Source organism: Ranitomeya imitator, chromosome 2 (assembly GCF_032444005.1).
Source record: "Ranitomeya imitator isolate aRanImi1 chromosome 2, aRanImi1.pri, whole genome shotgun sequence".
Taxonomy (NCBI): domain Eukaryota; kingdom Metazoa; phylum Chordata; class Amphibia; order Anura; family Dendrobatidae; genus Ranitomeya; species Ranitomeya imitator.
Genome location: NC_091283.1, coordinates 816,760,615 through 816,832,703, shown reverse-complemented (window position 1 = coordinate 816,832,703; position 72,089 = coordinate 816,760,615). Strand labels below are relative to the sequence as shown.

The 72,089-nt window shown below is 45.4% G+C and overlaps 1 protein-coding gene across 2 annotated transcripts; it reads left to right on the top strand.

Moving 5' to 3' along the window:
* The first annotated feature begins 22,176 nt into the window (after positions 1-22,176).
* On the top strand, positions 22,177-63,895 carry GLRX3 (glutaredoxin 3). 2 transcript variants are annotated; one of them, XM_069753903.1, is made up of 11 exons: positions 22,177-22,347; positions 26,043-26,151; positions 36,935-37,009; positions 39,933-40,134; positions 50,583-50,755; positions 50,855-50,916; positions 53,703-53,760; positions 53,849-53,901; positions 55,766-55,805; positions 61,298-61,390; positions 62,668-63,895. In XM_069753903.1, exons 1-11 carry the CDS (start codon positions 22,283-22,285, stop codon positions 62,716-62,718), a joined length of 981 nt encoding a protein of 326 aa, XP_069610004.1. In that variant the 5' UTR covers positions 22,177-22,282; the 3' UTR covers positions 62,719-63,895. The 2 variants fall into 2 exon arrangements, with proteins under 2 accessions (XP_069610004.1, XP_069610005.1); XM_069753904.1 differs by lacking the exon at positions 36,935-37,009 and having other exon boundaries at positions 22,193-22,347.
* The last annotated feature ends 8,194 nt before the right edge of the window (positions 63,896-72,089 follow it).

Below are 72,089 nucleotides of genomic sequence, written 5' to 3'. Positions count from 1 at the left end.
AGGCGGAACTAATGTGAAACATATGAATAATACTTGATGCATTCAGAGGATTATTCGGAGAAGCCCTTTTCTTTTTGGACAGGTGACCCCTTCTGCTTTGGATTAGACGTGAATCATTTAATCCACTGGTGGCTTTAAGCTCCGACAGCAAGCACTAATGGACTTTACATTTGCACTTAGCAATGGAAAATGTTTTGAGATACCACCGACATTAATTCTGGTCTACTAAACTGCTGTGACCATACGAGTAACATATCCTGGCTTCCAAGACGGGCAAAACATCATCTTATTAAAGTCGAGAGATACTCTGTCCTCTAGTACGAGGACTTATAAAAATGGGATTACGAGACACAGCAAGTGCGATTTAATGGCCGGTTCTGTATCTGGTACAGAAGGAGAATTTAGCGGATTAAAAAGGACGCTGTACACGGTATACAAACAAAGCAAAACGGCCAATAACATTATCTGCACTAATAACCTAGTGTTACTTATAACACGGTCACTATAAACCTGTCCATCAACAGCTGTTCCTCTGGATTCCGCCATTAATTTCAATAGGTAGAGAGTGATGTTATTTCTAGACACCGCCGTTAGCCACTTTTGTCCAGCAACAACAAAGGATTAGGCATGTTAAAATCCAACATGCCCAATCTTTCTTCCACCTCCAAGCATAAGGTAGTCATCTATCCCTGACAAAATTGTCTAACAGTAATGAGTGAATGTGTTGGGATAAGGTGTTATCTGAGCATGCTCGGGTACTAAGCAAGTGTCTTCGGCGTGCTCAAAAACAAGTTCCCGCGGCTGCAGGTCTTGTGCCTGTTAGACAACTTTCACTACAGGGATTGTTTGTTTGTTGGCTCCCATAAACACTAGAATATATCACTGGAATGGGAACGCTTTCAAGTTGATTGGGGCAAGTCAGAGGCAAGGCATCCTCTTCATACAGATAGACAGAACGTGTCAATGGCGGGCACCACCTGACAGTCCAATATAAGAGCTCATGCACATGACCGTATTTTCTGCCCCAGTGAGAGAAAATAAAAACGTCAGATCACACTCGGACCAATGTTATCCTATGGCGCCGTGCACGTGAGATTTTTTTTCCTTGTCCAAGCCAGTCTGAGGCAAAAAAAAAACAAACCAGTGGATCCCCAAGTTTGAAAAGATATTTGGTTCGCACTCGGCCATGCAAGTCAATGAGTCCGTGGGGGAAAAAAAAAAAAAAAAAAAATCAGACTGCACTCAGGTGGCAGCTGAGTGCAGTCTGATTTCCAAACACTGACAATGGAGAAGGAGAAATTTTGTTCTCCATCTTCTCCTCATCTGAGAGAATCGGATCAGTCTGATCAAAGTGTGATTTGCATAATCGACCCGATTCTCTTGGAGAGGAGAACACACGGTCGTTTGCACCTAAGCCTGAGAGTAATGAATCAACGGCATCAAGATGAAATTATTAGATTTTATGCAACTTATAGTTTTTTTGCCCATTGAAAGCAGGAGGACGTCAAACTAGAATTTTGTCACTTCGGCCGCGCAGGCACCAACCTTCCTTTCTTGAAATAGTTTGCAAAAGTACAGAATGGAATAGATGGGTTTCATCTCGCTAATATTTTCATAGCAGAAATCCCGGGTTTACACCACACTGAGTTATTACAGCTCATCTAAGAGCCACTTTTAACAATCGACTGGAATTTCAGCTCTTTGATTTGTTCTTGTAAAGAGAAGGAAACGCATATTGTTATGCAGATCAGTTCTGCATCCAAAGAAAGCGGTCAGGTAAACAGCGCTGGGTTTTATTCATTTACAAAGATTTAATCTGAATATCTACTTTACATGCATTGCGGCCTTTTCCTATATCCTTTTCGGCTGGAGAAAAGAGGAAGACAGGCACAACTTTTGGGCTTTAAAAAGAGCAAGAGATGCAAAATTTAAGAGTAAACTTAGCAAAGTTTCCTTAGCCCTGTGTTCCCCACCACCAGTCCATAAGGTAAGTTGCAACTGCCTGCCTGTTAGTGCTTAGGGCAGTTAAACACGTCCAGATAATTCGGGTACCGGAAAAATCGGTACCGGAATTATCCGTGTCCATGTGCCCGTGCGTTTCTGTGGCACATCAGTGTGGCGCCCGTGTACCCACTGGGTACCACACGCACCGTGCAGGAGACAGCGCTAAAGTTTAGCGCTGTCCCCTGCATCTGGTGCTGAAGCCGCCATTCATATCTTCCCTGCAGCAGCGTTTGCTGTAGAGAAGATATGAATATTCCTTTTTTTTTTTGTTTCTCGTGTTTAAAATAAATATCCATGTCCCCACCCCCTCCCAACCCCTGTGCGCCCGCCCGCTGTTCTTAAAATACTCACCCGGCTCCCTCGCTGGCGCTGCTTCCTGTCCGGGCCGCACCTTCTACTGTATGAGCGGTCACGTGGTGCTGCTCATTTACAGTAATGAATATGCGGCTCCACCCCTATGGCAGCCGACAGGTCCAGGAGGAGGAGGACAGAGTAGTGTCGCTTGCTCTTGGCGGTTAAGAGGTCATTGGTGACCTTAGTAAGGGCAGTTTCGGTGGAATGGTGTGACCGGAAGCCAGATTGTAAGCGGTCAAAGAGGGAGCAAGAAGAGAGATGGGAGGACAGTTCAAGGTAGACGTGTTGTTCCAGTAGCTTGGAGGCATAGGGGAGAAGTGATATAGGGCGATAGCTAGATACAGAGTTGTATGTGTTGGTTGGTTGTATGTGTGTGTCAGCATGCGGAGAAGTAAGCGCTGGTTGTGTGTGTGTGGGAAATGTTTGGGTTGGTGGTGGAGAAGGCAATGATGGAGGTGGTGAGGGGAAAACAATAATTGGGGTGGTGGAGAGGGCAATGATGGAGGTGGTGGAGGACAATGAGGGATGTGGGGGATTGGGATGAGAGGAAGGGAGACTTATAATGGACTCGCAAACAGGGGGAGGAGGATGATAGATATTGATAAAAAATGAATTTGGTGGTGGAGGAGGGTGCTAAGCCCCTGATCGCATCATAATGAATTGTGAGATGGGAGAGTATGCTATCGGGACTTAATATTTATTGGGGAATGGGAGAGGAGGCGATAACGTGCATACAACACTTTATAATGAACTGAAAGGTGGGAGAAGACGCTGTCAGGGACTTATAATGAATTGGGAGATGGCGGAGGAAGCTCAGTACCTGATGGCGTCTTCTCCCACCCTCAAATTCATTATGATGCTATCAAGGACTTATAATGAATGTAGGGGAGACACAGGACAGGGACTAAGGCTATGTGCACAAGTTCAGGATTTGCAGGAGAATTCTGCTGCATATCTTATTTTTTTTTTCCCCCACATTTTTCCCATGCTTTACGTATTTTTCCCCATTAGTACGGGATAAATATGCTGCAAGAATTGAGATTATGCAGATTTTAATCTGTTGCAAACCTGCAAGGAAAATATAAGCAGCATGTCCATGAGACTTCAGGGATCTTATTCACTTTCCTGTACTGTAAAATCTAGCATACTTTCCGTGTGCACATAGCTTGACAGCTAATTGGGGAGAGTCACAGACTGAATAATTTATATTATTGGGAGTCAGCGATTATAGGTAATGGGGGGCACAGTGCTGCTTATCACTTTATATGTATAAATGTGTGCGGCTAATAGTATATTAATGGTGGGGTACATATCTGCATTCGGGGGAGACATGTCTGTATACAATGTATGTGACCTTGTTATTTTCAGTGCTGCGATGATCATCATGACAAGACAAGTCGTGGCTGGGAGATGTCGACATGAAGGTCTGACCAGATGGAGAACAAAGAGGAGAAAGCGGTTATAATCAGACGAGACGTCAGCGGTAAGTGCCTGGATGTAGATATTATTCTGCATCTGCGCTGTGACATGGAGTGATAATCTGTTATCCGTAAAATCCCTTATTCTACATTCTCACATTTGTGTGAAATGTTTGTGTCCTTCCAGGGTTTTTATTTTTTTCCTCAATCGGATGGCACATGGGATTGTAGAGTTTAATAGGTCCCATTTACACATCTGTGAAAATCACGGATCTGAGAATGAGATCCGTGAGGGGCAGAGAATGTTCTGATCTGATTTTGAGGATCAGAATAGGACATGCTCAATGCGTCGGTAAAAGCTCGCAGCATAGCAACACTGCACACGGATACAGGAATGTAGCCTTATTATGTGTAGCACAGTCCCTCAGTATATAGTGTACTCACTTATTATGTATAACACCGTCCCTTATTACGTACCCCCCTCTCTAGTTATATATGGTGCCGTCCCTTATTATATAGCTTCATCTGCTGTTATGTACAGTGCTGTCTCTTACATAGTGCATACTTGTTATTTCTGTTATTCACAGCGCCCTCCTTTATTACATAGTCACTTCTCCTGTTGGATATAAAACGACTGCTGATGGAGGAGCCGGTGACCAGATGACCAGTCCATCAGCTCCTCCATAAAAAAAAAAAGATTTCCCATGCTCCACTGGCCATCATTGCATTATACAGCTAACAAGACAGGGTGGTATGTAATAAAACAGGGCTCTATATAATCTGATATGTAAGGGACGGTGCTGTACATAACAAGAGAGGGCACTGTATAATAAGGAACAGCAATATACATAATAAAGGAGACTGTATGATATATATATATATATATATATATATATATATATATATATCTGCAGCTTTGTCGCCATAAAAGGAGGGGGGCCGAGACACATTTCTTGCACAGGGGCCCCAAGTTGTCAGCGCCTACCCCTGGATGTCATGGCGTACCATTCAGCAGATTTACAAAAAAAAAAAAAAAAAGGTTATTTCAATTCACAAATGAAAATCTCCTTTAGCAATGCATCAAAAAATGAAAAATATTATTTTGCAGAATATTGCCTCCAGTGTGTAGTCTGGTCCATACTTATCTCCATGTCAGCAAGAAGTAGGAGACAGATGGGATAGAAATGCTGGACAAACATTGTTTCCAGGAAAAAAAACCTAATATTAACCCTACACAGATCAAATTCCATGTGGAGCCATGTATCTAGCACAGGCAATGTGTACAGGTAATTTACAATGGAGGGGCGGCTCAGGAGCAAGGACATGCTTGGGCCATCCTACCAGCAATCCTTAGTGACCAAGGTGAGATTTGTCTAGTCCTGACCCCCTCCTCACTAAAAAAATGACAAAACTTGCGCTCTCTTCCATCTCACACCTTAGCGGTCGTTGTTACTTTACATTTTTCACGCCAAGAGCAGCAGCGTGTGTGAATGATGTGCTAAGGCTTCTCGCATGATATGAACTCTGAGCCCGACAACCAAGCAAAAGGAACGTCTTATCGGAGATTATAAAGTGAAAAGAAAATCTCCAGAGTTTTGAGAAGAAACACTTAACAGCTTGTTGTTAAGAAGTAAAAAACATATCGACAGTTCGCTGGGAACGTGGAAAATATTAACGGCAGATAAAAGACAGGACGAAAATGTTCAGAAATAAACACATGTACGGAGGCAGAGTCCACTGTGATCAAGCTGAAATTTTTAGATCACGGAACTAAATACATCTTTTCTTGGTGGAATCTGACTTTTTTTTTATTATTCCCAGAAACACAGGATTAATTTTCAAATTCTGGAGAAATGCTTTAGATGGAAGATTTACCTCCATAACAGACGTTGCTTTATTGTTGCGATGTATTCAAAAGTGAAAACTAAGCAACTTTGTATTCAGTCTATGATGGGGGGGGGGGGGGGAAAAGTCTGTTTTGTGTCTACAGCTACTTTGCAGAATTGTGTCTCCATGGTAACAGACTACAAACAGTGTAGTCAGAGTCTGGAGCTCCATTTCTTCTGTCTGTAAGAAACATTCATTCAGTTGACGGCTCTCTCCACCAGCCAGTACCAGATACCTCGTGTGGCAGCTTACCTCCTACAGAAACAAAATGATCAGGTAGTTGAAATTTACCTGTCATGGTTAGGACATGGTTAATATCCTGTTCTCTCAGGGTTAATTTGGCTGGCCTCTGTTTTGATCTGGGAGGGTAATTATACTCCTTCCAGACTAGGATTCGCTGTCAGCTATACTTTCTGTTCTAGTCTGTGTGCCTGACTCCCGGAGTGTGTGCCTGGTTTGCAATTGCTGTGCTTGCTCTCCGTGCTGTACTCTGTTTGCTCGTTCTTCTGGATTTCTGACCTCTGGCTTCACTTCTGACAATCCCCTGTCTCACCCCTTTGGTACTTCGTGATCTCCTGGCTCCGATCTTAGCTTGTTCGACTACTCTCTTGTGTTTATCCTCTGTTCCCCGGCGTCTGGCTCTGCCCCTGATCACCTCCCACTCTGTCACATGGTTCAGGTCCTGGTTGTACCTGGTTAGTAACCCGGCGCTTTTGCTCAGCTTCCTTGCTGCTGTGTGCAGCGTTTCCCACAGCAGTAATACCCGGGAGCAGTGACATTACCATCCGGTCCTTCTTACCTCCCACCATTATCTGTCAGAGTAGAGCCGGAGGCCCCCTCCCTTATACAAAATTAATGTTTGGCAGGCTTGGCCGATATTATAGGGGATATCCAGGACTTAGATACTGAAGATCTATTATTAGGATATGTCATCAATATGAGATCAGTAGGGATGCAACAGGCGGCACCTGATAACAATTGGCTGTTTGTAGCTCCTGCAGTGGTTGAATGCACAGAGCGTATAAAGCCGAACATCACAGCTCGGAGCACTGTATAGTGGTCATTCTTCAGGACAGCAGCTCAGATCCTAGTGAAGAGAATGGGAACTAACTGCAGTCATCATAGAGGCCACTATATATTGTACGAAGCTGGACTGTACGGGCGTCAAACCCTGTGTACATCTGCCAGTGAAAGCTGTAAGCAAAAGTGATGAGCGAACGTGTTCGGATAAGGTGTTATCTGAGCATGCTCGGGAACTAACCGAGTGTCTTCGGTGTGCTCAAATAATATGTTTGAATCCCCGCAGCTGCATGTCTCACGGCTGTTTGACAGCTACAACACAGGCATGGATTTCCTGTTTGATAGGCAATCCCTGCATGTGTTGCTGCTGTCGAACAGCCGTGAGACATGCAGCCGCGGGGATTCAAACATATTATTCGAGCACGCCGAAGACACTTGGTTAGCTCCCGAGCATGCTCAGATAACACCTTATCCGAGTACGTTCACTCATTACTAGTAAGCAACTGAATGGTGGTGGTGACATGTGTCTGATCTGATATTGATGGCCTAACCTGACAATAGCACATCAACGTCTATGTCCCAAAGAACTCTTTTAATCTAATGTATAAGTGGAACAGGCTGCCATGAGAGGTGGTGAGTTCTCCTTCAACGGAAGTCTTCAAATAGAGGCTGGACAGACATCTGTCCAAGATGGTTTAGTGAATCCTCCATTGAGCAGGAGGTTGGACACGATGACCCTGGAGGTCACTTCCAATTCTAACATTCTAGGATTCTATGAAATGGAAGCACCATCAATCAATTAATTCTATTAAATAATTGAAACTATAATCACTAATAAAAGATGCACAGATAACGTCCTGTTCAAGGCACCTGACCGCTATAGTTCATCACCGAAGGACAATCATTTTCCGCCATGACTGATCGCACCGGAGCTTCAGCCAAGTGCTCAGTACCATGCAGTGCGAGCGCTTGGTGCACCTGCGACTAAGTGATTCAGTGCACCCTCCTCACCTACATGTCGCACATTTATCTGCCCCAAAACGTGACGATTTGAAAAGAATCATTGGACAGTCAAAACATATCTTTTGTAAAAGCATCTATTCTCTTTGAAAGAAAATGCTCATAGCTAGGACCTGCCCCGTGAGCAATTCAGGCACACAACAGCCTTCAAAGTGTTTTGTAGGAACAAGTAAAGAAAACTTGAGAGGGGCTGTCCACTACTCGGGCAACCCCTCCTAAATCCCTGTTTCCCGCTTGTAAAATAATAACACCTATACTCACCTCCAGCGCCATTCCAGCAGTGTCGGTGCAGGCTCACCAGGGCATTGTGTGACATTATGTCATGCAATCCCTGCGGCCATTCAGCACTTGCTTCATTCTCCTTTATTTGGACGAATAACATACATGAGAGCAGGAACAGTAAGCGATTAATCTGAAGGTGGCCAGAGTGAAGTCAGCGGTGAGTGGCAGCGGGGACTGCATGACATAATGCTACACAATGCCCTGGTGAGCCTGCACCGACACTGCTGGAAGAACGCCGGCCCCGGAGGCGAGTGAAGGTGTTAGTATTTTACAAGCAGGACTCAGGGACCAAGAAGGGGTTGTCAGGGTTGTGGACAAACCCTTTAAAAACACAAAGGGGTTGTCCATTCAATGTTATTGTTGACCAATGAGATCAGTGGGTTTCTGGGTGTCGAACCCACTCTTATCAGATGCCACCCTGAAAAACAAAGCACAAATATATACAGCGCTGTCCGGTAACCTACATTGAGTGGATGGTCTATAGCAGCGTCTATACATTGTCGCTTCCTCAAGTTCGCCACGTTCAAATCCACAACCATGTCTTCACACATCTCCATTTTCTTTATTTACTTCACCGGGACCCTAAGAAGAACAGAATCACAGTAAAGACATCACGTAATACAACTGTGGTGCCAATGAATAAATAACATGGCTCCGTTATAACAGAGAAAGGCCCCTTATAATCACAGGTCAGCGTTGGCGAGTGTCGAAACAGCTGCGAAAAGCGTTTATGGGAAGAGAACCCTTTCACTTGTCCACAGATGTCACATTATCCGGGTGTTTGTGCACCGGAACGCGTCAGGCGAAGATGAGTTATACGGGGTCCCAAAATGGAACTTTCCCTGGAACTCGTGTGTAAGAGTCAGGCACGTTGCCAATAAAGCCCTGGATCAAGTCAGCTCTTACAAAACATTATTATTATTTATTTATAAATAATCTAATTATTATTTAAATTTATTTATTATTATTAAATAATCATTATCTAAGCCTCGCCATTAAGATAAGTCAGGGTGGACTTTGTATTACTCGGCTGAACCTGACCTTTCACTCCTTTTATTGATAAACTTTACATTTAGTTCCAAAGTTTCACAACTTTAGCATTTTCCTTGAAAAAGGGAAACATTTATTGCTTCTTTAGTTAATGAAACGTCATAAAAGCTCATCCAAGAACGTTGTTACTGTGTTACAGTGGATTTTGCCAGCTGCATGAAAGTGCCACATTCCGTCCCAGAACTTGGCGCCTCTGCGCAGCATTGTGTGATGGAGCTATTCTCCCCGGAATCAATACTTCTAGACTGGAATATTTCCGTGATACATTATCCAATGGAACAAGGCACGATCTTCTCCTGTCTATTGCATATGTGATAATGTGCGCAAACTGGAAAGCGCTGCAGAATATGTTAGCGCTATATAAAAATAATGATTATTGTTATTATTATTATTATAACTAGAGAAAAAAAAAATCCCTTTATATGAAATAATAGGCATACGGCAGAAAAGAACAACCCCTATGGGTGCGGTATTACAGCTTCAACTATTTAAAAAAAAAAAAGAAAATTCACTTCTCACGATACAATAAAATAAAAGAATATGAACAAAACAGAAACGCAACGCACTTCAGATCACTTAAGATCCTTCTTGATAGCACGTGGAACACCTAATTAAGCCAGATGGCACTTTATTGGATAGTGGGAGTTATATTTTTCATCGATTTCTTCTCATTTCACACAGCCCATGTGATCTGATGACACAGGTCCAGCAGGGTGTTAGCTGGACTTTTCATTATTATACGGTTCCTGATACAAATCCTATTGACTTCCACAGGGTTTAAGAAAATTAATCGAAAGATACATAGACCCCAAGACATCAGCATTCTTCAAGATTTTAGCAAGCCGCCATTTATGAATTTAAGCTACAACTTTCTAACCACAAGGAGTTTATCTGCACGCTCAGCCTAGAACATATTGCGGTAGGACAAGTTTGTTTAGCGAAGGGGATGTATCGGTACAAATGGCTGGTTCAGTTAGTTGTTCAATTTACTGGAGGATTTAGGTAAAAGGTAGAACCTATTCTAAAACATTGTTCTTAAAATTCCAGAAGCCATGCCTGTCCCATAGGGTAATTACAGGACTAGCCGGAACAAATTGCTGAGCGGACAACTTTCCACGACTGGTCAACAATGGGAAACAATGTGCAAAAGGGCTGTGATCACATCTGGGTCGGAAGCTTCAGAAGCAACATGCGCAAAAAGTGAGACAAAATATCGCAACAAGCATCAGAAATCAGACGGACCTCATTACAGTGAACAGTGTCCGTCCGGTGCCCAGCACTTCTGTCCTTTAAGGGACCAGTAATATGGAAATAACACAGATGTGAAGAGACCTTATTATAGGAGTATCTGATATAATGACAACTCTTGGCTAAACAGCTATATTATAGGGACAGATGGAACACTGCAGTCTGCAATAGTCTGCTAGCCAACTTCAGCACCAAGGCAGACATCTAGTGGCCCAAACAGTAAGACATGCCACAGTCACTCTGTTATATGCTGGGAGAAACTTTGGATGCAGGTTGGCACCTGTTCACAGGAGTTGGACACTTCTTGTATCTTGCACCCCAACGTATGGGTGTTCCCTGGAATAAGCCGCAGTGATGAAATAAGAACTAGACTGAAAAACTTCAGGAGCTGCAACCTGCTACAAGGTACTGGATAGCGGGATCTCGTGCTAGTATTGGGGCACTGCGATAACGGGATCTCATTCTAGTTTTGGGGCAATGGACAGCGGGATCTCGTGCTAGTATTGGGGCACTGCAATAACGGGATCTCATTCTAGTTTTGGGGCAATGGATAGCGGGATCTCGTGCTAGTATTGGGGCACTGCAATAACGGGATCTCATTCTAGTTTTGGGGCAATGGATAGCGGGATCTCGTGCTAGTATTGGGGCACTGCAATAACGGGATCTCATTCTAGTTTTGGGGCACTGGATAGCAGGATCTCGTGCTAGTATTGGGGCACTGCAATAACGGGATCCCATTCTAGTTTTGGGGCACTGGATAGTGGGATCTCGATCTAGTATTGGGGCACTGCGATAACGGTATCTCATTCTAGTTTTGGGGCAATGGATAGCGGGATCTCGTGCTAGTATTGGGGCACTGCGATAACGGGATCTCATTCTAGTTTTGGGGCAATGGATAGCGGGATCTCGTGCTAGTATTGGGGCACTGCAATAACGGGATCTCATTCTAGTTTTGGGGCAATGGATAGCAGGATCTCGTGCTAGTATTGGGGCACTGCAATAACGGGATCTCATTCTAGTTTTGGGGCACTGGATAGCAGGATCTTGTGCTAGTATTGGGGCACTGCAATAACGGGATCTCATTCTAGTTTTGGGGCACTGGATAGTGGGATCTCGATCTAGTATTGGGGCACTGCGATAACGGGATCTCATTCTAGTTTTGGGGCAATGGATAGCGGGATCTCGTGCTAGTATTGGGGCACTGCGATAACGGGATCTCATTCTAGTTTTGGGGCAATGGATAGCGGGATCTCGTGCTAGTATTGGGGCACTGCAATAACGGGATCTCATTCTAGTTTTGGGGCAATGGATAGCAGGATCTCGTGCTAGTATTGGGGCACTGCAATAACGGGATCTCATTCTAGTTTTGGGGCACTGGATAGCAGGATCTTGTGCTAGTATTGGGGCACTGCAATAACGGGATCTCATTCTAGTTTTGGGGCACTGGATAGTGGGATCTCGATCTAGTATTGGGGCACTGCGATAACGGGATCTCATTCTAGTTTTGGGGCACTGGATAGTGGGATCTCGATCTAGTATTGGGGCACTGCGATAACGGGATCTCATTCTAGTTTTGGGGCACTGCGATAACGGGATCTCATTCTAGTTTGGGGCACTGGATAGTGGGATCTCGTTCTAGTATTGGGGCACTGCGATAACGGGATCTCGTTCTAGTATTGGGGCACTGCGATAACAGGATCTCGTTCTAGTATTGGGGCACTGCGATAACGGGATCTCATTCTAGTTTTGGGGCACTGCGATAACGAGATCTCATTCTAGTTTTGGGGCACTGCGATAACGGGATCTCGTCCTAGTATTGGGGCACTGTGATAACGGGATCTCGTTCTAGTATTGGGGCACTGCAATATCGGGATCTCGTTCTAGTATTGGGGCACTGCAATAATGGGATCTCGTTCTAGCATTGGGGCACTGCGATAACGGGATCTCATTCTAGTTTTGGGGCACTGGATAGTGGGATCTCGTTCTAGTATTGGGGCACTGCAATAATGGGATCTCGTTCTAGTATTGGGGCACTGCAATAATGGGATCTCGTTCTAGTATTGGGGCACTGCAATAATGGGATCTCGTTCTAGCATTGGGGCACTGCGATGATGAAAATAATAATCTTTATTTTTATATAGCGCTAACATATTCCGCAGTGTTTACAGTTTGCACACATTATCGATAACAGGATCTCTTTCTAGATCTCGTTCATTATTTTGGGGCAGTGTGCTCACACACAGTAACATATTTAGGGAGGTCGTAAATTGTATATTGTGCCAAAACTCATGCTAAGTTCTGGAATGTTCTTTAGATGTGGAACTACAAGTGCTGTCATAACCTTTACGTCTACAGGTATTTACAATGTAGAGTAGCCTGCCCAAGACTGATTTAACCCCTTCTTATGCGGCAGAGCGGAGATCACTTACCCACCGCACCCTATATTGTACTAGGACATGGTTCGGCTCCTTGGGATAAAACTTACCGTCCACACGGCCTGGTACAAGTGCGGAGACACCAGGGAGCAGCTCCGCTCTCCGCCCGCCCGGTGTGCAGCCGCCGCCCGCCCATTCCCCGGCACACACAGCACAGAACGTGTATAGTGTTACAATGTATCATCCGGCCCTCCGTCCGGCCAATCAGCGAGCGGCATTCGAATGCGGTGACGTCATTCACCAATGTCTAAAGGAAGCAGGGAAAGCGGATAATCCCTTAACCCCTCGTGTCCCGTCTCTGATCTTTCAGCACAGAGATGGAGATCTATAGCGCAGTTAATGTACTTTATGGATATTTTGTAAGCATTTACAAGCTTATGGTAGAACTTTGTTTTTGCTACATTGCATCTAATTTAAAAAGTGAAGCAAATGTGCCAATAGTTTTAATTAAAAGTTGTATGTGTACAGCTTTAGTACAGGGCTATGTGTCTCCATGGACGCAGACTACAAATAAATCTTGTAGTCTGTTCCTCACTAGTCCTCTACAAAATGTACCTTGTAATAGCTCCGAAAGGTCACATTACAGGAGATCTGGTGGAGTGTACTGGAATGAGACTCCAGGACCAGAGGCGTAACTAGGACCTGGGCCCTCACCTGAAGGTTGGTCAGATGTATGGCCTCTTGTAGCGGTCCACATCCTACATCTGGCCCCTTCCTGGTATAATGTACCCCATCCTGGCCCCTTCTTGTCATAATATCCCCTATCTTGGCCCCTTCATGTGATACTATCCCTCATCTTGTCACCCTTCCTTGTATAATGTACCCCATCCTGACCCCTTCCTGTGATAATATCCCCTACCCTGTGCCCCATCCTGGTATAATGACCCCCATCTTGGGCCACATCGTGGTACAATGACCACCATCCTGGTATAATGCACCCCATTCTGGCCCCTTCCTGTCATAATATCCCCCATCTTGGCCCCTTCATGTGATAATATCACTCATCCTGTGCCCCTTCCTGGTATAATATCCCCCATCCTGGCCCCTTCCTGTGATAATATCCCCTACCCTGTGCCCCGTCCTGGTTTAATGACCCCCATCTTGGGCCACATCGTGGTACAATGACCACCATCCTGGTATAATGTACCCCATCCTGGCCCCTTCCTGTCATAATATCCCCTATCTTGACCCCTTCATGTGATAATATCCCTCATCTTGTGACCCTTCCTGGTATAATGTACCCCATCCGGACCCCTTCCTGTGATAATATCCCCTACCCTGTGCCCCATCCTAGTATAATGACCTCCATCTTGGGCCACATCGTGGTACAATGACCACCATCCTGATATAATGTACCCCATCCTTGCCCCTTCCTGTCATAACATCCCCTATCCTGTGCCCCATCCTGGTATAATGTCCCCCATCTTGGGCCACATCGTGGTACAATGACCACCATCCTGATATAATGTACCCCATCCTTGCCCCTTCCTGTCATAACATCCCCTATCCTGTGCCCCATCCTGGTATAATGTCCCCCATCTTGGCCCTTTTCTGTGATAATATCCTTCATCCTGTGCCCCTTCCTGGTATAATGTACACCATCCTGGCTCCTTCCTGTGATAATATCCCCCATCTTGGTCCCTTCCTGTGATATCCCTCATCCTGTACCCCTTCCTGATATAATGTACCCCATCCTGGCCCCTTCCTGTGACAATATCCCTCATCCTGTACCCTTTCCTGGTATAATGTACACCATCCTGGCCCCTTCCTGTGATAATATCCCCCATCTTGGTCCCTTCCTGTGATATCCCTCATCCTGTACCCCTTCCTGGTATAATGTACCCCATCCTGGCCCCTTCCTGTGACAATATCCCTCATCCTGTACCCTTTCCTGGTATAATGTACCCCATCCTGGCCCTTTCCTGTGATAATATCCCCCATCCTGTACCCCTTCCTGGTATAATGTACCCCATCTTGGCCGCTTCCTGCGATAATATCCCTCATCCTGTACCCCTTCCTGGTATAATGTACCCCATCCTGGCCCCTTCCTGTGATAATATCCCCCATCCTGTACCCCTTTCTGGTATAATGACCTCCATCTTGGCCCACATCCTTGGAACAATGACCCCCACCCTGTGTCCCACACTGGTATAAAGTTCTAATTATTTTTTACAACTTATAAAAAAATAAAATAAACAATTATTCTTACCTTCCTTTGCTCCTCTGACATGCAGCGTCCTCTTCTATAGCCGGCAGCTGACTTCATTACGCGGGGGCAGCGTGCGACGTCACTGCCATGTATGCCGAAGTTATCTTCCGGCTTCTGATTGGCCGCCGGCGTGCATTGCAGTGCAGGGACCTGGCGGGTCTCTGTTCTGAAATACACTTAGCTGAATTTGCGTTCTCGGACGCACATTCACCTGAAATAGGCCTCCTTCTTACACGGGCCGGTCGTGGTTGCACTTTCTGTGACTAGCAAATATTAGGAAACCATATGCAGAGGCTCCAGCTAAATACAGTAGACATTTTAATATCTAGTGATATACCATCTTGTGGCCTCCCATTATGTAATTGTATACTCATAATGATGTGCGTGCCATTTCCTAAAGACAACAATGATGCACAGAAAGGAAGAAGAAAACCTCTGAAAATAATTTGGACTAACTTTAGGCCAGTCTCACACGTCCAGATAATTCCGGTACCGGAAAAATCGGTACCGGAATTATCCGTGTCCGTGTGCTTACCGTGAACATCAGTGTGGCACACGTGCGGCAGCCATGTGCCGCCCGTGTGCCGACTGGGTACCACACGGAGTGTGCAGGGGACAGCGCTAGAGATAAGCGCTGTCCCCTGCATCTGGTGCTGAAGCCGCCATTCATATCTTCTCTCCAGCAGCGTTCGCTAGAGAGAAGACATGAAAAATCCTTTTTTTTTTTCGTGTTTAAAATAAAGATCCCTGTCCCCTCCCCCCTCCCACCCCTTGTGCGCCCGCCCGCTGTTAATAAAATACTCACCCGGTTCCCTCGCAGCGTCCTTTCCGCGCCGCACCTTCTCCACCTATGGGAGGTGGAGCCGCATATTCATGACTGTAATCGGCGGCACCACGTGACCGCTCATACAGGAGAAGCTGGCGCTGACAGGAAGCTGCGAGGGAGCCGGGTGAGTATTTTATTAACAGCAGGCGGGCGCACAGGGGGTGGGAGGGGGGAGGGGACAGGGATCTTTATTTTAAACACGAAAAAAAAAAAAAAAAAGAATTTTTCATATCTTCTCTCCAGCGAACGCTGCTGGAGAGAAGATATGAATGGCGGCTTCAGCACCACGCTGGGGGGACAGCGCTTACTGTAGCGCTGTCTCCTGCACGGCACACAGACCGTGTATGTGTTTTACACGGACCCATTGACTTTAATGGGTCCGTGTAATCCGTGCGCTCCCACGAACAATGACATGCCTCCGTGTTTTGCACACGGACACACGGTCCGTGAAAACACGCTGACATGTGCAGAGACACATTGATTTCAATGTGTCTACGTGAGTCAGTGTCTCCGGTACGTGAGGAAACTGTCACCTCATGTACCGGAGCCACTGACGTGTGAAACCGGCCTTACATCTCTTCGCTTCTCGGTTCTTCCTATTAACGGGAAACGCAAAAGCCACTTCTTATGATCGTTGCAGGTTAAAGATCTTTTAGGAACCTAATATAAGTAGAATTGTTCTCATTTAAGGGTATGTGCACACGTAGAATGGTCCTCTGCGGATTTTTCCGCAGCGGATTTGATAAATCCGCAGGGCAAAAACACAGCGTTTTCCTGCGGATTTACCGTGGTTTTTGTGCGGATTCCACTGCGGTTTTACACCTGCGGTTTTTTTTTATGGAGCAGGTGTAAAACCGCTGCGGATTCCGCACAAAGAATTGACATGCTGCGGAATGTAAACCACTGCGTTTCCGCACATTTTTTTCCGCAGCATGGGCACAGCGTTTTCGGTTTCCCATAGGTTTACATTGTACTGTAAACTCATGGGAAATCGGATCCGCAGCAATTTCCGCAGCGTGTGCACATAGCCTCTAGGGAAGCCGTGGTGCAGAAATGCTACTTAACTGCAGATAAAGGGCTGATCTTCGGGTAATTAGCATTAAAGTCATGTTTGGCTGCTTTACTGGAACAGCAGCTGCAGGGAGAACATGAACTTATATCCCTCCTTTGGCCTCAGGCTTCCAGTCATACGGCTATTGTAGGGAGCAGTTACAGCATTTTGATTGACAGCCAGCTATGACATACACACACTCCAGAGCCAGCAGTCAATCAAAATGCCGGTGACTTTGTGACTGTGGCAGCCATCTATTGCCAGAAGTGGCGATTTACCATCTATACATACATCACTAATGTGATCGAGCCGTCTTCTTCCAGAGTTGACTATGACACGTCATGATTATGGTCTAGTTAAAAAATCCCAACGAGGACCATTAACCCATCAGCCATAGTCTGGTTTTTGCGGTGGTTGAAAACTATCTTGCAAACTGGATATTCACTTTTCTGATGAGCGGTGAGGTTAAAAGCTTCCAATAATCTCATAAATGAAAAAAATATGGTTTTCATGAAGATAAGTGAAGGTGACTTTTTCACATTTTAATAACCTTCACTAAATCGTCGCATCAACATGATAATCGCTATGTAACCAAATACCGTTCTCCTGGATCGTAATATTCGAAAAGTCTAACTTGAAGAAATTTCCAGTGATGACAGAGTGGCAGAAATGAAAGCGGAATGGGGATTAATATTATTTATCCCCAGATATTTCAGACAATGGTAATTTGTATGCACTTCCCTTTGTGAGAAGAAAGATTTATATTGGTGTATTAGACCTGTCATAATTGACTTTAATTCCAGAGAGGCTTCTGAACCCTTCAATTTCCTGTAATAAATTAGGTAATGAGATGAGGGATTGCAAAAACATCAAAATGACACAGACTGCATAAAAAACGACCCAACTGACTGGAAGCTTCGCCGGCGTGGCAGGAATGGCCAGATGTGCTTCCCCCCCTGCACCTGATCAATGTGGGAGATGCTACCCTCACCAAATTGTTACTTATAAAATCGCTCCGTAAGACGTGCATGGAACCGGACTACTTCATTGTTCCAGTCTTCTACTCTTGTGATGCCAACGCAACCTCTCCTTTAAGTGACATTGTAATAAAAATGTGTTATATGGCACCAATGAATGCGTAGCTGCCTAATACACGATGACATCAAGTCTTGCACAGCATCACCCACTATGGCTAATAGAGAGACAGTCAACAATCAGGCTGACTACCTGGCTGTTCTGATGTGCAATGATCTCTCCCAGCTCAGAGAGGACAGAGACCGCTCCTGGCAGCGATTCTCCTGCCTTCTGTGACATCAACAGAGCAATCCCTTCTTTTGCGCTCTGCTCTGCTGTCACTGCTGAGGTCCTGCTGTTGACAGTCAGCGCCACACTATGTTAGGCTCCTCTTGGGAGATCTGGAGTTACAATATCAATACGTACTTCCATTTAGCATGGGTGTTTGTGTCCCATATAAAATGGATTTGATTTCCTTTGGTGCTGAAGAGGTTAACGACCCTCTCTATGCTGGCCAGAAACTTGCAGCTCCATTTTCAGCTGCTTCAGATCTGGTCATTACCTCTCCCTATAAAACCTTGCCAGCGAAAGATTTGCATCCTAGCACCTTGGAGACACAGTGCTGAATTGGAGATTGTTGCTACTTGAGATTGTTGTGTGCTTTTTTTGGGTGTATGCTTTCCTCATTATCCTATTTCCGTATGGTTGGTGCATTCCTATCCTTCCCTATATACCTCTCTACCTTTGGTGAATGGTTGTATGTTTGTTGCTTTCTGTTATCCTTGTTTTGTCTTTGTGTCTTATTTACCTTATAGTTCTCATGTAGTGGGGGAGGGGAAATATTTTGGTTTAACAGGAGCATAGTAAGGTGGGAGACTTAGGGTTCTCTACCTTCAAAACTGCCCCGGGACAAGGACAGTTAGGGTACCATTTCCAGAAACAGTTTCAGGCCCCCCTTCCTTACTGAAGACCGGAGAGACGGCTGTCAATCAAAAATCACATCGGCAGTGACACCCCATTGATAGAGATCAGCGGATAAGAAAGAACTGTTATGTTGACGTGATGTCACAGGAAGCTGCAAATTCGCCACCAGGAGCGGTCAGTGACTACTCTGATCCGGGAGAGATCGTCACACTGCAGAACAGTTAGGCTAGGTTCACATTGCGTTCATTGACTACGTTAAACGGACTACGTTACATAGCGGCATAACGCGGTGTAACATAGTCCGTTAACGCCGCCATTGAATGCAATGGCGAACGCATCGCTAGCGCACGCCCACAATGGGCGTGCACTAGCGATGTGCCGTCATTTGAGTGACGGACCCGAGACGCAGGCTGCAGCGTTTCTGGGTCCGTCACTGCTAGCGCAGATAGAGCTAGCAGATGCTCCATCTGCGCTAGCGTGATGTAGCGCAGGCACTTGCGCTAGCAGCAGCCCATTAGCGTATGTGCTGAACGGGCTGCTGCTAAGGCTACTTTCACACTGGCGTTTTTTGCAATACGTCGCAATGCGTCATTTATGGGAAAAAACGCATCCTGCAAAGTTGTTTGCAGGATGCGTTTTTGCCCCATAGATTAACATTAGTGACGCATTGCCACACGTCGCAACCGTCGTGCGACGGTTGCGCCGTGTTGTGGCGGACCGCCGAGAGCAAAAAACGTTACATGTAACGTTTTTTTTGCTGCCGACGGACCGCTTTTTCCGACCGCGCATGCGTGGCCGGAACTCCACCCCCACCTCCCCGCACATCACAATGGGGCAGTGGATGCGCAGGAAAAATGCATCCGCTGCCTCCGTTGTGCGGCGCATTTCACTGCTAGCCGGAACCCCGGCCTGACGCACTTCGACGGGCCGAGTCCGACGCTAGTGTGAAAGTAGCCTCACGCAATGTGAACCTAGCCTTAGCAAATACCTGCTGATAAGTGCTCAGCCCCATAGAGAAAAAGAAAGGCCTGGATGACCCCCCTAAGATACGCAGGGGGCTGTGTATGCGTTCTGAATCTTTCTATCATAGCAGCTGTAACTTTGCAACTCATTTTTGCTACAGTCTCTCCTTTGTGGAACTTCATTCCCCATGTGCAGCGATAGGTCATGGGTGACAATGGCCGTGTCATCAGCTCCATTGTTGCCCTTCTTTGGAGAACTTTTGGTAAGAACTAACTTTGATCTTGAATTTTTCTCGCACCAACCGTACCAACCTGATATCAAAATTTGAACCTGAATTTACCTGCAAATTACTGACCCAGATTTGCTCGATGCTGAAGGCAGCCGGAGTGGAGCGTGCTCGGATAAGGTGTTATCCATGTATCCATGTATGCTCGTGCTTCAATCAACTGTTTTCAGTGTGCTCAATAAAAATGCTCGAGTCTGCGCGCCTGCATGTCACGCAGGGATCATCTAACAAACAGGCGATCCCTGTATGTGTTGTGGCTGCCAAACAGCAGCGCGACATGCAGCCACGGCGACTTGAGCATATTTTTCGAACACGTCGAAATACTCGATTAGGACACGAGCATGCTCAGATAACACCTTATCTGATCACACTTGCTCATCACTAAGCAGGATAGAGTCTAATAATGTCCCACTGATAATGAGTCCTCGCTGCTCCATCTATGTGACTGATGAAGCCGGAGACCTGACCTGCACTCGACTTTTCCTGCTAGTCCCATAGTAGTGAATGGAGTGGAGCTCACACGCTACCTCTCTCTTCACACAGGTGACATTGGAACCCTTGCTCTTAGATCAGTAGGGGTCCCAGCAATCTGGGGTCTAAATTAGTCTTATATGTGTTCGTAATACAATTAATGACCTTACCGAGACTTATTATTTTCAATGGAGTCCTGATCCTGATCCACGGTGGCTCAGTGGTTAGCACAGTGGCTCAGTGGTTAGTACGGTGGCTCAGTGGTTAGCACGGCAGCTCAGTGGTTAGCACGGCGGCTCAGTGGTTAGCACGGCGGCTCAGTGGTTAGCACGGCGGCTCAGTGGTTAGCACGGTGGCTCAGTGGTTAGCACGGCGGCTCAGTGGTTAGCACGGCGGCTCAGTGGTTAGCACGGTGGCTCAGTGGTTAGCACGGTGGCTCAGTGGTTAGCACGGTGGCTCAGTGGTTAGCACGGTGGCTCAGTGGTTAGCACAGCGGCTCAGTGGTTAGCACAGCGACTCAGTGGTTAGCACAGCGGCTCAGTGGTTAGCACAGCGACTTAGTGGTTAGCACGGTGGCTCAGTGGTTAGCACGGTGGCTCAGTGGTTAGCACGGTGGCTCAGTGGTTAGCACGGTGGCTCAGTGGTTAGCACGGTGGCTCAGTGGTTAGCACGGTGGCTCAGTGGTTAGCACGGTGGCTCAGTGGTTAGCACTGCAGCCTTGCAGAGCTGGAGTCTTGGGTTCAAATCCCACCAAGGACAACATCTGCAAAGAGTTTAAATGTTCACCACATGTTTGCGTGGGCTTCCTCCGGGTTCTCCGGTTTCCTTCCACATTCCAAAGACATACTGATAGGGAACTAAGATTGTGAGCCCCAATGGGGACAGTGATGATAATGTGTGCAAACTGTAAAGTGCTGCGTAATATGTTGGCACTATATAATTATTTTGAGACCTCATCACAGCTCCTTCCGCACTTCTATGCTGCTGCCTGCTTATGATTGGCCAGTGCCGTACAGGGAGAAGAAGTACACGCCCCCAGTGAAAGCTGTCTGACAACACCCACTTGGACTTAGGTAGGGTTAACTCATTAAGTGGCAAATGTTTGACTGCTATTATCTCCACAACGTAGAGGCGAAATAAAAAAAAAAAGTTTCATTTCACTCTGCCGCCACTATCACATCGTGTTCAACATGGAAAATTTGGCGACAGGTTTGATATGACGGCTCCGCCACGTCCATAGACCTTAGTGTTTGCTGGGATGGTGTGAATGGTGCCAATGCTCCTGAGGGCCGACCAAAGACACAGGCCAGGAGAGAAAGTGACCGGATACTTATTGCCTGACAGAAATGGATAAAACTGCAACGGAAATCGTTCACATGACTGAGTGGGGGCGCTATTGCTACGCCAGAAACGCGTCCATATTTCATGGTTATTTTATGAACCTTTTCCAGTGCTAAGGGTTATTATCAATTTTTGTTTGGCAATAAAGACGATTCCTTGGATGAGACGCTCATTTCCGCTTTATTAGCACAGTTGTTTATTTTTACAAGCTCTTTGCAATTTTACTAATGTAGAAAGATAACACAAAAGGGAAATGACACAACTGGGGTTCACCAGAGGGATCTGACCGATCGTGCTGCAGTTACCGCTCCTCCTCCCCCGCACATTCGCCAGTGACCTCCAGGCAGACAGCACTGCGCATGTCCGGGGCTCCGCGCTCGGCCAGCGATGTCTGCCTGTCAGGAGCACGTGATCCGCACAGACGCTTCTAGTCCCCGATCGATAGCTCGGCGCTCTGGTGTCCCGTGGTTCCCGGCAGCATGGCGGCGGTGCTGGAGGCCGGCTCTGTGCGACACTTCGAGGAGCTGTTACAGAAGAGTGATAAGTACGTGTGTGAGTGACGGGGGAATATGAGGTGACCGTGCAGTGGGCTGCTGGGGTCCCCTCCGTGCACTGCGGGGCTGCGGACACCGGAGGCCTCAGTGATAGAAGAGGGTCAGTGGACTGCAGGGGACCACGTATGTCGGGGCTCCATGTCTGACCCCTGTGGCACTGCAGGTCCCAGCATGTCCTGCCTGATAGTGTATGAATGCTATGTATTATGCTGCACCCCCCACACTGACTGCACCGGGTATAGCCCCCCACACTGACTGCTGCACCGTGTACACCGGGTATAGCCCCCCCCACACTGACTGCTGCACCGTGTACACCGGATATAGCCCCCCACACTGACTGCTGCACCGTGTACACCGGGTATAGCCCCCCACACTGACTGCTGCACCGTGTACACCGGGTATAGCCCCCCACACTGACTGCTGCACCGTGTACACCGGGTATAGCCCCCCACACTGACTGCTGCACCGTGTACACCGGGTATAGCCCCCCCCACACTGACTGCTGCACCGTGTACACCGGATATAGCCCCCCACACTGACTGCTCCACCATGTACACCGGATATAGCCCCCCACACTGACTGCTCCACCATGTACACCGGATATAGCCCCCCACACTGACTGCTGCACCGTGTACACCGGGTATAGCCCCCCACACTGACTGCTGCACCGTGTACACCGGGTATAGCCCCCCACACTGACTGCTGCACCGTGTACACCGGATATAGCCCCCCACACTGACTGCTGCACCGTGTACACCGGGTATAGCCCCCCACACTGACTGCTGCACCGTGTACACCGGGTATAGCCCCCCACACTGACTGCTGCACCGTGTACACCGGGTATAGCCCCCCACACTGACTGCTGCACCGTGTACACCGGGTATAGCCCCCCACACTGACTGCTGCACCGTGTACACCGGGTATAGCCCCCCACACTGACTGCTGCACCGTGTACACCGGGTATAGCCCCCCACACTGACTGCTGCACCGTGTACACCGGGTATAGCCCCCCACACTGACTGCTGCACCGTGTACACCGGGTATAGCCCCCCACACTGATTGCTGCACCGTGTACACCGGGTATAGCCCCCCACACTGACTGCTGCACCGTGTACACCGGGTATAGCCCCCCACACTGACTGCTGCACCGTGTACACCGGGTATAGCCCCCCACACTGACTGCTGCACCGTGTACACCGGGTATAGCCCCCCACACTGACTGCTGCACCGTGTACACCGGGTATAGCCCCCCACACTGACTGCTGCACCGTGTACACCGGGTATAGCCCCCCACACTGACTGCTGCACCGTGTACACCGGGTATAGCCCCCCACACTGACTGCTGCACCGTGTACACCGGGTATAGCCCCCCACACTGACTGCTGCACCGTGTGCACCGGGTATAGCCCCCCACACTGACTGCTGCACCGTGTACACCGGATATAGCCCCCCACACTGAGTGCTGCACCGTGTACACCGGATATAGCCCCCCACACTGACTTCTGCACAATGCACATCGGATATAGCCCCCCACACTGACTGCTGCACCGTGTACACCGGGTATAGCCCCCCACACTGACTGCTCCACCATATACACCGGGTATAGCCCCCCACACTGACTGCTGCACCTGTACACCGGATATAGCCCCCCACACTGACTACTGCACCATGTACACCGGGTATAGCCCCCCACACTGACTGCTGCATCGTGTACACCGGGTATAGCCCCCCACACTGACTACTGCACCATGTACACCGTGTATAGCCCGCTACACTGCAGCATTGAGTATAGCCCCCCACTCTCACTGCAGCGCTGCAGTGCTGTGTATACAGAGTTTAGACCCTTGCGCTGACTGCAGCACTTTGTACCCCAGATATAACTCCACCTCACTGACTGCAGCGCTGTGTGCATCGTGTCTAGCCCCCCACACTGACTGCAGCGCTGTGTGCGTCGGGTCTAGCCCCCCACAATGACTGCAGCACTGTTTATAGCCCCCCACACAGGCTGCAGCGCTGTGTATCACGAGTATAGACCCTCACACTGACTGCGGTGCCGTGTACCCCAGGTATAAACCCCCACACTGACTGCAGCGCTGTGTGCATCGGGTCTAGCCCCTCACACTGACTGCAGCGCTGTTTATAGCCCCCCACACAGACTGTAGTGCTGTGTATCCCGAGTATAGACCCTCACGCTGACTGCGGTGCCGTGTACCCTGGCTTTAACCCCCCATGTTGACTGTAGCACCGTGTACCCCGGGTATAGGCTTCCACCCGACTGCAGTGCCATGTACATATGGTCGGTGGGTTCTGCCATCTATAATCTCAGGGGGCCTTTAGTGTAATGGAAAGATAGACAGCAGCTCTAGAAACAAAGGCTGCAGCTATACCTAAAGCCCCCATACTCATTAGAAAGCCATCAATCAGCCGATCGTTTGGCCGGAGGCCCTCACACCCGACTCCTCCATACACCCGACTCCTCCATACGTCCTTTATGAGAAAGAGCCACTGCCAGTGGTGGCGACATATCACCTAGAGAACAAAGGATTCTCAGTCCAAAATTAGACATTGTTTTTGGTATGGAATACATGTGTGATTTGTCTACAGTTCATGTTTAATAAATTTACTTTTTATTCATGAAAAATGAAGCAAAACCTGTGTTTTTTTTTTAGCGTCTTTGCATTTTCTCAATGCTTTCTTTGGGTGAAAAATTTCCCTGAAACTGCTGCCAGAATTGGCATGCTACAGATCTCAAATTTAGTCTTTAAATAAAAAAAACGAGCATGTGTGAAAGATTTCTGAAATCTTATAACTTTTGTTGGTAGCTTCTTATTTGCATAAACAATAGGCTGAGGGTGCGTGCACACATTTAGTGTTTGCAGCGGACGAATCTGCTGCAAATACTGGCGTGTTTGCAGGAAAAACGCTGCATGTGATCATAGCCCTTGATTATTGTCCTGGCAGGTTCTGCTGATGTTGGACTAATGTTTATGGGGGCCTTAAAGGGGTTGTCCACTACTCTCTCTCCAGATGTCTCTTTGTCTGAAGGAAGGGAGAGTGAAGCTAGCGCTGATTGGCCGCAGGGATAGCGTGACATAAAAATGTCATGCGATCCCTGGGAGAGTCAATGCCAACACCGCTGAGATGGTGCCTGCAGTGGAGGTAAGAACAGGTGTTATTAGTTTACTGTGGGGAAACAGTGATTCAGAAGGACTTGTCCGAGTAGTGGACAACCACCTTAAGCTGCAACCAATTTATTGCTCCAGTGCATCTAACATAACACCAAAGCAATTTTGCAAATAATCTTGTTCACGTTTTTTTTTTTTTTAACTACAGCTCATAAACAGACTAATATGTTTCTATGGTACCGGACTACAAATAGTTGTCTGGTACAAAATGATGATGAAATTGGAAAAAAAAATTACCCGACGTTTAATAAAAACCTTACCATGGTATGAAAAATTTTATTAGACACTCTTCTCTCTTGATCCTCTGCTTTGTACCATCGTTAGATTTTAGAAGGGTCTGCAACTGTACTCCAGTCTGCCCATGAGAAAAGGATCCTGAGTAGAGGACCTCCTCCATTTATTCCAGATTCTCTAATATGATGGTGGATTACGGTGCATTTTTGGTGATTTTAATAAATCTACCCCATTGACTGACTTATATATTCTATCTCTATTTTCAGGGTTTTGCTCGTTGTACATTTTTGGGCTCCATGGGCTCCTCAGTGTTCTCAAATGAATGATGTTATGGCTGAACTGGCCAAGGTCCAGCCCGGAGTCACATTCGTAAAGGTATAGTACCGTCTGAAAAATAACATTGAAGAGATTGTCCGCCTTTCAGGACAATATTTATTTTCTTGCTTAGGGTACGTGCACATGTTGAGTATTTTCAGTAGATTTTTCTGCAGCAAAAACCACAGTGTTGGCTGGAAAAACGTAAAATATGCGACTTTTTAACATGTTTGTGATGAATAATTACATGTTGTTGAACTACTCTTCTGATAATTCTTTTCACTCTTCTGTCAGAAATATTGTGGGGAGCCGCTTTGTAGTGAAATTATGTTCTTTCCATTTCCGGATTATGGTTCCATCCGTGCTCGCTGGAACCTTTTGTAATTTAAAAACCCTACTGTAACCAATGCCAGCAGTATGTTTTGCAACAATAAGGTTGCGAAGGTCTTGAGACAGCTCGCTGGTTTTACCCATCATGAGATGTTTCTTGTGTGGCAACTTGGTAACGAGACACCTTTTTCTAGGCCAGCAGTTGAACCAGCTGATATTCTTTTTCAGTTAGTGACAGCATTGCTCTTTAACTACTTATAATAATAATAATCTTACTTATAGACTTCAGCTGCTGTTGTGACTTTCCATGGCTTTTTTTCATTTTTCTTCATGTGTTCAACGCTTTCCCTGTGTCATTTCTCATTATTACACATAACTGATAATGTCATGTCAATAGCAAATTTATAAATATATTTACTTAGAAAATAGGTGGTGTTCAATACTTAGGTAATGTTCACACTGCGTTTTTGTTGCATTTTTTGATGCAAATTTTAAGCTGCTTACAAAATAACTATAAAACCAGATTGACAAAAATATTTTTAGCTGCAAATCCAGGTATTTAATTAGATAAAAAAATAGTTTCTAGAGATGGACAATTTCTTTAACTCGGCTCAAAGTATTCTGTAACGTTTGTACTCTGCTATCCATCAGGAATGGACCCTGGCATCAGGCCGACCAGGAGATGCTATGTTGTAGTCCTCTGCATGTGGATGGACCATGTTTGTTGTGAATTCCGCTCTTGGGCTCCCTCCGGTGGTTTTAAGTGGAATGGCTGCTCCTTGGATTTAGCAGTCTGCAGCTGCTTCCACTGATTGTCTTTCTGCTCGGCTATTTATGCCTGGCTCTTCCTTCAGCCAGTGCCACTTGTCAATGGTTCCTGGTTGGATTCACATCTCTCTTGGATTTCCCTGATATACTGACCAGTTCTGCAAAGAAAAGTCCTTGCTTTGCTCTTTTCTGTCCACATGTTGTGGACTTATTCGTTCTGTGCATTCTATGTTTTGTCCAGCTTGTCAGTATGGATTAATTCAGTTAAGCTGGAAGCTCTGGGAATCAGATTTACCCTCCACACCTTTAGTCAGGTGTGGAGACTTTTGTAAACTGTGTGGATTTTTGTAGTTTTCAATACTGACCGCACAGTATCCTATCCTGTCCTTTCTATCTAGCTAGGCTGGCCTCCTGTGCTACATCCTGGTTTCATTCTGTGTATGTCTTTTCCCTCTCCACTCAGTCATTACTTGTGGGGGGCTATCTATCCTTTGGGGATTTTCTCTGAGGCAAGATAGTTTTCCTGTTTCTATCTTTAGGGGTAGTTAGCTCTTAGGCTGTGACGAGGTGCCCAGGGAGTGACAGGAGCATCCCACGGCTACTTCTAGTGTTGTGTTGAGCTTAGGGACTGCGGTCAGTACAGGTACCACCTCCTTCAGAGTTCGTCCCATGTTGCTCCTAAAGCACCAGTTCATAACACATGTTGTAGCTATTCATGTGACCCTGACCTGTACTTTATTATTAAATTGAATCAGTCAGCAGTTTTTTGTGATATAATCTGTCAGCAGCTTTATGTAGGAACAGAGACCCGGATTCCCAGCGATGTGTCGCTTAGTAGTATACTGGGTGCAGCAGTGTGATAGAATCACAGGTTTCTCTGCTACGGATTAGCAGAGCTCGGAATGCTGAGCTGTGTATAACCCGCCCACACCACTGATTAGCGGCATTCTGTCATTACACAGAAAGCAGCCAATCAGTGCTGGGGGCATGGTTGGACCAGGAGGCATGAGACAATTAGTCCTTCAGTGATAATCTTCTGTTGATAAAACACTGAATTTATTGAAACCGTAACGCACAGAATAGTAAGTGATACATCGCTGGATTTGGGGTCTAAAATGATTAAGATACAGGATTTTGCACAATAATTAGACTGTAGTAGTAGTTCTAGTAGTAGTAGTTCTAGTAGTAGTAGTTCTAGTAGTAGTTGTTCTAGTAGGTCTAGTAGTAGTAGTTCTAGTAGTAGTTCTAGTAGTATTAGTTCTAGTAGTAGTAGTTCTAGTAGTAGTAGTTCTAGTAGTAGTAGTTCTAGTAGTAGTTCTACTAGTAGTTCTAGTAGTAGTAGTAGTTCTACTAATAGTAGTAGTAGTAGTTCTAGTAGTAGTAGTTCTACTAATAGTAGTAGTAGTTCTAGTAGTAGTAGTTCTAGTAGTAGTAGTTCTAGTAGTAGTAGTTCTAGTAGTAGTAGTTCTAGTAGTAGTAGTTCTAGTAGTAGAAGTTCTAGTAGTAGAAGTTCTAGTAGTAGTTCTACTAGTAGTATTTCTAGTTCTAGTAGTAGTAATAGTTCTAGTAGTAGTAATAGTTCTAGTAGTAGTAATAGTTCTAGTAGTAGTAGTTCTAGTAGTAGTAGTTGTAGTAGAAGTTCTAGTAGTAGTTCTACTAGTAGTAGTAGTAGTTCTAGTAGTAGTAGTTAAAGTAGTAGTAGTTCTAGTAGTAGTACTAGTAGTAGTTCTTTAACCCCTTCATGACCCAGCCTATTTTGACCTTAAAGACCTTGCCATTTTTTGCAATTCTGACCAGTGTCCCTTTATGAGGTAATAACTCAGGAACGCTTCAACGGATCTTAGCGGTTCCGAGATTGTTTTTTCGTGACATATTGGGCTTCATGTTAGTGGTAAATTTAGGTCGATAATTTTTGCGTTTATGTGTGAAAAAATTGGAAATTTGGTGAAAATTTTGAAAATTTCGCAATTTTCAAATTTTGAATTTTTATTCTGTTAAACCAGAGAGATATGTGACACAAAATAGTTAATAAATAACATTTCCCACATGTCTACTTTACATCAGCACAATTTTGGAAACAAAATTTTTTTTTTGCTAGGAAGTTATAAGGGTTAAAATTTGACCAGCGATTTCTAATTTTTACAACGAAATTTACAAAACCATTTTTTTTAGGGACCACCTCACATTTGAAGTCAGTTTGAGGGGTCTATATGGCTGAAAATACCCAAAAGTGACACCATTCTAAAAACTGCACCCCTCAAGGTGCTCAAAACCACATTCAAGAAGTTTATTAACCCTTCAGGTGCTTCACAGCAGCAGAAGCAACATGGAAGGAAAAAATGAACATTTAACTTTTTAGTCACAAAAATGATCTTTCAGCAACAATTTTTTTATTTTCCCAATGGTAAAAGGAGAAACTGAACCACGAAAGTTGTTGTCCAATTTGTCCTGAGTACGCTGATACCTCATATGTGGGGGTAAACCACTGTTTGGGCGCAGGGCTTGGAAGGGAAGGAGCGCCATTTGACTTTTTGAATGAAAAATTGGCTGCACTCTTTAGCGGACACCATGTCACATTTGGAGAGCCCCCATGTGCCTAAAAATTGGAGCTCCCCCACAAGTGACCCCATTTTGGAAACTAGACGCCCCAAGGAACTTATCTAGATGCATAGTGAGCACTTTGAACCCCCAGGTGCTTCAGAAATTGATCCGTAAAAATGAAAAAGTACTTTTTTTTCACAAAAAAATTCTTTTAGCCTCAATTTTTTCATTTTCACATGGGCAACAGGATAAAATGGATCCTAAAATTTGTTGGGCAATTTCTCCTGAGTACACCGATACCTCACATGTGGGGGTAAACCACTGTTTGGGCACATGGTAAGGCTCGGAAGGGAAGGAGCGCCATTTGACTTTTTGAATGAAAAATTATCTCCATCGTTAGCGGACACCATGTCACGTTTGGAGAGCCGCCGTGTGCCTAAACATTGGAGCTCCCCCACATATGACCCCATTTTGGAAACTAGACCACCCAAGGAACTTATCTAGATGCATATTGAGCACTTTGAGGTGCTTCACAAATTGATCCATAAAAATGAAAAAGTACTTTTTTTTCACAAAATTTTTATTTTAGCCTCAATTTTTTTCATTTTCACATAGGCATCAGGGTAAAATGGATGCTAAAATTTGTTGGGCAATATCTCCTGAGTACACCGATACCTCACATGTGGGGGTAAACCACTGTTTGGGCGCACGGCAAAGCTCGGAAAGGAAGGTGCGCCATTTCACTTTTTGAATGAAAAATTAGCTCCAATCGTTAGCGGACACTATGTTGTGTATGGAAGGTATGTAGTGTATGTCAGGTTGGTGTGTGTGTGGTGTAGTATTAACCACACACACACACACACACACACACACCTGACGTACACTATACCACACCAAACTGACGTACACTACGCCATACACACCCTGACACTACGTCAGGTTGGGTTGTGTAGTGTATGTTAGGTTGGTGTGTGGTGTAGTGTACGTCAGGTAGGTGTGTGTGGTGTAGTGTACACCACACACACACACCAACCTGACGTACACTATACCACACCACACACCAACCTGATGTACACTACGCAACACACACCAATCTGACACACTACGTCAGGTTGGTGTGTGTGGTGTAGTGTATGTCAGGTTGGGGTGTGGTGTAGTGTACGTCAGGTAGGTGTGTGTGGTGTAGTGTACACCACACACACACACACACACACACACACACACACACACACACACACACACACACACACACACACACACACCAACCTGACGTACACTATACCACACCACACACCAACCTGATGTACACTACGCCACACACACCAATCTGACACACTACATCAGGTTGGTGTGTGTGGTGTAGTGTATGTCAGGTTGGGGTGTGGTGTAGTGTACGTCAGGTAGGTGTGCGTGGTGTAGTGTACACCACACACACACACCAACCTGACGTACACTATACCACACCACACACCAACCTGATGTACACTACGCCACACACACCAATCTGACACACTACGTCAGGTTGGTGTGTGTGGTGTAGTGTATGTCAGGTTGGGGTGTGGTGTAGTGTACGTCAGGTTGGTGTGTGTGTGTGGTGTTGTGTATATCAGCCTGGTGTGGGTGAGTTCTGTAGTGGAATATCAGGATGTGGCTAGTCCACGGACGTGTGATGAATTCTGAAGCATTCATTCAAACACAGTCCAGGTTTGTCGGGACACGTTTCACATTGGAAACGAGTTTCCCTTCTTATCCCCCTTTTATAGCACACCCGGCACCTTTTTTTTGCTCTCCCCTCACAGGGAAAATGTTGCACCGGTACCATACGGGAACCTTGAGTTCCAGCAGTGCTGGGGCCCGCTCCTTCCACGCCTCCAATCAGGGCCTTTATCACCGCCTCCTGGAACTGAAGGAAGGTGTTGTTGGTCTGGCCTGCACATCGTGATAGCACGTATGCGTTATACAATGCCATTTGTACGATGTGCACAGCCAGTTTTTTATACCACACCTTCGTCTTCCGCATGGCACTATAGGGCTGGAGGACTTGATCAGAAAGATCAACTCCCCCCATGTGTTTGTTGTACCCCAGCGCACAGTCCGGTTTGTGGACCTGTGCTGGGGTACCTCGAACAGTGCTGGCCGTGGTGCCGGGACCATGGATTGTTGTCAAGAAAAAGACGTCCCTTTTGTCTTTGAACTTGACCGCAAGCATGTTGCCACTACATTGGGCCCGGCTCTCACCCTTTGGGAGAACCTGCTCAATTAGTGACAAAGGTAAACCCCTCTGGTTTCTGCGCACGGTACCGCAAGCGACGGTAGCTCTGGCAGAGAGGGATTGAAAGAGTGGGATGCTTGTATAAAAGTTATCAACGTACAGATAGTAACCTTTATCAAGCAGCGGGTGGACCAAATCCCACACTATTTTCCCACTCACCCCCAGAGCAGGTGGACATTCTGGGGGCTGGATACTGCTGTCCTTTCCTTGATAAACTCTAAAGCTGAGAGTGTACCCTGAGGTACTCTCACAGATCTTGTAGAGTTTTATCCCGTACCTCGCCCTTTTGCTGGGCAGGTACTGACGGAACTGAAGCCTCCCTTTGAAGTGGATGAGGGATTCATCCACACAAATTTCCCTTTGGGGAATGTACACTTCAGCAAACTTGTTGCTGAAGTGTTCGATGACCGGCCGAATTTTGAACAGTCTATCAAAATTCGGGTCATCGCGAGGAAGGATGTCCGTATTGTCCCTAAAGTGGAGAAATTTATGAATCGCCTCAAAACGTTTGCGTATCATAACCATGCCATATAATGGAGTTTGATATAAAATATCAGTATTCCATTATTGGCAAATTTCTGGTTTCTTCACAATCCCCATGTGAAGGACCAGTCCCCAATATTTCATCATTTCTACGGAGTCAACGGGATTCCAAGTAGAAAATGGTGAACTTGGGTTTTGGGCAAAAAATTGCAGGGCGTACAAATTTGTTTGCTCCACAATGAGACTGACGATTGACTCCGAGAAAAAGACTTTGAAAAAGTCTATCTCCCGGAGGTTGGCAGTCTCAAATTGGATTCCTGATTGGGGAATGAAATCAGGAATCCGTGGAGCAAAGTTTTCAGGGACGGGGGTCCAGACGGGGGCACTAGTGCTAGGTTGGGCGTCACTAGCACTAGGTTGGGGGTCACTTACACTTGGCTCCGACTCTCCTCCCCTGGGCTCCGGCTCCCCTTCCCTGGGCTCCGGACGATTTCTCGACCTGCGACATCTTGGGGGTGGCGAGTCGGTGTCACTAGGGGAGGAAGAGTGGGAGGAATACAGAAAAGTGGGGTCCTCTCCCTCACTATCAGCTTCGGAGGCAAGAAAGGAATATGCCTCCTCAGCTGAGTACAGCCTTTGTGACTGGGATGAGCGGGACATTGTGTGTGTGGTGCGTGTGCGTGTGTAAAAAAAAATCTAAACTTTATTATAGTGTTGCGTGTGCGTGTGTATGTGCGAGTGTTTGGTGCAACTCTTCTGCAGGAGGAGGCTATCAGGTGCGGGGAGCTGTCAGACGCGCGTGGGGGCTGTCAGGCGCGGGGGGGCTGTCAGGCGCGGGGGGACAGGAGGGGGCTGAGGAGATGCAGCGTCAGATGGAGATGAAGCTGGCAGCAGCAGGTGATCAGGGGGGCAGGGGGTGATCAGGGGGGCAGGGGGTGATCAGGGGGTGTAGGGGGTGATCAGGGGGGGCAGGGGGTGATTAGCAGTGATCACTAAAGAGGGTGATCACCAGGGGAGGAGGGGATGACAGACGCAGGGGGCGGTAGGAGAGAAGAAAACACAGCAGCAGGTGATAAAGGGTGGCAGAGGGGTGATCAGGTGGACCGGGGGGGGGGGTATTGGCAGGGAGTGATCAGGGGAGGCAGGGGGTGATTAGCGGTGATCACTGAAGAGGGTGATCACCAGGGGAGGAGGGGCTGACAGACGCAAACGCGGTAGGAGAGAAGAAAACACAGCAGCAGCGGGTGATGAAGGGGGGCAGAGGGGTGATCAGGTGGACAGGGGGGGCAGGGGGTGATCAGGGGGGGTAGGGGGTGAGCAGGGGGGGGCAGGGGGTGATTAGCGGTGATCACTGAAGAGGGTGATCACCAGGGGAGGAGGGGCTGACAGACGCAAACGCGGTAGGAGAGAAGAAAACACAGCAGCAGCGGGTGATGAAGGGGGGCAGAGGGGTGATCAGGTGGACAGGGGGGGCAGGGGGTGATCAGGGGGGGTAGGGGGTGAGCAGGGGGGGGCAGGGGGTGATTAGCGGTGATCACTGAAGAGGGTGATCACCAGGGGAGGAGGGGCTGACAGACGCAAACGCGGTAGGAGAGAAGAAAACACAGCAGCAGCGGGTGATGAAGGGGGGCAGAGGGGTGATCAGGTGGACAGGGGGGGCAGGGGGTGATCAGGGGGGGTAGGGGTGAGCAGGGGGGGGGGCAGGGGGTGATTAGCGGTGATCACTGAAGAGGATGATCACCAGGGGAGGAGGGGCTGACAGACGCAGGGGGCAGTAGGAGAGAAAACACAGCAGCAGCAGCAGGTGATAAAGGGGGGCAGGGGGTGATCAGGTGGACAGGGGGGGGCAGGGGGTGATCGGGGGGGTAGGGAGTGATCAGGGGGGGGGGCAGGGGGTGATTAGCAGTGATCACTGAAGAGGGTGATCACCAGGGGAGGAGGGGCTGACAGACGCAAACGCGGTAGGAGAGAAGAAAACACAGCAGCAGCGGGTGATGAAGGGGGGCAGAGGGGTGATCAGGTGGACAGGGGGGGGCAGGGGGTGATCGGGGGGGTAGGGGGTGAGCAGGGGGGGGCAGGGGGTGATTAGCAGTGATCACTGAAGAGGGTGATCACCAGGGGAGGAGGGGCTGACAGACGCAAACGCGGTAGGAGAGAAGAAAACACAGCAGCAGCGGGTGATGAAGGGGGGCAGAGGGGTGATCAGGTGGACAGGGGGGGCAGGGGGTGATCAGGGGGGGTAGGGGTGAGCAGGGGGGGGCAGGGGGTGATTAGCGGTGATCACTGAAGAGGGTGATCACCAGGGGAGGAGGGGCTGACAGACGCAGGGGGCAGTAGGAGAGAAAACACAGCAGCAGCAGCAGGTGATAAAGGGGGGCAGGGGGTGATCAGGTGGACAGGGGGGGGCAGGGGGTGATCGGGGGGGTAGGGAGTGATCAGGGGGGGGCAGGGGGTGATTAGCAGTGATCACTAAAGAGGGTGATCACCAGGGGAGGAGGGGCTAACAGATGCAGGGGGCGATAGGAGAAAAGAAAATAGAGCAGGAGCTGATGATAAAGGGGGGCTGGGGGATGATCGGGGGGAGCAGGGGGGAGGGACCGGAGGTTGGGGGGAGTGGAGGACAGGAGAGGGGAGGTACCTGTCCTCAGCAGCAGCGGTGGTACTGGCGGTAGCAGTGGGGGAGGCGGCGGTAGCAGTGGGGGATACGGCGGCGGCGCTCTCAAGCGGTATGCAGCAGCGGCGGCGGCGGCGATCGCGGTGTCTGGGGGGGCAGGTGTGCAGTCGGGCACCTCGCTCCTCGCTCCTCAGCTTCCACGGATGGGATGAAGCTGAGGAGCGAGGCAGACACTGTTTTTCTCCGCCCCTCCAGCTCTGATTGGAGTGCTAGCGTCACATGGACGCTAGCTCCAATCAGAGCTGGAGGGGGTTAAAAAAAGGTCACCAGGAGCGATCGTAGACCCGGGGGGGGGGCAAAGCCACCCCCCCTGGGGTGAAGTACAGGTCCCCCTGCACCTGCGGGTACGGTGACATTTGAATGACCCCGGTCACCGGACCCGCAGGGAAGCATTCCCGCCATGACGCCACATAGGCGTCATGGGTCGGATTGGCACCGACTTTCATGACGCCTACGTGGCGTCATGGGTCGGGAAGGGGTTAAAGGGATCTGTAATAAGTGAAGAATCGTTGGGGGTCTTTCCAGTGAGACCCTTACTGATCCTTACAAATGTATTTTGAAATGCTCCATGGGGAATGGCGTGCGCCACTCTGTTCATTCTCCTTAGGATTCCTGTAGATCTCTGGCAGTGCCAAAGTGATTGGAGCGTTGGGGTCTGTGTGCGGCTTCCGGATTATTAGAAGGGCGGGGGATATTCTGAGAACCAGGTGGGGATCACAGCAGTCGGGTCACTAATGATCCGCAAGTTATCACTTATCACACCTTCATTTTTTCTTTTTTTCCTTCCGTAGGACAGTCATAAGTTATAGATGGGTATTTGGGAACTGGAGTGGAGACAGACTGCCCCATGTGGTTCCTGTGTCGCTCTCCAGCACATTTCCCGGCCATTTCTTCCCTTCACTCCCATTGCCTTGCCCCTCTAACGCCACATTTCGACAGCTGGTGCCGCTTGTACCGTGCATGCATTAATGGAGGGAAATGGGAACGAGGCTTAATACAACATAACATAAAGGACATGCAGATTAAGGAGCAATATTAAAAAGCTGTCGCATCAATTCTAAACTGTCCTTTCCCGAAAACCCTGCTCCTCCGACTCACTAATGTTCGATCACCTGCCACCATTTGTCTTTAATAATTACTGAGCGTTATCGCTCATTGTTCTGCTTAGAAACGAGCTGCGGCACGAAGGGTTAAGCGTAAAATTTACCCGACATCAATAGCTTATTGAAGAAATTCTCCTTTCCCTTCGCTTTTTTCTTTTTTTTTTTTTTTTCCTTTTGCTTCATAATTTGCAGAGAGCTGCAAATGTCAGTCTTGATGTACTGCCTCTCGAAATTAGTCAATAGAGCAAACAGCTAGAATTGCTGTGGGCAGAAAATAAGCACTGTAATCATGACATAACTGGGGTCAGTGATTTATGGATTTCAATATAGTAGTAGCTGCATATGATTGAAAATTTACTAGGTCACTAGTGCACCAAAAAATTTTTATTTGCAGCCTCGGGGCATCTTTTGAAATGTGCAACAAAATAAGAACCCTTGAACCTGTTTTGTCATAGTGCAGGCTCAGTGGATGACAGGGGCAGCCTGGCGAGCCTCATTTAAATGCAAATGACTTGCAAAGTTTTGCATTCAACTCCATTTTAAACATCCCAAGTATCCCTGCGAGGGTTTTCTAAACGTGCCATAAAAAGGGACATGAAAATAAAATTACTTCAACATTATAGTTTTTTTTTCTTCTTTTTTTTTTTCTTCCTCCTTTTTTATTATTTGAAGCTTGAAGCCGAAGCCATTCCTGAAGTGTCGGAGAAGTACGAGATCACCTCTGTGCCAACGTTCTTGTTTTTTAAGGTAGGAAACACAACGGAAATGGATAATTTGTGTGTGTGGAGATGTGTCTATAGATGTATGTATGTATGTATGTTTGGACAAATATTAACATTTTTTTACATTTGTTCCAGTGCATCTAGTTTGCATTTATACTGTTCTCTATGCTGAGCGTAGCTTTGGGGTTTCCGTCTAAATTTCCGAAAAAACAGGATTGAAACAAAGAAAACCTGACGGAGCCATTCAGAATAATGATACAGATGGAGGCACTTTGGCCTGATCTGGCAGTATCCTATATTTTCCAGGCTGATGCATTAGATTCTTTGTCTACTTTTCTGTCCACCTAAAAATGTCACTGCCAATACCAGACTACATTGACCCCCATTTTCCTAATTATAATAAATGGTCCTGTCGTGCTTCCATTTGACTCCCATTTTTACATTTGTATTTACATGGAAACCCGATGCAGTGCTCAACGTAGAGTGCAGGATAAGTGTGAACCAAGCCTAAAAATAAACCCGTATGCGAATAATTGAAATTACATTTTTTCTGTTGTTGTGCGTCTTCAGCTACAGTGACGCACTGTGAGCAGATTGTGCCGTTATAATGCCATCTGCGCCCTACTGCAAAGTAACCAACCAAAACGAGAGGGAGCAGATGGGATTGTGACTGTATCATCTGACTACACAGGGTTCGTTTGTAGTCTGTTACCGTAGAAACATACAGACATTGTAGCTACTGTCATTCATTTTAAACATGTAGTAGAAAAAAAATGCTTGTGAAGGTGAAACGTTCCTGATGTCTCGCCAAGACTTCTGTACAGTCTTTGCCCATAGTTTAGTAGCAAAATAAATTCTAAGAACAACCTTGCACATTCCATCAATATAAAAAATAAAAAAAATTACCAGTCCCTAAACTCTTGCCCCCCAAAATGTAAAGAGGTGCAAACTTGTGAGCCGAGTCCACACAGAGCCAATGCTTTCAGCATGTCAGCCACATGTGAACAGACACAATTTGCTCTTTTTGTAACTACTGTATATAATGATAATTTTCCATGGAATTGTTAAGAACAAAAAATGTATCTGTGCCGAGCGTTGGAGTTTCTGTAAGTTCTCTCACGAAGATCATGGTGTTTTGTGGGTCTACATCCCCCTCTATTGGCCAGGATGGTCAATAACACTTTTTTTTTTTTTTCCTGCATCTTTTTGAACACTGAGAATCTTTTCATTTCCTTGCATTCGGTGAACTTTTTTTTAACTCTTCAATGGCCAAACGCGATGCCTTTACGTAGTTTGCTTTGTTGTTACACAGGGTAATATAGGTCTAAAAAAAAGCAAACCGTTTTACTCACCCTCCCCTGGTCCAGCATCGAGTCTTTGCCGCTGGTCCCCGTTATTGTCTGCAGCGCTGATTGGCTGCACAGCTGTCATACCAGTTATTTGCAGCAGTGTTATGACATCTGCGCTGCAATACAATAACAGACACCAGGAGCAGCAGTGAACACTTGGCGCTGGACCTGGGGAGGGTGATTAAAGAGAGTTGTCTTTTTTTTTGTTTTATTAAACAGAAACCAAAATACACAGTCAATGGGGTATTCCATTCCCATTAAATATTGGCGCTGATCTTGAGAATGAAGAGGCGGCAGCACCTCCACTTTATTGCTTTTCTGTTGCCCAGCGGTGGTCTTAAGCCCACCGCTGCAGAACGGCTCCATTCAAGTGAATGGTACTCTCAGTCGGGTGGCCAGGAGCACAAATGTGTCCAATTACTAAAGTAGTGACATCCCTACACCATGTTCCTTGGGATCAGTTAGGGCCCTAGAATTAAGACACAATTTAGTAAGCTGGAAACATCCCTTTAAAGGAGCCGTCACAGGAAAATATATGGTAAGTGCCCCCCAGGCCCAGTACTATGCCAATCTCAGTGGGGTAGATTCATTAGTACTGGCCTAAAAGAGGCAGCAGAAACTACCCCCAATATATCACATTGGTGCCTACATCTTGCCGGGCACATTGGACACATTTATTGGTGGTTCTTGGCTGCAGCGATCATTCATGGTTGCATTTCTGCTTTTTTTTTTTTTTTTTCTTTTAAATTTGCACCAAATTCTTTTTTTAAATTTGTGCCTTTAAATCTTTTTTTATTTATTTATTTTTCTTGTTCACCAATGTGGCCATAGTTTTTATTTTCCAGATTTGTGCGCCACAAGTCGTCACGTGCAACACTTTTTTTGTGCAGATGTACTCAAGTCTCCGTCCCTTCTCCCCCCTCGCCTCGTTGGAGCTATTATACGTGCGCCTGAAATTTTTTCTCAAATAATGACATTTCAGCAGAAGATGGAAAAAAAAAAAAAAAGGGATCATTTTGAGCAAATAATCATGAACCGCATTCTCCATTTTGAAGAACTTGATGCAGCAAACGACATCGGATACAACAAAATGTGGGGAAAAAAAGTGACTTGAAAAGTACCACAAAGGATGAATGGTGTCAAAATAATGGCACCCGGCATTAACCCATTCCTGAAATTTTAGCTCAATTTAAATCTTTCATTTGCTGCGCCTCCCCAATGAAAAAAAAAATGCCATAAATATAAGCAACCCCCCCAAATTCGGCGGACTGCATGTACGTCAGATTTTGGCAAAATTGGAGCCAGAATTCTTGGATATTGGTGAGTAAAACGTCCCCCAATCTGTCACCTTTCCCGAATCCTCTACAGATGTTATTATGAAGGTCGGGCTTTGATGCGTTGACTACATTTGAGATGTTTCTCGTTCGTTTTCTGGATTTTGTGGTGACGCTCGTATCACTTATTACACCAGGGTAGCAATTTTGCAGCTGTTTAATTGACAAGTTAGAATGAAGGCTGTAGCCCCCGAGACTTGCGTTCCCCTCTTGTAGTATCTGCCTTTGATGCTCAGGCTTCTTATCCTTCTTTTTTCTGTCCTAGAATTCTCAGAAGATTGACAGGTTAGACGGGGCCCATGCACCCGAGTTGACCAAACGGGTCCAGCGCCACGCATCAAACGCTTCTCCCCCAGCTACCTCCAACAGCGCTCCGAAGGAAGACATCAATGTGCGGCTGAAGAAGCTGATCAACGTGGCCCCTTGTATGCTGTTCATGAAAGGGTCCCCTCAGGAGCCCAGATGTGGTACGTCCATGGATGGAGCAGGAGAAAGGCTTGTGATGTAGTCATCAAGTCCCCTCTGCTCTACGCTGACTTGTAACTGTTTTATGTGAGTCTGACAACGTTGTGACCTTTTCCGATGTCCGCAAAATATTGTTGGGGGTCAGATTGATTACATACGGCATTAAAGGTTACAGTTACCCCCCTATCCATTGAGTTGGGGTTATCGAACGGATTGCTGAGGGTCCCAGCCGCAGGGTCATCGCGTGATCTCTAGATCAGGAATTTAAATCCCCCAAGAACGGGGCTTGAATGTAGCAGAGTTGTGCGTGTACGCTCGACCTCCTCTCCATTCATTGTCTGTGAGGGTGCCTGAGCACTGTGCCCGGCTTTCTCCGGCAGTCCTATTGACAATGAATGAAGAGAAGGTCGAGCGTGGTGCTTCCACTCTATTCAAGACCGAGCGCAGCACCCCAATCTCTGGATGGCTGTCGGACCCCAGCAATAAGCACGTTATCCCCCCTTGTGTATGGCATTTATTTTAATAACCCTCTAATATCTGATTTGTTGGGTTTCCATAATGAATGTCATGATAGATATTTTTTATTATCATGTAATTAAGAATATCACTATTTACTGACAGCAATCGGCTCTTAATAAGGTAAGAAATACAAAGTATTTTAGAAAGTAGCTCAAAGAGAATCTGCAGGCTGCCCTAGACCGAGGATTGCCCCGCAGGCTGCCCTAGGCCGAGGACTGCCCCGCAGGCTGCCCTAGGCCGAGGATTGCCCCGCAGGCTGCCCTAGGCCGAGGATTGCCCCGCAGGCTGCCCTAGGCCGAGGATTGCCCCGCAGGCTGCCCTAGGCCGAGGATTGCCCCGCAGGCTGCCCTAGGCCGAGGATTGCCCCGCAGGCTGCCCTAGGCCGAGGATTGCCCCGCAGGCTGCCCTAGGCCGAGGATTGCCCCGCAGGCTGCCCTAGGCCGAGGATTGCCCCGCAGGCTGCCCTAGGCCGAGGATTATCTGCCTCAGGAGCGGTATGTAGGTCAACACATGGCAGATCTTTCTGCAGTGAATTCGCTGCAATACTTGTATGTTGGACTCTATTCACACTTGAGTGTTTCACATGTAGTCCATCTCTGATTTTCATGAATAGAAAACTTGCGCATTATAGTCTACAAGCTGTTTTTTTTTTCTTTGCTAATGTATTGTCTGCAAAAAGGAAAACTGAGACGTCCAATTTGCAGATCGTCCCACCCAATCAAGTGACTGGGTTTGTTAAAAAGTGGCTAGCACCTGGATGTCATCTGCGTGTTGCCCAAGTACTTGCCATATTTTAGCGTTTAATGGGTCGTACTTTCAACTCTGCAAAAACTCTTACTGTTTCACTTATTCATTCTCGTCTGGACTATTGTAACTCTCTACTAATCGGCCTCCCTCTTACCAAACTCTCCCCGCTCCAATCTGTCCTGAATACTGCTGCCAGGATCATATTCCTCACCAACCGTTACACCGATGCCTCTACCTTGTGCCAGTCATTACACTGGCTACCCATCCACTCAAGAATCCAGTACAAAACTACTACCCTCATCCACAAAGCACTCCATGGCTCAGCACCACCCTACATCTCCTCTCTGGTCTCAGTCTACCACCCTACCCGTGCCCTCCGCTCCGCTAATGACCTCAGGTTAGCATCCTCAATAATCAGAACCTCCCACTCCCGTCTCCAAGACTTTACACGTGCTGCGCCGATTCTTTGGAATGCACTACCTAGGTTAATGCGATTAATCCCCAATCCCCACAGTTTTAAGCGTGCCCTAAAAACTCATTTGTTCAGACTGGCCTACCGCCTCAATGCATTAATGTAAGGATCCCTGTGTGGCCTACTTAAAAAAAAAAAAAAAAAAAAAAAAAAAAATTGTTCTCATTCACTTTATGCAGTTAATAGCCCTCTGTGTCTGTACTGCTACATACTTAGGCAGTTAACTGGTTCATGCAGCTTTACATGAACACCCGAGCCTTACACTATGGCCGGTCCGAATAACTAAAGCAATTGTTACCATCCACCTCTCGTGTCTCCCCTTTTCCTCATAGTCTGTAAGCTTGCGAGCAGGGACCTCACTCCTCCTGGTATCTGTTTTGAACTGTATTCCTGTTATGCTGTAATGTCTATTGTCTGTGCAAGTCCCCTCTATAATTTGTAAAGCGCTGCGGAATATGTTGGCGCTATATAAATAAAAATTATTATTATTATTAATATATAAAGCCGAGCAGCATCGGAGTAATGTAAGGTCTCAGCTGTCTATCCCTTTAAAGTCTATGGTCAATAGTAACTTCTGAGGAGTTGACAGAGAGATTGGATTTTTGGTGGTCTTTCTCGCGTTGCTGATGGTTGACCATGGCAATTAGGGGTTTAACAAAGACAAGCCACTCTGAGTCCTACAGTGGGATTAAAAAAAAAAAAAGCAAAAGAAATAATAAAGGCAGTCAGACAAAGGACAGTAACGTTGATTAAAAATCCGCAGAAAAAGAACAATTTTTTTAAATTTCTATATAAAAAAAAAATATTCAAAGTACAGTAACTCAAGAATTGTTAAAACTAGTTTGAAGCTATAAAATGTTAACTTATTTTAATTGAATAACCCATTTATTACCTTTTCAAGGTGATGGGGGTTGGCCGCTTGTTCCCCCTCTGATGGCAGAAGAGGGCACTGTTACACCCGTTAGAACGGAGCAGTAGTGCACACGCTCAACCGCCGCGCCATTCATTCCCGCTGCAGCCCCCCGTAAAGTATGTGTGGAGTGATTGCCCCGGTCTGCCAGCAGTCGGATCCCCACTGACCAATGCAATTTCACTTGTCCTTTGGATAGGTGATTTTGGCTGAACCACATAGCGCTCTGCTTCTTACTCACTTATATTAAAAAAAAAAAAAAAAAAAAAAAAAAAAGGCAAACAGATAAATATAATATAAGCATTTATAACAAATACAAAAAGAAACAAATAATAAAAAAAAAAAAGAATTGAAAGTGCAATTTTGAGTCCCCCCCCCCCCCCCCTTAAAAAAAAAAAAAAAATGTATTTCTGGTAAATTGAAAACCAAATATATGTATTGCTTTTATTTATTTTTTATTTAAGAAAAAAGTAGAGAAATAAAAAATTGAAATCTATCTATCTATCTATCTATCTATCTATCTATCTATCTATCTATCTATCTATCTATGTGTATATACGGTATATAGACACATGTACACATATAAATGTAATTTATTTCTTAGGGGTTAATGGAAATAAAATTGCACTCAACTTTGTTTTTTTAAGTTATTATATATACACACCCAAGAATAAATTGAGGAATTAAAGAAATTAAAAAAACAATATAGCTTTTGTAATGCATAATTAAAAATATGAAAAGAAAAGAAATTGCTTGGTCTTGATGGCCCCAAAGAGACCACTCCTTCGGGGGTTAAAGTTATTTTTGTAGTGTTTTTTTTTTTTTCTCCCCAGAATAAGACTACATATTAATGAGTGAATAATATAATCTGCAAAAATCGCTATATCATCTTTTCCAAGTGTAAACATAAGACCCAAGGAAAGGATTAATTTAACAAATGCGTCTTCCTCTTTCTTAGCGCTCGGCAGTTCTGTCCCGTAGCACAACATTTACACTGTGCCGCATTAACCCTTCAAATTGTAATCCAGCCCATCAATCTTGCCAGTGTTCACGCCCGTCGCCCTGAGCTCCCACAAAGCTTTGTGCTGGGGCCCGGTACAGTAAAAATGATTGAATGTGCTGGAAACAGAATAACCAAAAGCAATCAGCCTTCAGCTATTTACTAATGAACTCCCCGATGGACGGCACATTTCGGGATCTGTGTTTTACTCCGGGCTGTACATGAACTTAACACTTGAGTGGCAGCAGAGCGTAAATAACGGCGCTCACATCACACACCTCCACCGCATGCAGATCGTGGCCGCACCGCAGCAGTGCTGGAAGGGAAAGCCATGGTTCAGCTGAGGGTTTGGGAGGTCACACCAAGGGGATTCACATTCGGGGGCCGGGCAGGCGGAGGGGACGCCATAATGATATGTTACACGAGGAAACGACAGAGGAGGATACTCATCGGGCCATCACCAGTGTTAGTGGTGACCGATACACACAAGAAAGGTTTACCAGCGATCGTTCCACCTGCAGAGAAAGCTATATAGCTTCACTATGAAATAATTAACCAAACTATTGGACACCTCTGTCTGGGAAGGAAGGTGGCAGTCGGCCTCAGACCGGACTCACACATCCGTGTGTCACGGACCAGCCCAGGGTCTCCTGTGTAAATTTGATAGCCTCATATATGGCTAATGAGGTTGTTGAGGACTGAGTTTGGACCACGATTTTGTGACTGACCATGGGTCTTCTGACCCAAACTTGATATTCTGTTTGGACGGGTTCAGGAGACGAGCAATTTAGTCCATAAATCATAATCCATACTCTTTAATGTGATAAATGGACGTCTGAATTCGGCCTTAAGGCTCTGTGTACACTGTGCGTTTTTGATGCGTTTTGCTGCGTTTCTTCTGCACGGAATTGGGCCAAAAACGCTATGGAATCCTTATGCAAGCTAATTCCATGACAATCCTGAAGTGTTGTGCACATGATCAGTAAAATTCCTTAAGTATTCGCATTTTTTTCTGCAGCATGTCAATTCTTTGTGCGTTTCTGCAATGTTTTTCATCCATTGACTTCAGTTGAGTCCGTCATATCCGCACGAAAACGCAAGTATAAAAATGTTTGCAGATTTACTTAGTTTTTGTTTGCGTTTTTGGTTCTTATTGGCGGTAATGCTACCATTGGTTAGAGCTCTGTTGGGTAATGCTGTCAGATGTCAGCGTGACCCCACAGCTGTGACTGTGACCCGCAGCCGTGACCTGTGGCAAAAAGCTTACTGCAGGTTAGCAGGCGTGGGCTGATGAGACTACTCCCATCGGGCTACGTCTGCTGTCACTGATAACAGTGACAGCAAGTGCTGCTGATGGGAGACTTAGGCCATGTTCACACTTTGCGGTTTTTACCGCGGAACCGCAGCGATTTTGCCACTGCGGGTCCGCTGCAGTTTCCATTGCGTTTACAGTAACATGTAAACCCTATGGAAACCTCAAACCGCTGTGCACATGCTGCGGGAAAAACCACGCGGGAACGCAGTGGTTTATAATCCGCAGCATGTCACTTCTTTGTGCAGAATCACGGCGGTTCTGCACACATAGGAATGCATTGATCCGCTTACTTCCCGCATGGGGCTGTGCACACCATGCGGGAAGTAATGCGGATAATGTGCAGATGGCACCCAGGGTGGAGGAGAGGAGACTCTCCTCCAGGCCCTGGGAACCATATTTGTGTAAGAAAAAAAAAAAAGAATTAAAATAAAAAATGATACAATCACCTCCCAGCGCTGCACGCGGCCGTCCGGTCTCAGGTTGCTATGCGAGCAGGGCCTGCGGTGACGTCACGGTCACATGACCGTGACGTCACGAAGGTCCTTCTCGCATAGCATCTTTGGAACCGGACGGCCTCGTGCAGTGCCGAGGAGATCGGGACGTCAGAGGGTGAGTATATCATTATTTTTTATTATTTTTAACATTACTATTGATGCTGCATATGCAGCATCAATAGTAAAACAAGTGCAGGATTAAACCCACAGCAGAACCCGCAAGACAAAACGTGATAAATCTGCAGGGATAACCGCAGCGGGTTTGCCCTGCAGATTTATCAAATCCGCTGCGGGAAAACCCGCAGCCCCCTTCCTACGTGTGCACATAGCCTTAGGAACTTCAGTCGGTGCCTGTGCTCACAGTTTAAAAAAAAAAAAGATACTGTAATTACATACATATAAAATAAAAAAACATTATACTCGCCTAACACCAAATCCCCGATGCCCTCGTCTCATAAAAAAATGTAAAATAATAAACCAACATATACTCACCTGTCTGCCGTAGTCCACGCAATCCTGAGTGTCCCATGGAGATCTCACCTGTAGAAGAGTCACATTGTGAGATGGGACTGCACTACGTGGCCACCAGCGATACACTGACAGGAGGTAATTGCTCCCGCAGTGTATCACTGAGCTGCCAGGAGAGAGCTCACCTGAGTTCATAGTCATCCATGTAGTATAATGTACAGCCCATAGTTAACAATATTAGTATAATGTACAGTGCATAGTCATCCATGTAGTGTAATGCACAGCACATAGTCATTCATAAAGTATAATGCACAGCCCATAGTCATCCATGTAGTGTAATGCACAGCCCATAGTCATCCATAAAGTATAATGCACAGCCCATAGTCATCCATGTAGTGTAATGCACAGCCCATAGTCATCCATAAAGTATAATGCACAACCCATAGTCATCCATGTAGTGTAATGCACAGCCCATAGTTATCCATGTAGTGTAATGCACAGCCCATAGTCATCCATGTAGTGTAATGCACAGCCCATAGTCATCCATGTAGTGTAATGCACAGCCCATAGTCATCCATGTAGTGTAATGCACAGCCCATAGTCATCCATGTAGTGTAATGCACAGCCCACAGTCATCCATGTAGTGTAATGCACAGCCCATAGTCATCCATAAAGTATAATGCACAGCCCATAGTCATCCATGTAGTGTAATGCACAGCCCACAGTCATCTATGTAGTGTAATGCACAGCCCATAGTCATCCATGTAGTGTAATGCACAGCCCATAGTCATCCATGTAGTGTAATGCACATCTCACAGTCATATATGTAGTGTAATGCACAGCCCACAGTCATCCATGTAGTGTAATGCACAGCCCATAGTCATCCATGTAGTGTAATGCACAGCCCATAGTCATCCATGTAGTATAATGCACAGCCCACAGTCATCCATGTAGTGTAATGCACAGCCCACAGTCATCCATGTAGTGTAATGCACAGCCCATAGTCATCCATGTAGTGTAATGCACAGCCCATAGTCATCCATGTAGTGTAATGCACAGCCCATAGTCATCCATGTAGTGTAATGCACAGCCCACAGTCATCCATGTAGTGTAATGCACAGCCCATAGTCATCCATGTAGTGTAATGCACAGCGCACAGTCATCTATGTAGTGTAATGCACAGCCCATAGTCATCCATGTAGTGTAATGCACAGCCCACAGTCATCCATGTAGTGTAATGCACAGCCCATAGTCATCCATGTAGTGTAATGTACAGCCCATAGTCATCCATGTAGTGTAATGTACAGCTCAGTCATCCATGTAGTATAATGCACAGCCCATAGTCATCCATAAAGTATAATGCACAGCCCACAGTCATCCATGTAGTATAATGCACAGCCCATAGTCATCCATGTAGTGTAATGCACAGCCCACAGTCATCTATGTAGTGTAATGCACAGCCCATAGTCATCCATGTAGTGTAATGTACAGCCCGCAGTCATCCATGTAGTGTAATGCACAGCCCATAGTTATCAATATTAGTATAATGCACAGTGCATAGTCCTTCATACAGTATAATGCACCCCTATAGTCCTCCATTCAGGATAATGCACAGCCCATAGTCATCCATGTAGTATAATGCACAGCCCATAGTCATCCATGTAGTGTAATGCACAGCCCATAGTCATCCATGTAGTGTAATACACAGCCCATAGTCATCCATGTAGTGTAATGCACAGCCCATAGTCATCCATGTAGTGTAATACACAGCCCATAGTCATCCATGTAGTGTAATGCACAGCCCACAGTCATCTATGTAGTGTAATGCACAGCTCATAGTCATCCATGTAGTGTAATACACAGCCCATAGTCATCCATGTAGTGTAATGCACAGCCCACAGTCATCCATGTAGTGTAATGCACAGCCCATAGTCATCCATGTAGTGTAATACACAGCCCATAGTCATCCATGTAGTGTAATACACAGCCCATAGTCATCCATGTAGTGTAATGCACAGCCCACAGTCATCTATGTAGTGTAATGCACAGCTCATAGTCATCCATGTAGTGTAATACACAGCCCATAGTCATCCATGTAGTGTAATGCACAGCCTACAGTCATCTATGTAGTGTAATGCACAGCCCATAGTCATCCATGTAGTGTAATGCACAGCCCATAGTTATCCATATTAGTATACTGCACAGTGCATAGTCCTTCATACAGTATAATACACAGCCCATAGTCATCCATGTAGTGTAATGCACAGCCCACAGTCATCTATGTAGTGTAATGCACAGCCCATAGTCATCCATGTAGTGTAATGCACAGCCCATAGTTATCCATATTAGTATACTGCACAGTGCATAGTCCTTCATACAGTATAATGCACAGCCCATAGTCATCCATGTAGTGTAATGCACAGCCCACAGTCATCTATGTAGTGTAATGCACAGCCCATAGTCATCCATGTAGTGTAATGCACAGCCCACAGTCATCCATGTAGTGTAATGCACAGCCCATAGTCATCCATGTAGTGTAATGTACAGCCCATAGTCATCCATGTAGTGTAATGTACAGCTCAGTCATCCATGTAGTATAATGCACAGCCCATAGTCATCCATAAAGTATAATGCACAGCCCACAGTCATCCATGTAGTATAATGCACAGCCCATAGTCATCCATGTAGTGTAATGCACAGCCCACAGTCATCTATGTAGTGTAATGCACAGCCCATAGTCATCCATGTAGTGTAATGTACAGCCCGCAGTCATCCATGTAGTGTTATGCACAGCCCATAGTTATCAATATTAGTATAATGCACAGTGCATAGTCCTTCATACAGTATAATGCACCCCTATAGTCCTCCATTCAGGATAATGCACAGCCCATAGTCATCCATGTAGTATAATGCACAGCCCATAGTCATCCATGTAGTGTAATGCACAGCCCATAGTCATCCATGTAGTGTAATGCACAGCCCATAGTCATCCATGTAGTGTAATACACAGCCCATAGTCATCCATGTAGTGTAATGCACAGCCCATAGTCATCCATGTAGTGTAATACACAGCCCACAGTCATCTATCTAGTGTAATGCACAGCTCATAGTCATCCATGTAGTGTAATACACAGCCCATAGTCATCCATGTAGTGTAATGCACAGCCCACAGTCATCTATGTAGTGTAATGCACAGCCCATAGTCATCCATGTAGTGTAATACACAGCCCATAGTCATCCATGTAGTGTAATGCACAGCCCATAGTTATCCATATTAGTATACTGCACAGTGCATAGTCCTTCATACAGTATAATACACAGCCCATAGTCATCCATGTAGTGTAATGCACAGCCCACAGTCATCTATGTAGTGTAATGCACAGCCCATAGTCATCCATGTAGTGTAATGCACAGCCCATAGTTATCCATATTAGTATACTGCACAGTGCATAGTCCTTCATACAGTATAATGCACAGCCCATAGTCATCCATGTAGTGTAATGCACAGCCCACAGTCATCTATGTAGTGTAATGCACAGCCCATAGTCATCCATGTAGTGTAATGCACAGCCCATAGTTATCCATATTAGTATACTGCACAGTGCATAGTCCTTCATACAGTATAATGCACAGCCCACAGTCATCTATGTAGTGTAATGCACAGCCCATAGTCATCCATGTAGTGTAATACACAGTCCATAGTCATCCATATTCGTATACTGCACAGTGCATAGTCCTTCATACAGTATAATGCACCCCTATAGTCCTCCATTCAGTATAATGCACAGCCCATAGATGGGTTTCTGCGCGGCAGTACACGTAGCTGAGTGTGCGTCCAAAGACGCACATCCAGCTGAAGTATTTACTGGCATCGGCGGGCCCCTCACCTGCCAGGCTGCGGTTGTTACACCCCTGCTGATGGCGAGTGGGCCCCCTGTTTGTCCAGGGCTCGGGTGTATCGGGTGGTGATGTCTGCCCTGCCAACAATGACAGACTAGTACAGAGAGTGAATGGACCTGGCCCACTTGGCCTTGCAGCCTAACAGGGTAGAATATAATTGGAAAATCAATTTACCAAATAAGTCACAAAAAAACAAAGTTCAAATGTGGTGAATTAACCCCTTGAGGTTTTACATTTTCATCACACCTTGCCTCGGGGTGTATGTAGGCTCTCTCCCCACTTTAGCCTCCCTTTCTTAAAGGGCCACAGCTTTTATTAATAAATTAGGAGATTTTTTTTTTTTTCTTTCTTTCGTATTTTAGAATGGTTTTCAGTTTTGGTTTCCTTTCACCTTACTACATTTAGATAATTTTTCTTTAAAGAGATCAGCCACTTTCTCTGGTTAGTGCAGCTTTCCTCCCACATGGACCTTTGCTTCTGTCCAGGCAGGGAGGAGGTTCGAAGGTCTTCAGTCTGACGGCCATTGACTACTCACTTGCCCGCTAGACCATGGTTCTGTGAAATAATTCGCTCATGTATAAATTTTGCCGCTACCACTTTTGAGACCAGTTTTTCTTTCTTGCAGGGTTCAGCAGGCAAATTCTGGATATTCTGAGCAAGCATAAAATCCAATTCAGCAGCTTCGATATACTTTCTGATGAAGAAGTACGGCAAGGACTGAAAACCTTCTCCAACTGGCCCACGTATCCGCAATTGTACATCAATGGGGAGCTAATAGGCGGACTGGACATCGTGAAGGTGAGCGGCGGCACGAGCACCAGGTGGCGTCACGAGCACCAGGTGGCGTCACACTGCGAGAAAACACCCGTCATATCTAACTGCTGGTCTCATCCTCAGGAGATGGAGGCATCGGGAGAGCTGCAGACCATGTGTCCCAAGGCCCAGAGCCTGGAAGACAGGTAGGAGGCTGCTCATCTATAGCCTAGAGGTGTGATCATAGTGCTGTCATTGACTTAAGAAAAACAACCAAAAAAACATCAAAACTTCCTGTGTACCCCATAGTAAAAACACATAAAGCACAAGTTCTCACACAGCAATTCCACTCCATCAGTCTGGACTACCTTGCCTCTCTTTATTACCAACCAGCCGCACTTCTCCAGTCCAAAGGACAGCCCAATGTCTTCACTGTAGATCCTTGTCAGGTGGATCAGTGAATTGATGTCTCGTTCGTTTTTCACATACAGCTTGACGTCATCCATGTAGAGGAGGTGGCTGACGGAGCTTTCACTCTTGGACTTGTATCTATAGCCAGACTGTAATTATCTGACTGAAGGGGTTCAAGCCTATGCAGAACAACAATGGGGACAGATCATCACCTTGGTATATGCCACATTCGATGGTCACTTCTGCTAGTTGTCTCGAGTTCACTTCCAATGTTATTCTTCATAGCATTATATATATATATATATATATATATATATATATATATATATATATATATATATATATATATATATATATATATATATATATATACACACACACAATACAGAGCAAACGTCACACCTCCAGATTTTTGTGTATTTTCATGACTATGAAAATTGTACATTCACACTGAAGGCATCAAAACTATGAATTAACACATGTGGAATTATATACTTAACAAAAAAGTGTGAAGCAACTGAAATTATATCTTATATTCTAGGTTCTTCAAGGTAGCCACCTTTTGCTTTGCTGACTGCTTTGCACACTCTTGCCATTCTCTTGATGAGCTTCAAGAGGTAGTCACTGGGAATGGTTTTCACTTCACAGGTGTGCCCTGTCAGGTTTAATAAGTGGGATTTCTTGCCTTTTGCAGTGGCAAAAACAATTAAGCGCTACAAAGAAACTGGCTCACATGAGGACCGCCCCAGGAAAGGAAGACCAAGAGTCACCTCTGCTTCTGAGGATAAGTTTATCCGAGTCACCAGCCTCAGAAATCGCAGGTTAACAGCAGCTCAGATTAGAGACCAGGTCAATGCCACACATAGTTCTAGCAGCAGACACATCTCTACAACAACTGTTAAGAGAAGACTTTGTGCAGCAGGCCTTCATGGTAACATAGCTGCTGGGAAACCACTGCTAAGGACAGGCAACAAGCAGAAGAGACTTGTTTGGGCTAAAGAACACGAGGAATGGACATTAGACCAGTGGACATCTGTGCTTTTGTCTGATGAGTCCAAATTTGAGATCTTTGGTTCCAACCACCGTGTCTTTGTGCGACGCAGAAAAGGTGAACGGATGGACTCTACATGCCTGGTTCCCACCGTGAAGCATGGAGGAGGAGGTGTGATGGTGTGGGGGGTGCTTTGCTGGTGACACTATTGGGGATTTATTCAAAATTGAAGGCATACTGAACCAGCATGGCTACCACAGCATCTTGCAGCGGCATGCTATTCCATCCGGTTTGCGTTTAGTTGGACCATCATTTATTTTTCAACAGAACAATGACCCCAAACACACCTCCAGGCTGTGTAAGGGCTATTTGACCAAGAAGGAGAGTGATGGGGTGCTACGCCAGATGACCTGGCCTCCACAGTCACCAGACCTGAACCCAATCGAGATGGTTTGGGGTGAGCTGGACCGCAGAGTGAAGGAAAAAGGGCCAACAAGTGCTAAGCATCTCTGGGAACTCCTTCAAGGTTGTTGGAAGACCATTCCCGGTGACTACCTCTTGAAGCTCATCATGAGAATGCCAAGAGTGTGCAAAGCAGTCATCAAAGCAAAAGGTGGCTACTTTGAAGAACCTAGAATATAAGACACAATTTCAATTGTTTCACACTTTTTTGTTAAGTATATAATTCCACATGTGTTAATTCATAGTTTTGATGCCTTCAGTGTGAATGTACAATTTTCATAGTCATGAAAATACAGAAAAACCTTTAAATGAGAAGGTGTCCACCAAACTTTTGCCGTGTACTGTGTGTATGTATGTATGTATGTGTGTGTATATATATCTATATATCTATATATATATATATATATATATATAGATATATATATATATATAGATATATATACACATATATATAGATATATATACACACATATATTTACATATTTATTAATTTATTTGTTTAAACATAATAAAAATTACAAAGGTTTGGTACTTCCGTAATCCTACTGACCTGGACACTTGCGTTGCCAGGTCATTCGTGCCATAAAAAGAATGCTGTACAAAATCGAAACTCCCGAAAAAACAAAACAGAAGAAACAAACAAAACAAATTGCAGAATTTCATTTCTTGTCAATCTCACTCCACTTATATATATCAAAAATTTTTTTGTCATTACCAGCTGCAGCTCATCCTTTCCCCCTGGCCCCCTCCAAACCACCCCCCAAAAAACAACTCCACATATAGTTCTGTCTACATACAAAAAGAGTTGTGTTTCTTAAAAGAAGGGAAAGAAAAATTTAAAATTCATCCATCTGGGAAGGGTTATAAATCAGTTCCCTGGATGAGGATGGGCTCAAGTAACCAAAACCCAGCAGGGAGTATAGGTTAATTTTTCATTTTATATCATTTCTTGGTTGTGAGCAATTTCCTTAAAATAGAATTAAAGTTTTTTTTGTTGTTGTTTTTGATCTGTGTGTGGAAAACACAGATACAATAGTTACACGGCAGAGGACCGCGGCGCCCTGACTATAGACACTGCTACTTTCGAGGAGTGATGGGGATAAATAATTGTTTTTACTTGTTTTTCAGACTCAAGGGTCTTATTAATAAAGCCCCAGTCATCCTATTCATGAAGGGGAGCAAACAGGTACGATATGGATGTTACATACATGGAAATGTTTTTATTTTCCTTTTAAGAAATTCTATTAAAATTGTAACCTTTCCTTATTTTCTAGATGGCTAAATGTGGCTTTAGCAGACAGATTCTGGAGATCCTGAACAACTCTGGGTAGGTCGTATACACTGCGCTCGCTCCTGGTGATCTTTGGGTTATGAGGGATAATTCTGGGCTTTGTTTGACAGTGGTAAATATTTTGCTTATTGAAGAAATGTAATTTTTCTTCTTAGCTGCCCGGATGCTGTCTGCGCTATTTTTTTAAACTAAGTTCGGAATTCCGCTGTCAATTTCTTGCGGAGACATTTACAGCGTTCCGGCGGAGGGGGCGTCATTCTATGCACCGATTGATATCTCCGTGACATGATCATTGGGGGTCGATGGATTGCCTTAATGGCCGGGGGTCTGCTGAAAACCCCTGTGCCTGTCCTGATGATACTCCTGTGAAAGCCGGCTTGTAGCTGACATTCACAGGAGACCTTCACTCTACGTAGAAATACCATAATATTGCGGTGTACAGTACAAACAATCGGATGATCACAGGTTCAAGTTCCTTAAGAAGACCTCTATATATAATAGAAAGTGAAAAAAAGTTAAAAAATGAAAAAAAAAAAAAATGTTGAAATTACCCCCATTAAAAAAATAAAAATAAACAACCCAAAAACCTAAACACATATTTGGTATCGCTATTTTCGTAAAAGTCCAAAATTTAAATTTAACTCAATTGGTTAACGGCAAAATCAGAGAAAAATCTGAACAGAATTATGGTACGTTTCTTTTGAGGCAAAAAAAAATGGTCAGAGGCGATCAAAAAATTGTATCTTCGCAAAATGGTATGAATAAAAATGTCAGCTCAGGGTGCAAAAAATAAACCCTCATACAGCTCCATCGACCAAATATTGAAAATGTTACGGGTTTCAAAAAATGGCGACACACGAGTGAATTTTTTTTTTTTTTTATTTTTTCCAAATTTTGTTCACTACTTTAAATAAAAACAACTATACATATTTGGTATCTCCGTAATAATCTAACTGACCCGGAGAATCATATTGCCAGCTCAGTTTTACCATAAAGTGAACATGGTAAATAAAAAAAAAAACAAACAAAACAATTGTGGAGTTGCACTTGGAATTTCTTTCCCTCTTTCTAGTACATCACATAATAAAAGGGATGCTGTCATTCAAATGTCCCGCAAAGAACAAGCTCTCATTCGCCGACGGAAAAATAAAAATAAAATGTTACGACACTTGGAAGAGGAGGAGAAAACCGCAAAAACAAAAAGTAGCCATATCAGGAATGGGTTAATCAACTGGTCTATTTTTTTTCCCAGTAATATTTTTGTGTAAACCCCATGTGGGTCCAGCACTGAATTTCCGTGCCTGTGTCTGTTATTGTCTGCAGCGTTGATGTCGTGTAGACAGTGCTGCAGCCAATCGATGAGCTCAGCTGCTTTGCTTGAGTACATAGCTTTAGCAGCTCAGAGCCGCTGAGATCAATGATTGGCTGCACCACTGTCATCAACGCTGCAGACAATAACAAGACATCGGGATCCGAGACTCAAGCCGCATCTGGAGAGGATGAGTAAAGCACTGTCACGTTGCCCAGATTATGGTGCACCAACCAGGACAAATCAAATGCTGCGCCGGGGACGCTGGAAGGTATGGGATTCGCATGACCGCCAGGTAGCACTGAGCTGGACGCTTACATGGGTCCTGCGAATAGATCTCCTCATCTCCAGTCAGCATCCTTTGATCAAGCACCTATGGTATTTAATGTTTGCAGCAATATTAGAGTTCACGTATCCATTAGTCGCAGTGACCACATAGCGTATTGCGCACCTGTACATTATTACTAAAGACGTGCCGGCCATGTTTTAATTTTTTGTGGGAAACAGTAGACCTTCCTGTACCGCCTGGCAATGTTTGATTTCTTAATTGATAAATTACTCACTTTTCCCCTCTTCTCCCTTTTTTTCCAGTGTGGATTATGAAACATTTGATATACTGGAGGATGAAGAGGTGAGAATACATAAACCATTTATTTATAATATTAATTACTTAACCAGTGGAGCTAGCATTCAAGGGGTCCCTGCTGCAAATAGTAGAACAATGCCACCAAATCTGTCCCAATGTCTAAAATGAATAGACCGATTCCAATATATCTGTCAAATATTTGCGCTACGGGGTACCCAGTATAAGTCCAACCCTTTTTCAGGAGGTTGAAGTAAATGGATTTTAGTAAAATTTAGAATAAACATACCTGCTGCACGAGGGCGGCCTTTCAGCTTACCCGCTCAAGTACCGCATCATGGGCTTTACACCACTGGAAGATCTTCTGGTCAAGAACCATAGCTATCAGCAATTGAACCGTTAACACGACATCACAGGTATTTCTATTAAGAGCTTAAGAGGTATAACGCATGTATACAGATTTGTCAATTAGGCCTGCAAGCGGTGACTTTTTTTTATTTAAAGCTCTTGCTTTTATTCTAAATTTTACTAAAATCCATTTACTTCATCCTCCTGATAATTGATTGGACTTATACTGGGTACCCTGTAGCACAAATATTTGACAGATACATTTATTTACCGTATATACTCGAGTATAAGCCGACCCCCCTAATTTTGCCACAAAAAACTGTGAAAACGTAATGACTCGAGTATAAGCCTAGGGTGGAAAATGCAGCAGCTACCGGTAAATGTCAGAAGTAAAAATAGATACCAATAAAAGTAAAAATTGAGACATCAGTAGGTTAAGTGTTTTTGAATATCCATATTGAATCAGGAGCCCCATATAATGCTCCATACAGTTCATGATGGCCCCATATAATGCTCCATACAAAATATAATGCCCCATACAGTGTATGATGGGCTCCAAAAGATGCTTCATATTAAAATATGCCCCATATAATGCTGCACAAATGTTGATTATGACCCCATAAGATGCTCCATACAGACACTTGCCCCATACAATGCTGCACAAATGTTGATTATGGCCCCATAAGATGCTCCATACAGATATTTGCCCCATATAATGCTGCACATGGCCCCATAAGATGCTCCATACAGATATTTGCCCATATAATGCTGCACATGGCCACATAACATGCTCCATACAGATATTTGCCCATATAATGCTGCACATGGCCCCATAAGATGCTCCATACAGATAATTTCCCCATATAACGCTGCACATGGCCCCATAAGATGCTCCATACAGATATTTGCCCATATAATGCTGCACATGGCCCCATAAGATGCTCCATACAGATATTTGCCCCATATAATGCTGCACATTGCCCCATAAGATGCTCCATACAGATAATTTCCCCATATAATGCTGCACATGGCCCCATAAGATGCTCCATATAGATATTTGCCCCATATAATGCTGCACGTGGCCCCATAAGATGCTCCATACAGATATTTGCCCATATAATGCTGCACATGGCCACATAAGATGCTCCATACAGATATTTGCCCATATAATGCTGCACATGGCCACATAACATGCTCCATACAGATATTTGCCCATATAATGCTGCACATGGCCACATAAGATGCTCCATATAGATATTTGGCCCATATAATGCTGCACATGGCCACATAAGATGCTCCATATAGATATTTGGCCCATATAATGCTGCACGTGGCCCCATAAGATGCTCCATACAGATATTTGCCCATATAATGCTGCACATGGCCACATAAGATGCTCCATACAGATATTTGCCCCATATAATGCTGCACATGGCCCCATAAGATGCTCCATACAGATATTTGCCCATATAATGCTGCACATGGCCACATAACATGCTCCATACAGATATTTGCCCATATAATGCTGCACATGGCCACATAAGATGCTCCATACAGATATTTGCCCCACATAATGCTGCACATGGCCCCATAAGATGCTCCATACAGATATTTGCCCCATATGCTGTTGCTGCGGAAAAAAAAACAAAAAATCACATACTCACCTCTCAGGCCACCGACACTTGCTATACTCACCTTTCCCGTTCCACCTTCGGTGCCGCTGTGTCTTTTCCGTCATGTGCACTGACTGTTCAGGCAGAGGGCGGCGCCCACACTAATCGCGTCATCGCGACATCTGACCTGAGCGTCAGTGCAGAGGACGCAGAAGACGCAGAGGACGCAGAAGACACAGCGGCGCCGACGTTGGAACGGGAAGCAGGTGAATATCGCGCACTGCGTTATACTCACCTGCTCCTGGCGCCGTGCAGTCCCTGGTTCTCCGGCGCCGGCAGCTTCTTCCTGTAGTGAGCAGTCACACGGTACCGCTAATTACAGTAATGAATATGGGGCTCCACCCCTATGGGAGTGAAGTCAATATTCATTACTGTAATGAGCGGAACCATGTGACCGCTCACTACAGGAAGAAGCTGTCAGCGCCCGGAGTACCAGGGACCACGCCAGGAGCAGGTGAGTATTATTACACAGCTGCCGCTCCTCCTTCCCTGTCGACCCCTGGGTATAACTCGAGTATAAGCCGAGAGTGGCAATTTCAGCCTTTAAAAAATGGGCTGAAATTCTCGGCTTATATTCGAGTATATATGGTACATTGTCTATATAGCCACAGTCAAGAATGTTGATGGTTTAAACAGTTTTATGAAGCCTTTGTAAGTACGTGTTATTACCGTGTATACTCGTGTATAAGCCAATATTTTCAACACATTTTTTGTGTGCTGAAAACGCCCCAACCTCGGCTTATACACGAGTCATGGTCCAGAAAGCCGGCAGGGGAAGGGAAAGGTGGAGCATCGACAGGAGCCGGCGGCTGTGACATCATACTCGCCCTCCTCACGCCGTCGCTGAATGTCCCTGCATCTCCGTTGTCCTGGTGCAGCAGCTCTTCCTGTGCTGAGGGTCACGTGGTATCGCTCATTAAGGTAATGAATATGCACGCTTCTCTACTCCCATAGGCACATGTTCATTACCTTATTGAGCGGTACCACGTGACCGCTCAGCACAGGAATAGCTGCCGTCTCGGGACAACAGAGATGCAGGGACGTGCAGTGACCGCGCGAGGAGGGTGAGTATGATGGGGGAGGATGGGACGGGGGAGCCGAGCCATGCATGCAATATGGGACGGGGGGATCCGAGCCATGCATACAAGGATGGGACGGGGGACCAGAGTCATGCATACAAGGATGGGACGGGGAGCCGATCCATGCATAGAAGGATGGGACGGGGGACCAGAGTCATGCATACAAGGATGGGACGGGGATCCAAGCCATGCATACAAGGATGGGACGGGGGAGCCGAGCCATACATACAAGGATGGGACGGGGGAGCCGAGCCATGCACATAAGGATTGGACGGGAGAGCCGAGCATACAAGGATGGGACGGAGAGCCGAGCCATGCATACAAGGATGGGACGGGGGAGCCGAGCCATGCACATAAGGATTGGACGGGAGAGCCGAGCATACAAGGATGGGATGGGGAGCCGAGCCATGCATACAAGGATTGAAAGATAGGAGACAAAAAAAGCGCAAATAGGGTCTTATCCCCAGGATTGTTTCTGATCAATTGTGAGAGAACTGCTCACCTGGTGGTACACAGTACAAGCGTGTAGTTTGTCAGCTGCTGCAGATCCACAGGTCGGCGCTGCAACCTCTCAGAACCGTTATAATAGATGAAATGTGGATTACATCCGCGCTGCTGCGACAAATAATAGATCCAGATATACTTGTAAGATGTTCGGGTGGTTTATTCAACACGTTTCGAAGCTCATGGCTTCTTCTTCAGGAAGTTTCCACACAAAGATATCTTTGTGTGGAAACTTCCTGAAGAAGCCATGAGCTTCGAAACGCGTTGAATAAACCACCCGAACATCTTACAAGTATATCTGGATCTATTATTTGTCGCAGCAGCGCGGATGTAATCCACATTTCATCTATTATAACGATGCATACAAGGATGGGACGGGGGAGCCGAGCCATGCATACAAGGATGGGACGGGGGGTGGGGGAGCCATGCATACAACAAGGGGAACGGGGGAGCCATGCATACAACCGCGGGAGCCACACAGAGCAGGACAGGGATGAGGGGACAATAAATATCTGGCTTATTCTCGAGTCAATAAGCTTACCCATTTTTTCGTGGCAAAATTAGGTGCCTTAGCTTATACTCGAGTATATACGGTACTTACCGTGAGTTACATCCTGTATCATACTCCAGAGCTGCACTCACTATTCTGCTGGTGCAGTCACTGTGTAAATATAATTACTGATCCTTAGTTACATCTTGTACATACATTACTTATCCTGTACTGATCCTTAGTTACATCCTGTATTATACTCCAGAGCTGCACTCACTATTCTGCTGGTGCAGTCACTGTGTACATACATTACATTACTGATCCTGAGTTACATCCTGTATTATACTCTAGAGCTGCACTCACTATTCTGCTGGTGCAGTCACTGTGTACATACATTACATTACTGATCCTGAGTTACATCCTGTATTATACTCCAGAGCTGCACTCACTATTCTGCTGGTGCAGTCACTGTGTACATACATTACATTACTGATCCTGAATTACATCCTGTATTATACTCCAGAGCTGCACTCACTATTCTGCTGGTGCAGTCACTGTGTACATACATTACATTACTGATCCTGAGTTACATCCTGTATTATGCTCCAGAGCTGCACTCACTATTCTGCTGGTAGTTATTGTGTTTATATATTACATTAATTATGAACATCTTGTACCACAATATTTTCTTTTATACAAACTGCAGCTGGGGAACAGGGATTTTTCAAAACCAGAAACCACTCTGGTATGTCGTGTTGTAGTCGGTCTCAAATAACAGTACTCAGAATTATGATCGTCGCTCTGGAGCATAATACAAGCCATAAATAGAGCTCAGTACAAAATAATCTAGTGTAATGCATATGCAAAATTACTCAACTTCTTCTGAAGACGTATTTGTATTATTTTGTTGTGTATATAATATACGGGAATCACTATGTGCTAATTCCATGGTCGTCAGCACATCTGGAGCAGAGGAGACTAATTGATCTCTTGTTAAACTGATGAGGTGCGAGTTATCCTTTATCGGTAACTAAACCTCCCATGACTCTAACAAAATACAAAAATAAAACATTCTCAGTCCCCTCTGATAAAACTCTGCAGTCCCTTTATCCCCCCTACTAGTTATCATGTGGGCGTCACTATTCCTCTTGTCAGAGGAGCCTGTAACTACACAGTGTGAGTTATCCAATCTTAGCCAAAATTATAGAGAAGAAAACACTCTCTTGACAGAAGGGAATGGTGCAGTGATAGCTGTAGGTGCTGGACCTGTAGCTGGACCTGTAGCTGGACCTGTAGCTGGACCTGTAGCTGGACCTGTAGCTGGACCTGTAGCTGGACCTGTAGCTGGACCTGTAGCTGGACCTGTAGCTGGACCTGTAGCTGGGCCTGTGCTGGACCTGTCTTGTCTGGTTTTTATGTATTTATTATATTTCTCTCTCGTTTTAGGTTCGGCAAGGATTAAAAACCTTCTCTAATTGGCCCACGTACCCACAGCTGTATGTCAAAGGAGAGCTGATCGGAGGCTTGGACATTATCAAGGTAGCGTATGTCTCTATTAATTGAGTATGAAAGGGTTAAAACAGCGTTTCCTGAAGGTGGCCGTGAACTGTCCGCACTTGAATAAACTGTGCCGATTCTTGTGCAGTGCGGACCCTACAATCAGGCGAACGGTGTAATTGCTGGAAGTCCGACCAATTGTATATTAGAAGCCCCCCCAAAACACTTTTCAACGGTTTATGCATACATGTACAATGGACGTGTTCACAAAACTGAGACTGTTGCTCCTGAGATCACTGCAAGCTCTGAGCTCAGCAGTAGTGAGGAGCGAATGTGCTCGGGTAAGGTGTTATCTCAGCATGCTCACGTGTTATCCCAGCGTCTTTGGCGTGCTCGAGAATATGTTCAAGTCCCCACGGCTGCATGTCTCGCTGCTGTACAACAGCTGCAATACATGCAGGGATTTCTAATAAACCCATAGTCCAAAATATTAGTTACAGTCACTTCGACATGAATAAATACATATCCTGGCATGAAATCCCATGTCAGGAAAGAAGTGAAGAAAAAAGAAATTATTTTCAATAAAAAAGTATATTTTATTACATAAATATGTACATCTGTATACAAAACAATAGAAATAAATGATGAAAAAGAACAGGGGTGGAAAAAACACCAGACTACACACGGGATCAGTAGCACCTAAGAGTTGGCAGACTCCTAAAATGTAATGAGAGTAGGAAGCCCAGAATATAAAGCTATGTAGCAATATGGGCTGTAACAAGCATATTGGCGGCACAGCCACAGCACAAAATATAGATTATATAATTATAAATATAAGGATTATAAAGGTAAGAAAATGCACATATCCTAGGGAATGAACTGCCACTAGGAACAGAATAGCAGGACAAGGAGGATATTAGTAATGCGACCTTATATGCGACCTTATATGTGTATCTATAGCAGGAGAAATAATGTAATGGCTGCCAAGGAAAGCAATACCTACATAATGGTGCAGAGCAAAAAAGGACAAAAGAAACCAGGGACTACACCGGAGTTGTTAGTACACCTGGTATGTGCGAACACTAACTGGTGCCTAAGAAAATCTGCTTAGTTAATGAAAAGGCATAGCCAGACAAAGATGATGGATGTTACCTGTGATATAGATGTAAGTAAGAAGGGAGGGCTGTGCCTGCTAGGAGGTGCCGGTGCCGTGATCCCGAGCCCGACGAGCGCCGTTTCGCACAAGCTGATAAGATTATGGCGCTTTCCTTCCATTACTTTGATCTCTCATCATATGATTCTGTGTTTCCCTTATGCAGGAATTGAAAGAAAGTGGAGAATTGGTTTCCACGCTGAAGGGTGAACATTAATGGATGGGGAGGCCGTAGACAAGAAGCGCCGATTAGTTAATGTATCGCTCTGACTCAGAGTCCTAGACCTCGTCCCCTGGATCTCAGCCACCATCACTGAGTCCTTGACCTCGTTCCCTGGATCTCAGCCGCCATCAATGTGTCCTAGACCTCGTCCCCTGGATCTCAGCCACCATCACTTAGTCCTAGACCTCGTCCCCTCGATCTCGGCCACCATCACTGAGTCCTAGATCTTGTCCCCTGGATCTCAGCCACCATCACTGAGTCCTAGACCTTGTCCCTTGGATCTCCGCCACCATCACCGAGTCCTAGACCTTGTCCCCTGGATCTCGGCCACTATCACTGAGTCCTAGACCTCGTCCCCTGGATCTGAGCCACTATCACTGAGTCCTTCACCTGATCCCCTGGATCTCAGCCACCATCACTTAGTCCTAGACCTCGTCCCCTGGATCTCGGCCACCATCACCGAGTCCTTGACCTAATCCCCTGGATCTGAGCCACCATCACAGAGTCCTTGACCTTGTCCCCTGGATCTCAGCCACCATCACTTAGTCCTAGACCTCGTCCCCTGGATCTCAGCCACCATCACTGAGTCCTAGATCTCGTCCCCTGGATCTCAGCCACCATCACTGAGTCCTAGACCTCGTCCCTTGGATCTCCGGCACCATCACCGAGTCCTTGACCTAATCCCCTGGATCTGAGCCACCATCACAGAGTCCTTGACCTTGTCCCCTGGATCTCAGCCACCATCACTTAGTCCTAGACCTCGTCCCCTGGATCTCAGCCACCATCACTGAGTCCTAGATCTCGTCCCCTGGATCTCAGCCACCATCACTGAGTCCTAGACCACGTCCCTTGGATCTCCGGCACCATCACCGAGTCCTTGAACTCGTCCCCTGGATCTCGGCTACTATCACCTGAGTCCTTGACCTGATCCCCTGGATTTCGGCTACTATCACTGAGTTTTTGACCTCGTCCCCTGGATTTCGGCCACCATTGCTGAGTCCTTCACCTCGTCTCCCGGATCTCAGCCACCGTCATTACGTAATGATTCCTTCCAATGGTCTGGCGAGAGCTAATAGGGAAATGGGGACCGCAGCGTTCCTGCACGTTCATGTGAACCTTGTGAAAACATAAACAAAAAATGTTTTAATTTAATAAACATTGATTCATTCAAGTCTCTTTATCTTATGTTGGATTTTGTAATAATGTTTTTATAGAGCGAATCCCACAGGGGAAATGTAATGTAGTGATCATTAATGGTTTTGCCATATTTCATGAGCTTGCTGGTAACCATTTGTTGACGAGCAAGTAAATCTGCAGGACTCTGGTCAGTATTCTGTTCCCACTGGACGGAATCTACTAAATTATCTAAGTAATTTTCAGCATCCGTGGCTCCTCGTTTGTTTAGGTGGTCTATCGTGACATTGTATGTGTCATGTGCAAGGCCGGCCAATCGAGAGAAGCCCTGGAAGCTGAAAGATAAAAGGTGGCTGGATCGGGTCCTGCGAATCTATTTTTTTGGACTAAATCAGGAGGTTCACAATTTAGTTTTAGATTTTCAAGAACAATGTGAAATCAAGCGTCCGTTCATGTGCTGCACATTTTCAGTTTTTTTTTTTTTCTTTTCTGCACTTAACCCCTTAATGACTGCCGATACGCCTTTTAACGGTGGTAGTTACGGATACTTACGGAAAAAGTGTATAGCGCCCCCCGAGTTGGATTTTCTCCGGGGTCTCGGCTGCCGAGACCCCAGAGAACATGATTCAGGTCGGGTTGCAATCGCTGGTAATTAACAGTTTATTGGCGATCGCAAAAAATTTGCCATTTAATTTCTCTGATGTGATCACACATCAGAGGAGAGAGAAATAGGGTCTCCGATCGCCCCCCCGATACCAGTGTCTGCCGGTGTCCGTGGGTCCTCCCGCTTCCTCCCCTCATGGGCGCCTCCATCTTTTACCGGAAAGAAATGGCGGTCGCATGCGTAGTGCACTCGCCAAGATCTGCCGGCCGATACTCTGCAGATCTCGGGGTCTCGGCTGCCGGGGGTAGCCGAGACCCCAAAGAACATAAAAACCCGGTTTTCTGACCGCGGCTACTAACAGTGTAGCGGCGGGCGCAAAATAAAAAGTCCGATGTGCCATGAAATTTCTCTCTTCTGATGTGATCGCACATCAGAGGAGAGAGAGAAATAGGGTCCCCGATCCACCCCCTATACTTACCAGTGTCTCCCGGTGCTCCTCTGCTCTCCTGCTTCCTCCGGTGGGCGCCGCCATCTTTATCAGGGAAAAAATGGTGGACGCATGCGCAGTGCGCCCGCCGAGATCTGCCTGGCAACAATAGGAAGAATTTTCCTATTGGTTCATTTTGGTCACTGATACAAATAAAAAAACATAGTAAATAATCCCCCCGTTTATCACCCCTTTAGTTAGGGAAAAATACTAAAACAGAAAATGTATTTATTTCCATTTTCCCGTTAGGGTTGGGGCTAAAATTAGGGTTAGGGTTGGGGCAAGGCTTCTTTTACACTTAGGCTATGTGGATTAGGTTTAGGAATTTCTGGTGCGGATTCTGCTTCTCCTGGCAGAAAAAGCACCTACTTCTTTGTTGCGTTTTTTGTGCGGTTCTGCAGCGTTTTTTGTGCGTTTTTGCTGCGGTTTTCTTGCGGATTTTCTGCGTTTTTTACCCCTGCGGTTTTCTATGATGGAATGGGTACAAAAACGCTGCAGATTCACAAACCAGAAGTGACATGCTGCTACTTTTAATCCGCAGCGGATTTTCCGCAAAGTGCGCACAGCATTTTTTTTTTTCTCATTGATTTACATTGTACTGTAAATCAATTGCGGATCTGCAGTGTTTCTGCACTGCAAAAAAACGCAGCGGATCCGCATAGAATCCGCAACGTGTGCACATACCCTTCCCGTGGTTTTGCATCCCATTTTTACAGTCCCAATAGATTTCTATGAGGCCGCGATAATTCTACGGAGCGCCGTACACCATATGGCCATGTGGGCCGTATTTACGGCTGTGAAACAATATTGAGCCTGCTCGATATTTTTCACAGCTAACGTACACGGCCCCCATTGTAATTCAATGGGGCCGCAAAAACAGAAGGTTGTTTTTGCAGTGCGCCGTGACTTCCGGTTTTGCGGACCGTCTTTTTTTCCCAATACTTTTGCCATAGTATTGCAAATCCGAAAAACGGCAATTCGCAAGTTTTTTGCGGTCCTGTATTGCGGCAGACCGTGAAAATTGCAGCAATACAGCCCACAAAAAAGGCCCGCAATAACGGGCCGCAAAAAACCTGGTAAAAGAAGCCTTAGGTTTGGGATTAGGGTTATGGTTAGGGATGGGATTAGGGTTATGGGTGTGTTGGGACGAGGGTTAGGTTTGTGGTTAGGGTTGTGAGTAGGGTTACGGTTAGGATTATGGTTAAGGGTGTGTTGGGGTTAGGGTTGGAGTTAGAATAGGGGGTTTCCACTGGTTGGGTACATCAGGGGGTCTCCAAACGCGACATGGCTCCACCATTGATTCCAGCCAATTTTGCGTAGAAAAAGTCAAATGGTGCTCCTTCCCTTCTGAGCTCTGCCGTGCACCCAGTGGTTTACCCCCACATATGGGGCTTCAGCGTACTCAGGACAAATTGGACAACAACTTTTGGGGTTCAGTTTCTCTTGTTACCCTTGGGAAAATTAAAAAAAAATTGGGCTAAAAAATCATTTTTGTGGTTAAAAAAAAAAGATTTTTTATTTTCACGGCTCTGCGTTATGAACTTCTGTGAAGCACTTGGGCGTTCAAAGTGCTCACCACACATCTACATAAGCTTTTTTGGGGGGTCTAGTTCCCAAAATGGGGTCACTTGGGGGTTGCTACTGTTTAGGCACATCAGGGGCTCTGCAAACACAACATAACGCCCGCAGATCAATCCATCAAAGTCTGCATTCCAAAACATCACTCTTTCCCTTCCGAGCTCTGCCATGCACCCAATCAGTGGTCCCCCCCCTCACATATGGGTCTTCAAAATACTCAGGACAAATTGTACAACAACTTTCATGGTCCAATTTCTCCTGTTACCCTTGTGAAAATTAAAATTTGGGGGGTGAAAAGATCATTTTTGTGGAAAAAATGATTTTTTTTATTTTCACGGCTCTACATTATAAAATTCTGTGAAGGACTTGGGGGTTCATAGTGCTCACCACACATCTAGATAAGTTCCTTGGGGGGTCTAGTTTCCAAAATGGGGTCACTTGTGGGGGGTTTCTACTGTTTAGGCACATCAGGGGCTCTGCAAACACAACATGACGCCTGCAGACCATTCTATCAAAGTCTGCATTCCAAAACTGCACTCCCTCCCTTCCGAGCTTTGCCATGCGCCCACACAATGGTTTACCCCCACATATGGGGTATCAACGTACTCAGGACAAATTGCACAACAACCTTCATGGTTCAATTTCTCCTATTACCCTTGTGAAACTAAAAATTTGGGGGTGAAAAGATCATTTTTGTGGAAAAAATGATTTTTTATTTTCACTGCTCTACATTATATACTTCTATGAAGCACTTTGGGGTTCATAGTGCTCACCACACATCTAGATAAGCTCCTTGGGGGTCTATTTTCCAAACTGAGGTTACTTGTGTGTTTTATTTTACTGTTTAGGTACATCAGGGGCTCTGCAAACACAACATGTCTCACGCAGACCATTCCATCAAAGTCTGCATTTTAAAACACTACTTTCCTTCCAAGCCCCGCTGTGTGCCCAAACAGTGGTCCCCCCACATATGAGGTATCGGCGTACTCAGGACAAACTGGACAACAACCTTTGGGGTCCAATTTCTCCTGTTACCCTTGTGAAAGTAAAAAATTGCAGGACAAAAAAATCATTTTTGAGGAAAAAAAAGATTTTATATTTTCACGGCTCTATGTTTTAAACTTCTGTGAAGCACTTGGGGGTTCAAGGTGCACACCACACATCTAGATAAGTTCCTTAAGGGGTCTAGTTTCCAAAATGATGTAACTTGGGGGTTTCCACTGTTTAGGCACATCAGGAGCTCTCCAAACGTGACATGGTGTCCGATCTTAATTTCAGCCAATTCTGCGTTGAAGAAGTCAAATGGCACTCCTCTTCCAAGCTCTGGCGTGCGCCCAAACAGTGGTTTACCCCCATATATGGGGTGTCGGTGTACTCGGAACAAATTGCACAACATCTGTGGTGATCTAATTTCTCCTGTTACCCTTGTGAAAATAAAAATTTGGGGGCGAAAAGATCATTTTTGTGGAAAAAGTATGCTTTTTTATTTTCACAGCTCTACGTTATAAACTTCTGTGAAGCACTTGGGGGTTCAAAGTGCTCACCACACATCTAGATAAGTTCCTTAAGGGGTCTAGTTTCCAAAATGGTTTCACTTGTGGGGGATTTCCACTGTTTAGGCACATCAGGGGCTCTCCAAACGCGACATGGAGTCCGATCTCAATTCCAGCCAATTCTGCGTTGAAAAGTCAAATGGCGCTCCTTCACTTCTGAGCTCTGCCATGCGCCCAAACAGTGGTTTACCCCCACATATGGGGTATCGGCGTATTCAGGAGAAATTGCACAACAAATGTGGTTCATTTTCTCTTTTTACACTTGTGAAAATAAAAAAAAAATTGGTTCTGAAGTAAAATATTTGAAAAAAAAAAAAGTTAATGCTAATTTTTTCCTTCAACATTGCTTCACTTCCTGTGAAGCACGTAAAGGGTTAATAAACTTCTTGAATGTGGTTTTGAGCACCATGAGGGGTGTAGTTTTTAGAATGGTGTCACTTTTGGGTATTTTCTGTCATGTACACCCCTCAAAGTCACTTTAGATGTGAGATGGTCCCTTAAAAAAAGAAATGGTTTTGTAAATTCTGTAAAAATGAGAAATAGCTGGTCCCTTATAACTTCCAACCCCCCCAAAAAAATTGCTTCCAAAATTGTGCTGTTGTAAAGTTGACATATGGGAAATGTTATTTATTAACTATTTTGTGTGACAAATCTCCAATTTAAGGGCATAAAAATTAAAAGTTTGAAAATTGCAAAATTTTAAATTTTTTTTTTTTGCCATATTTCCATTTTTTTCATAAATAAACGCAAGTAATATCGAAGAAATGTTACCACTAATATAAACATGTCACGAAAAAACAGTCTCCGAATCAGTGGGATCTGTTTCAGAGTTATAACTTCATAAAGTGACAGTGGTCAGAATTGTAAAAATTGGCTCGGTCACTAAGGGGTTAAAAGCCATGACAATTGACTATAACAGTACATGTGGAAAATGTAAAGTGTTTGTTGTCAGACTGGTTCACTGACTGATTCACTGGTAACTCATCTTGCAGATGGGTAAGTACACTGATACACAGAGGTTGTAGGATTTAAATGGCACACAATTTTGTATTAAATTCAATTGCAAAAATTCTTCCAAAAATACATCACCGTCTCTGGGGAGAGGGTTGTATTTTATTTCTACCTGGACATTACTAATATGATATTTTGCTCCCTGTTGAATAGCAATAACCTTGCTGCTATAAAAGTGCAGACACGCTGCGGTCTCTAGAGGAAAGAGGTGTGTGCCTTCAATTTGGCTTCCCCAAGTTAAAATTATTTAGTAATGATATTATTTGGCTGCAGCATTAAAGGGAACCTGTCACCCCCAAAATCGAAGATGAGCTAAGCCCACCGGCATCAGGGGCTTATCTACAGCATTCTGTAATGCATTCTGTAATGCTGTAGATAAGCCCCTGATGTATCCTGAAAGATGGGAAAAAGAGGTTAGATTATACTCACACAGGGGCGGTCCCGGTACGATGGGCATCGCGGTCCGGTCCGGGGCCTCCTATCTTCTTACGATGACGTCCTCTTCTTGTCTTCATGCTGCGGCTCCGGCGCAGGCGTACTTTATCTGTCCTGTTGAGGGCAGAGCAAAGTACTGCAGTGCGCAGGCGCCAGGAAAGGTCAGAGAGGTCCAGCACCTGCGCACTGCAGTACTTTGCTCTGCCCTCAACAGGACAGATAAAGTACGCCTGCACCGGAGCCGCAGCATGAATACAAGAAGAGGACGTCATCCTATGAAGATGAGAGGCGCCGGACCGGACCGCGATACCAATCGGACCGCAATGGGACCATCCCTGGGTGAGTATAATCTAACCTCTTTTTCTCATCTTTCAGGATACATCGGGGTCTTATCTACAACATTACAGAATGCTGTAGATAAGCCCCTGATGCTGGGGGGCTTAGCTCATTTTCGATTTTGGGGGAGATGGGTTCCCTTTAAGGAGAACCTACACACACTTTTTTTTATTGTACATAAAAAATACAATTTATTCTGCACAGACCGACACTAAAATTACATACAGAGGACTTCCTCTAAGACATGACATAAAAGTGTTATAATAATAACACTTCCGTATTTCAGATGTGACTCGTTCATTCAAGTCTGTGAGTGCACAATAAAAAAAATAACATCCCCATTGCACCTGAGTTGTACAGATACATTGCAATTATTAACATAGAAAACAACGATTTGATCTTTTAAATTTTGTTAACTGCTGATGTAGATCCAAATGTTACACGGATTTGTATATAGATGACTTATTTTATTTATTTATTTTTTTTTGGGGGGGGGATGGGGGGGTTAAAATCGAACAATTTTTTTTCTTTTTAAAGCTTTTGAACTTGGCCTAAGAGTTAAAAAAAAAAATATTAAAATAAATCCATATTTGTGATGTTGTGACCTGGAATGCTTCTCTGTACCGCGAGAGGTATGGATAACAAAGGATGAATAAGCGTTTATTGGGTGATATATGGCTGCAGCTTCCAGACCAGTGGGGGCCTTTTAGTAACCTAAAATGGGTATTTCTATCATTGCAAGTTCTCGGATCTGTGAAAGATCGGCGATAGCTTTATGATCAGTGGAGCTCCCACCATTGGAACCCCCCATTAAAACAGAGAATGGGGCTCTTTTGCTCCTGTTTCAATAAAGCTCCATTGATTGGACAGCCAGGGATAGTGCAATAAAGCACCCTGTTATATTAGTGCCATAGAGGATGATCGAAGTATTCACCACCATTCTATTCTGACTCTGGATCTCCACTGATCTGAAAAATTATGATCTATCACCAAAGGATAGGTGGTAATTTTCTGACCGGCGAGGGTCCTATTATTGGATCCCCCTCTTCATGCAACTTTGTTAGGTTGGAGGCTGCTGGTAATATACAGTATGCAAATCTACCCTCATAATAAAATATCTAGAATTTAAAGTTGGTTGAAGTTTCAAATATTACCACAAGATGGCATCAGAGAACCAGCTAAAAAGGAACAGTGTAATTAATACTTTCAACACTAGATGTCAGCACAGCACAATGAAATGTATCCACTGGCCTCAGATAGCTCATTCCTTCATGTCATTTAGTGCTTCGAATAAAAGTTCCTTCAACTCTGGTGTAAATAGTGTGTGCCAATTAAAAGTAAGTGCAGGGCCGCTGCTAACTCACCGGGGCGAGAAGGACCTTCATTTTCACAGATCCTGCACTAAGCAACAATTGAATTGCATGCAACTGCCTGATGAGCCTCCCGTTAAAAGGACACTCATTTGCATCCAAATTAAGAATCGTGAGAATGCCGGGGACGCGTAACTTTGCTCTAATTCAATGGCGCGTCATTTGCTTATTCTCCTTGTGTGAGAGAAGCTATAAGATTTATCCTCAGAATGAAGCAGGAACACTCCCGGAATTTTCCCCTATAAATTAGGATGTTTCAGAGTTTTGCCCCTACTCAGTGCAAAGTATGAGATCTGATTTGGCTGTATGAGAGGCCTCGGACTGGGATCTAAGGGGTAACGTTTCTTCTTTATGGCTAGTGACATACCAGTGTAAGGAGACTTATAGGCCACGCAATGCTTCTCTGGGATGTCACACTCCACAACAAGAGACGTTGCTCCTTAGACCCCCATGTGTGTATATGTACGCTGTGACTACAGTGTGACTGATCCCGTGATGTCTGTGTCATGTGAGGGATTGGTGTTGCGTGCATCAATACATTTTGTAAGTATAATGCTCCCAGCATGGCCACTAAGTAGCTACAGTGATGTTTAATGTAATGAATGCAGAGCATAAAAAGTTAACACACTGAGCTGCTGTGTGATATTCTGAGCTATGTGGGTTGTGTAGTTAGTATTAGCATGTCTGTCCAGGCCCCATGATGTGTGCAGAGAGCTAGATACTCTTGTAAGCCTTTAGAGAAGGAAGAGGTTTGCAGAGAATCTGGAAGGCAGATGTAAGGGAGAACAGCAGGCGGACAACAACTGCAAGGTAGATAAATAGCAAGTAATGTGGGCAAACTAATGAACCTCCCCAAA

Excerpts from the sequence above, each read along its gene's own strand:
- GLRX3 (XM_069753903.1), top strand. The coding sequence starts at position 22,283 with ATGGCGGCGGTGCTGGAGGCCGGCTCTGTGCGACACTTCGAGGAGCTG. Across the intron at positions 26,152-36,934 it reads CCGGAGTCACATTCGTAAAG|CTTGAAGCCGAAGCCATTCC; the intron begins GTATAGTACCGT and ends TATTATTTGAAG. Across the intron at positions 53,902-55,765 it reads GAGATCCTGAACAACTCTGG|TGTGGATTATGAAACATTTG; the intron begins GTAGGTCGTATA and ends CTTTTTTTCCAG.